The sequence below is a fragment of the Malaclemys terrapin genome, chromosome 4 (assembly GCF_027887155.1).
Source record: "Malaclemys terrapin pileata isolate rMalTer1 chromosome 4, rMalTer1.hap1, whole genome shotgun sequence".
NCBI classification, from domain to species: Eukaryota; Metazoa; Chordata; order Testudines; family Emydidae; genus Malaclemys; species Malaclemys terrapin.
Genome location: NC_071508.1, coordinates 10292073 through 10363539, shown reverse-complemented (window position 1 = coordinate 10363539; position 71467 = coordinate 10292073). Strand labels below are relative to the sequence as shown.

Genomic DNA, 71467 nt, shown 5'->3' with positions numbered 1-71467 from the left:
TTTTCATATTTTCTGTCTGGTCACCCTACGAGCAAGTCACTTAAACACTGCATCATTTTAAGCTTCTGTAAAATGGAGAGGATATTTATCTTCCTAAATGACCTTTTGAAAACACCATGCATTCCTGGGATGAAAAGGACTTTGGAAGTACACAGAATTAATCAGAACACTACACTTAAAGATAACTCTCTATCCTAATCAATTACTCTTATTCCAAAAAAACCCACATTATAACAAGTAGTGTCTGGGCCAATCCTGTCTCCTAATGTGAACAGTCCAGCAAGAGCCCAGTGCATCAGAGCCCCACAAGGAAATTCGCTTCTTTTTTCCAGCAGTGTGTGTAGTTCATTGAAAAGTTCTGACACCAACAGAATGAAGTTTAAAATGAAATTTGTGAAAATGCCAAGAAAATCCATTTTTCAAGCAAAATACTGTCAATCTACAGCCCTTAACTAGTAAGATCTGAACTATTCTCACACTGACTTGCATCTGAAGTGAGGTTCTTACCCACAAAAGCTTATGCTCCCAATACTCCTGTTAGTCTTAAAGGTGCCACAGGACTCTCTGTTGCTATTCTCACACTGAATCTGTTGTGTCTGATAATCACAATCAGTGTTCCAATAATGTCCCCCATTTAGGATCTTTATCTTTTGTAGGGAGTATGTGTAATATAGATACAGATATAAAGAATTGAATCCCCATGACATACCCAAGCTTGTACTAAGTCATTGCATGATCATCCTGCTATAACCCTTGTCCTTCCTTGCCCCATCTCCTCCCTACTGTTTCACCTTCACTCATTGGGTCACACTTAAAAATCTAATTTGCATGCTCTCTGGGGCAGGTGCCACATCCTTTTAGAAAAACAACGAGGAGTCCAGTGGCACCTTAAACAGTAACAGATGTATTTGGGCATAAGCTTTCATGGGTAAAAAACCCCACTTCTTCAGATGCATGGAGTGAAAATTATAGATACAGGCATAAATATACTGGCATATGAAGAGAAGGGAGTTAGCTTACAAGTGGAGAACCAGTGTTGACAGGGCTAATTCAGTCAGGATGGATGTGGTCTACTCCCAATGATTGTTGAGGAGGTGTCAATACCAAGAGAGGGAAAATTGCTTTTGTAGTGAGCCAGCCACTTCCAGTCCCTATTCAAGCCCAAATTAACGGTGTTAAGTTTGTAAATGAATTGTAGCACTGCAGTTTGTCTTTGAAGTCTTTTTTTGAAGTTTTTTGTTGAAGGATGGCTACTTTTAAATCTGTTATGGAATGTCCAGGGAGATTGAAGTGTTCGCCTACTGGCTTTTGTATGTTGCCATTCCTGATGTCTGATTTGTGTCCATTTATTCTTTTATGTAGAGACTGTCTGGTCTGGCCAATGTACATAGCAGAGGGGCATTGCTGGCACATGATGGCATATATCACATTAGTAGATGTGCAGGTGAATGAGCCCCTGATGGTGTGGCTGATGTGGTTGAGTCCTCTGATGGTGTTGCTAGAGTAGATATGGGGACAGAGTAGGCAATGGGGTTTGTTACAGGGATTGGTTCCCTGGTTAGTGTTTCTGTGATGTGGTGTGTAGTAGCTGGTGAGTATTTGCTTCAGGTTGGGGGGCTGTCTGTAAGCGAGGACTGGCCTGCCTCCCAAGGTCTGTGAGAGTGAGGGATCATTTTCCAGGATAGGTAGATCGTTGATGATGTGCTGGAGAGGTTTTAGCTGGGGGCTGTTAGTGATGGCCAATAGTGTTCTGTTATTTTCCTTGTTGGGCCTGTCTTGTAGTAGGTGACTTCAGGGTTCCCATCTTGCTCTGTCAATCTGTTTCCTCACTTCCCCAGGTGGGCGTTATAGTTTTAAGAACACTTGATAAAGATCTTTTAGGTCTTTGTCTCTGTCTGAGGGTTTGGAGCAAATGTGGTTGTATCTTAGGGCTTGGCTGTAGACAATGGATTGTGTGTTGTGTCCTGGATGGAAGCTGGAGGCATGTAGGTAAGTATAGCGGTCAGTAGGTTTCTGGGATAGGGTGGTGTTTATGTGACCATCACTTATTTGTACTGTAGTGTCCAGGAAATGGATCTCTTGTGTGGAGTGGTCCAGGCTGAGGTTGATGGTGAGGTGGAAATTGTTGAAGTCCAGGTGGAATTCTTCAAAGGCCTCCTTCACGTGGGTCCATATGATGATGTCATCAGTGTAGCGCAAGTAGAGGAGGGGCGCTAGGGGACGAGAGCTGAGGAAACGTTGTTCTAAGTCAGCCATAAAGATGTTGGCATACTGTGGGGCCATGCGGGTACCCATAGCAGTGCCGCTGACTTGAAGGTATAAGTTGTCCCCAAATCTGAAATGGTTGTGGGTGAGGACAAAGTCACAAAGCTCAGCCACCAGGTGTGCCGTGGCCTCATCAGGGATACTGTTCCTGACAGCTTGTAGTCCATCCTCGTGTGGAATATTGGTGTAAAGAGCTTCTACATCCATAGTGGCCAGGATGGTGTTTTCAGGAAGATCACCAATGCATTGTAGTTTCCTCAGGAAGTTGTGGTGTCTCAAAGATACCTAGGAGTGCTGGTAGCATGGGGTCTGAGGAGAGAGACCAAATAGCCAGATAATCCTGCTGTAAGAGTGCCAATGCCTGAGATGATGGGGCGTCCTGGGTTTCCAGGTTTATGGATCTTGGGTAGCAGATAGAATACCCCTGGTCGGGGCTCTCGGGGTGTGCCCGTGTAGATTTGTTCCTGTGCTATAGCAGGGAGTTTCTTGAGCAGATGCTGTAGTTTCTTTTGGTACTCCTCAGTGGAATCGGAGGATAGTGGCTTGTAAAATGTGGTGTTGGAGAGTTGCCTGGCAGTGTCTTGTTCATAATCTGACCTGTTCATTATGACTACAGCACCTCCTTTGTCAGCCCCTTTGATTATAATGTCAGAGTTGTTTCTGAGGCTGTGGATGGCATTGCATTCTGTACGGCTGAAGTTATGGGGCAAGTGATGCTGTTTGTCCACAATTTCAGCCTGTGCACATCTGCGGAAGCACTCTATGTAGAAATCAAGTCTGTCATTTTGACCGTCAGGAGGAGTCCACGCAGAATTCTTCTTCTTGTAGTGTTGGTAGGAGGGTTCCTGTAGGTCAGTGCACTGTTCAGTGGTGTGTTGAAAATATTCCTTGAGTCAGAGACAATGAAAGTAGGCTTCCAGATCATCGCAGAACTGTATCGTGTGTGTGGTGGGGCAGAAAGAGAGTCCCTGAGATAGGACAGACTCTTCTGGGCTAAGTGTGTGGTTGGATAGATTAACAATATTCTTGGGTGAGTTAAGGGTATCTCTGTTGTAGCCCCCTGTGGCATGTAGGAGTTTAGATAGTTTACTGTCCTTTTTCTTCTGTAGAGAAGTAAGGTGTGCCTTGTAAATGGCTTGTCTCACTTTTGTAAAGTCCAGCCACATGGTAGTTTGTGTGGAAGGTTGGTTTTGTATGAACATCTCCAGTGTTAGGTCATCTGTGAAGTGCCCAGGACCTAGCTGGGTGATATACATGCTAAGTAAGAATGATGTGGCCAGTGCATTCCCTGAACAGCCCCGGGTGGGAGAGGTGCCTTCCATTTCTGGAAGTCTCTCTGCAAACTGTACTCCTCCTGAACTGCAGGTTTCTTTCCCTGAGACTCTGGAGAAAAGAGCAGCTGGATGCAGGGCGAGCTCCAGGGTTTTGGCCGCCCCAAGCAGCCAAACAAACAAACAAAAAAAAATCTGTGATCGCGATCTGCGGTGGCAATTCGGCGGAAGGTCCTTTGCTCCGAGCAGGAGTGAGGGACCGTCCACTGAATTGCCTCCAAACAGCTGGACCTGCCGCCCCTCTCCGAAGTGGCCGCCCCAAGCACCTGCTTGGTAAGCTGGTGCCTGGAGCCGGCCCTGGCTGGATAATTTTCTCTCCTTCCTGCAATACTACCTATTCGTGTGGAGCACATAGCTACCTTCTCAATGGAACTCAGAGGATGCCCATAGTTTTACCTGGAATCATTAACATCATACTCCCAAGTTTGCTATGCAGCTCATATGAGAGCCTGTCCTTGAAGAGGTACCTCCAGTGTCATCAGCACCAGTCCACATTTTGGGATTTCTGCACATTAACAATCAAACATAGTAAATCTGTAGCACAATTGATCTTCCTGGTGAGACCCAGCCCAACACAGTTCAGGCTCTGGCTTTTTGGCTGCAATATCATACGTGTGTGCACAGAAGGACGCTGCTAGAAAACTTTTTTATTTCATGTGCTTTGGTTTACTAGGTTTATAGAGTAAAATTATACAGTTCTCCTTCCCTGAGACCACCTAGGACACTTCAGAGATTATCCCTCTCCAGATGTTTGCTTTTCAGCTGTACTGGCTTCACCAAACCTTCCTTTCAAGTCCCAGAACAGAGAAGCCTTTGGTGCCAGATGTTCTGTGACATAATTCATGCTGATATGACCTTGTAAGAGCTGAATACATGGATAGTCAATCATCAGGTGCACATAAGGCCATTCTGCACAAAGGATGCTTTTCTCATTCTATTGCTGAGAATTGGATTGGATGCTAAGGAGAACATGTTTGCAGCATCAGGAAAAAAAACAAGGAACCAGCAGGAGCTGCCACCCAGAAAACATCTGCCAATTTTGAAAAGCAAAGCAATTCCTCCACGTCAGTTGCTCATTCAGATATAATCGGGTGGTTGTTTTATTTTTTACTGTTTGGACTATGGTAGCACCTAGGAACTCTGATCAAAGAGCAGGCCCCATTTTGCTAGGCTCCATACAGTCAGGTAACAAGCCAGCCAACCTGAGATTGCTCTCGAATTCCCCTCTTTGCTTCCTTCATGTCTCCCTAGGAAGGCCTAGACATGACATCACCCAAGCACTGGCACAAAAGCTTACAGCACACCATGAGAGATGCACCCTCCCTCACACTTGCACTGAGACCAATACCTCCCTCCCTCATCACTAGGAACCCAGGTTGAGATCTCAACTCCAACCATCATATACCGGCTCTTGGTGCTGTACACAGATCTCTGTGTTGGCCCAAATTTATGGTGTGTAATTAGCACAGCAATACACAATGGATAGTTGCAAAGGGCATAGTGTTTTGGCTGGACACGAAGAACAAGGAGGCTAGCCTGGAAGCAAGCTAATAATAAAATACTTTGCACCTCTATGGTGCTTTTCATCTGAGGTTCTCACGTCAACCCATTCCACTGCCTGGAGAAATAGATAAGTGTGATTGTGCCCATTCTGGTGCTAGGGAAACCAAGACAGAGAGGTCAGGTGATTTGCCCCAAGTCACACAATGAGGCAGTGACAGAGGTGAGATTAGACCCCGGGAGCCCTGGCTCAGTCCCTGCTCAAACTACTGGACCACATTCCCTCTTAACATACAACACCAAGAGTGAACTTAAAATAAATCATGTTACCTCCTGCAGATACAACATACATCAAAATCCTCTTAGTCATAAATGCCCTGTAACTAGTTTGGGTTTCAACAACCATTGTTTCTGTGAATGTTTTTGTGAGGCCGTTTTAAGGACAATGAAAATAGTAATACAGAGCCTCAGCTCCCTCCAGAGAGTGCTAACAACATGACCAGAAAAGAACAGGTAGGGAACTTGGTTTCTGTTTTATTTGAAGCTGACGAGTGCCCTTATAACTCTACAACAAGGGTGGATGGATGGATGCTGTCCATGCAGCAAGCACTCTTCACACTGCCATCCTTCACCATCATAAAAAACAATTTTCTGGAGGTTATAACCTGGGCCAGAAAAAATGATCTAATATGAAAGATGACAGTATTGCAGGACACTGCTCAATAAACCAAATAATATCAAACCAAGGTGATACTCCACGAGTTTGCTTTCCTTCTGGTGTGAAGTTGGCTAGAACAGGTGATACAGTAATCAGGCTCACATAACTACACCAAATAAATAAGTACAAACTTCTAGGACTAAAAAGCATTGGAGTGTACAGGACACTCACTGCCTATCTCATGCCCTCTAGTGGCTTGTAACTTATTGGAAAAATATGTTAACCTCCTCCTTTTAATGTTTTAGTTTTCTTTTTGCTAGTGACTTTCTGGTGAAAGCTGTTGGATTGACAGTCCAGGGAAATCAATGCCTCTGTTTACCCACCTGGCTTCCAGAGACATCTGGGCATAACAGTGGAATCTTTCCCACTCTGCATTGTTAGTAGAGACATTTCGGCATGCACTATGGTAGTGTGAATAAGGTGCAATACAAGCTTTCTGACACAGGATGGAGCTGCTTTCACACAAACAGGGCCAAGGCCTCAGAAGTGGCTCATAGGTTTGTAAGTTGATGAAATACAAACCTTCCATTACCGAACCCAGAGGCTGGCCAATCGATTAACCAAAATTAGCTTCATAATGAGCTTTGAAACATCTAACGGACACCCACTTCTAGCCACATTCACTTCTAGGGATGTTGGCTTCATTTTCCAAAAGCCTTGGGAATGCTTTTCTCTTTAAAGCCACCAATTTTAATGCCCCCGGAGCTGCCCACCTTCCGCACCTCCATGCTGGCTTTGAGTTAACCTCAATAATTCACACTCAGAGCACAGTAACCATTTAAAGAAGAAGCTGCTCCTTTCTCTAGCCATCCTTCTTGCTGCTGCTTGGTTTTTCGGCTGAGATGTATTGTCACTTTCATAGACGACATCTCCTTTTTCAGGCTCTATCCCGCACTTACAGGAAGTGGTGGTCTAACATCGTCAGTCGTTTCTAGCTCTAACTTCCTTAATTTATGCTGCTCCAATACCAAACTTCTTTCTCTTCCCCCTTTTTGTCTCTGCAGGGAATGGCAGACTACCATCCCCCTACTAACACAACCGGTCTGCACCTCGTTGATTTCTTCTCTGCAAATCCTCCCTCACAACCCACCTGTTCTCCCTGACCTATAAATCCTCCTACCCATCTCATCGATTGGAAACAGTCAGCACTCACTTCCACCTGGACTCAGTCTTTATTTCCCAACTCTAGCATTCTTCCACCCACTCTAGTACGTCACAGCACGTGTGGGAGGCCGAGTGGTTTTGTGATTCAAGACACAACTGTGAGGCAGGAGACTTGAGACCAAATTCTCAGTTGCTGTATATGAGTGCAGCTCCATTGCCGTCAATGAATCTATACCTATGTATATCTGCTGAGGAGCTGATTCATGGGTTCTGATCCCAGGTTAGATACTGACTTGTTTGTGTGACCTTGGGCAAGTCACTTAGCCCACTCAGTGCCACAATTTCTCCTTCTGCAGAATAGGAATTATTATTGTTGTTCATTTGTATTGCAGTAATGCCTAAAGGCCCCGGTGCCATTGTGTTAGGCACTGTACATACACAACAAAAGGACGATCTTTGCCCCCAGAAGTTGACAATCATAAGACAAGAGCCAACAGATGGATACTGACAGACAGACAGCACCAGATCGCTGTGAGATGATTATGATCAGTGTGATAGGACGGGTGAATATTTTTTGACAAATAGTTTATTTGCCGAAAAAATGCAGTTGCAGGTCAACTGAAACTATTTGCAAATGCAGGTCACTGAACCAAAAAATCAATTCTTTGCTCAGCTCTAAATAGTAGGAACACTGATACCTACTTCCCGGAAGAGGTCATGAGTCTTAATCACTATGTGGTTTTGACGGGCTCGCTGGCTGGAAGGCACTATAGAAGTGTCAAGTGTTAACGTCACTGATACCTTTTACCAGACAGTATAGCCCGAGCAGTAGGGCTGCCAGTTTGGGTTGGATGTATTCCGGAGGTTTCATCACGTGACAATCTTTAATTAAAGATTAATCTTTAATTCCTGGACAATCCTGGAGGGTTGGCAACCCTACAACAGTATTCTGCAATACTTGTGCATGAACAACTCTGTTCAGAAATGAACACATTGTACTTCATGAGTTATAAGGGAGAGGAGTCTAGAATGGCTGAGGATATATGTTATTGCTAACACTGTCACTGTACAATTGAGCACTTCTCTGTCACTTTTATCACTGAAGACTGATGGTTTTGTTATCATTCTGAGCTGCTGTTGTCACTAGCCTTCCCTATACTCTGCACCTTCTGTTTAAAGATGCTGTTGCTTTTGCTTAGGAAATGCCTCAACGAATTTATGTTCATAGGCACCCACAAGCCCCATGTTCTAATGTAGTCAGTGTAACAGTAACCATAAAGATGGTCATTAAGATTTATTCTCTGACTTCCGGAGTCTAGTGAGTAACCAATTCTTCAGCAAATCTTCCTTGGGAGATCAGAGACCATGCAGCACTCTCCACAGAAAGGTTCAGTTCTAGTTCTGATATTCTGTGTGGGAATATGGTCTACCCAGCAAGCTGCACTGATGGCAGTAACCCTCGTTCCTCAGAGAACAAGGGGTTAGACAATCAACTCATAAATCCAGGAGACCACCACTCTCCCTAGGGAGGCAATAGGGTCTACGTGTTAAATGGCAGTCCAGGAGCACTCATGGGTTCTGTTTTTCATGTTGTATTGGGTAAGAAAACTCAAAAAAATGCTTCGTCTCCTATTACCCATCTGCAAAAGGGGGACAGCAGAACTTGCTTCTTTGAGCGGTTGGTGCTGCATGGTCAATTAGTGTTTGTAAAGGATATTGAGATCTCCAAACAGCATCAAGAATCATGAGAATTTGAGTCATCATGAGATAAGTCACACTGCACTGCAGTATATACAACAACACCCCTTTCCAAGTAAAACCTCAGTGCACCCCAGTATCATTAAATACCACAGTATGATTTGATGTGACGGTAGAAAATAAGAGACAAACGTAATCCTAGGGGTTTATGTCAGCTTCTTTGTAAAACTACAGAATCCTTTTCAAATGCCCCCATCACAAGAAAACACGACTGGTGATAACTGGGTCTTTGTTGGCAGTCTGAGCAGAAGTGAAAATGACTAAATGGGCTGCAGAAACCGCCCTCCCATTTCATCTCTACAGGCAGGCCTTCTGTATCAGTCTTGATGTTCATTGTGTGAGGAAAGTTCATGCTGACAAAAAGAATGGCCTGTGATTAAAGTGCTGGACTCGGGACCAAGGAAATTCCCAGCTCTGCCACAGACTCCCTGTGCAACCTTGGCCAACACAATTCATCGCTCTGTGCCTCAGTTTCCCATCTGTAAAATGGGGATAATATTCCTTTCTCCCACCCTTTGTCTTGAAGGGGCTGTAAGGCAGGGCCGGGACTCTTTTATCCTGTGAATGTACAGCGTCTAGCATAACAGTGCCCTGATCCCAGCTGAGGTCTAAGCACTAATGTAATATAAATAATAATACAGTTGTTTCCCTCCTGAGTTGACAAAGAGAAGCTAAAAGCCCACAATCCTCGGGTAGTGTAAATAAGCATAGTTCCATCAACTTCATCTGAGCTACATTGCTTTACAGCAGCTGACGATCTGCCCCTTTCTCCCTAAGAGCTGTTTACCCGAACACAGTTCTCATTAAAAATAAAAGGAAAAAGGATCAGTCACTGGTTTACTACAGTTGTTCACTGCAAAGGAATTGCTGCTTTGGGCGATTTAGAAATCGCTTTGTTTTAGACAAAAGCTTTGTTTCTCTTGTTCTAATTTTGAGCTTTGAGAATTTGGAGTACTTCTAAAAGAACAACAACAACAAAATAATCCATGTGAACGCGCGCGCTCTCTCTCTCTCTCTCTCTCTCTTGGGAATCAATTAATGTGATCGAAAGAAAGGCTTAAACTCCAATGAGTGAGTGGTTTGCTCCAGGAACTGAGCTGACAGAGCTTACTAAACTCTCGTCTTATTTACCTTTCAATTTGTCCTGTGCTTTTCCTATTAGAATTAGGATTTGTCAAAAATACAGAATTTTTTCTGCAGACAACACCTGCTCTACGTTGCTTTCTTATTAGAGAGGTAGTATTTGCATAACCGGTGTTTAAAAACAAACAAACAGGAAAGATGCTGCTCAGAGTGAAGGCAATTTCTATGTTGTCACTGTCATCATTAATTTTCTTCACTTCAGAAATAGTTACATTATTTGTCTAAGCAGCAAAGGAAAATTTTATCTTTCCAGTAATAATGCATTACAATAACACATTTAATTAGAGGTTTGGGAAATGCTTTAAAGATTAAAAGGCCTGGGAATGTGAATTATTACTTTTAATTTTTCCTGGTGTCTTATTTAGGATCTCAAAGTACTTTTCAAATATTAATGAAGCCTCACAACACTCTCTGCAGCAGGTATTATTACTCTATAAAAAGCACTATGTGCAGTAGCATTATCGTTATTTTACTGAGGAGAAAACTGAGGCACAAATTTTGACTTGCCCAGCATCACAAAGTGAACCCATGGAAGAGGTAGGGATTTGAACCGACGTGTCTAAGTTCAGTCCACTAGGACTGCAAAGTAATAAAATTCCATCTTATTTTTGTATTATGGTAGTACCAAGCAGATCTCACAATTGACAGGGAAGCTTCAATGGTATTATATATAGAAGCCTCCTTGATTTGATATATCTCATCTATATCAAAGCAAGGAGGCTTCTCCAAAGAAGTTGGAAGACAACTAGGGAGGGCTTGCTCAAGTATGGCCTCTCAAGAACGTGTGGAAAAAACGTGGCATTTCAAAATGTATGCAGGTATGACTAGTGAAAAGCATAATTTTTTTCATAATGATTTAGGGATGTGAATCGTGATAAATTAATGCTGCTGACAAGAAGAAAAGTGAAACTTTTGAAATGTGGTGTTGGCAACAACTCTTGCTATCTCCTGTTTGTGGGGGAGAGGGGATGAATGCCTATATTAGAAATATTATTTGAGAGAAGCAAACCCTGATGGCAGAAAGCAAAAGATGCCAACTTATGTATTTTGGTCACAACAGCTGTAGAGATGGAAATTTGCAAAAGTTATTATGGAAGGAATGATAGAGGATCATCGTAGCATGGGACAACCAGGAAGGAGATGGATGGATGAGGGTGTGCAGCAGATCAGTGAGGGGACAGCTGCTGAGCGCTGTAAATTAGTGATGAATCATGAAGGCTTCTGAAAATTCTGCTATGATGTCATCAACAATGACATGACTAAATGGATTTACTTAGTACATAGAGGGCCTGGCCCAACTATGACTGAGGTCCTATTTTGCAATGCACTGCACAAAACCAAAGATGTTACCTGGCCTAAAAAGCTTACACTCTAAATATGTGCTCAGAATGCAAAATCAGATGTCTTAGTGCAGTAGAGTGACCAGACAGCAAGTGTGAAAAATCAGGAAATAGGAGCCTATATAAGAAAAAGACCCAAAAAATCGGGACTGTCCCTATAAAATCGGGACATCTGGTCACCCTATAGTGCTGTGACAGAAGTGACAAAATCTTTGCGAGGCTGACCTCTAGTTTGAGGTTGCAAGAAAAGGACCTGTCTGGAAGAGGCAGGTGCCATCTTGCATTGGTGCTTCATTCGCACCATCTGACACCGATCAGGCTTCCTCCCTTGACTGGCCCGAAGGAACCAAACAGGCATTGCTAGCATAAGGACTATGCCACCAGTCAGCTCAATTATTGATCAGGCACATGGGAAGCACCCACGAGGGGCAGGCCCAGCTTACCAGTAATGGTATGGGGGGCAGAGGCCATGGGGCACAGGTAGTGCAGCCCTGAAGTTGAAATTGAACTTAATGCAGAAGGAGCAGCAGAGGCCAGACACTAAGTGATGTGAGGGGGAAATAGCAGCACTGGGGGGAGGGGGGGAGAAAGTGCCCCTCTTTCCCCTGCCCCAGGATGGGGGGGGGGGGTCCCAGACCCGCCCCCCCCGGGCACTGCACGGCCTGGGAACAGCGCCCCCCCCAGGCCAGGACCTCTGCATGCAGCCTCAGCCTCCACCCCCGGAAGTGACGTGTCAATCACAGCCCCGCACTCTCCCTCCAGGAGCGCGAACAAAAGGGATTTTCAGCCCCGCGCCCCGCCCCTCCGTTCCCAGCGCCGCGCTCTGGTTGGCTGGCGGCCGGCGCCCCGCCCCACCCCGCTCTTCCGCTCGCTGATTGGCTGTGGGTCCCGGTCGGTGCGGTCGGCGATTGGCGGGCGCGATGTCAGTCGGAGCGGAGCGGGGCCGGGCGAAGGAGCCTGGATGGGGAGCGCGGCCGGGTGGTAGCGGCGGAGGCGGCGGGTGCGGATCTGGACGGGGCCCGGCTCAGGTCAGTGCGTCACGGGGGGGCGCTGCTTGCCCCCGCCCCGGGGGGGCCGTGAGGGGGCGGCCGTTGGGGGGCGCGTGACCCCCCCCCCCCGCGGGCACGCTGCGCCGGTTGGGGGCTAACGTCGCGCTCCTCGCCCGCAGCGGGGGCGGGCTCGGCTGGGGGGGGCCGGGAGCCGAGCTCGCGCCAGGTGTCCCGGAGGGGGGAGGTAGCAGCTCCTCGCGGGCGCTTCTCGTGCGGGGGGGGGGGTCGCTGCGGGGGGAGGGACCTGGCGCCCGTGAGAACAAATAAAGTGTCCCGGGTTAAAGCACCAACTTCCAACCGGTGTCTTGGGTTCTCATCTTGCCTAAGTGCAGCGCTCCTCGGGCAAGGGCTGTGCTGCGGGAGGGGCAGGAAATCCCCCCCCCGGCTCTAGTCCCACGGACCCTTGCAGGTGTTGATACCTTTTGAGTTTTACCAGGGAGATTTTATTTCCTTCCTGCTGGTTTTAAACGGGGGGAAACTGGCAGCAAGGTGCATCGCTATAAAGAGACGCTGGAGAAGTTTGCATCCACACCTTTGTGAAAATTATTTCCTGCAAAATGTATAAAGCGAGTGCGCATTTGTTTGTTTGGTGATTATTGTACTTGAGTTGTGTCACTCCAAAATAATCCTAGTGGTGGTTTGGTTTCTGGAGTTTGTTCACTAATGTCTCCTATATGCAAATACAAACAATTGTGAAATGGGAAAACAGAATGAAGTAAAGGCCTGTCCACAAGTATCTGAAGGATGTAAACACCAAGGGGTGGGGTAGAACTGTATTTTTATTCAAAAGGGTTTCCCATGGGCTGCAATTAAGGAAGGAATTCTTCAGGCTGAAGTGCTTCTCCCCTCCTCCCCAAGTTCATAACAATGAGCTGGACATGGAATGGACTTCCAGAGGAAGTAGTGATGCTGTTGTTTTGGCCCATTAGACTAGACTAGACAGAACACTAGAAGATGTAGAGAGAAATCTCTCTGATCAGGGCTGGATATAGTCTTTGAAATCCAGAATGTGTTAACCCAAAGTATGCAGAGAAGTCGCTGAGTTGGTCCCAGGATGTTAGAGAGATAAGGTGGGTGAGGTTGAATAAAATATATTTCCTTGTCCACCTTTGGACAACTTAAAGCTGTTATCTTCCAAGCCTTTCTAAATAATCTGTCTCTAATTTATTATTTAGATATTTAATAGTCTTTGGTAAGAAAACTTAAGGTTTTTGCCTTTTTTCTCACCTACAATTTGCACTCTGAAGCAAAAGTTAAAAGGTTGATAACTTCTGTGTGTTTAAAAAAAAAAACTTTATATTTTTGTGGATTCTCTTAACAAGTCTTCGTTTGCATGTTGCTGAAACATGAATTTGGGGATATAAACAGGCAACAAGCCTTATGAACCAGTTCTGGGGCTTCTGGATTTGACAAACAATCCGGTCATCTTTTTTAAAATGAACAGGAGTACTTGTGGCACCTTAGAGACTAATCAATTTGTTAGTCTCTAAGGTGCCACAAGTCCTCCTGTTCTTTTTGCGGATACAGACTAACACGGCTGCTACTCTGAAACCTTTTTTAAAATGTAGATCAGTCATTTTGGATAGTTCCTTTTTAGGTGCCTCCAAGTCACACAATCTGGTCTGTGTGCACAGTATTCATGAACCAGTGTTTGACTTCTCCGAGAACAGACTCTGATTCAGAGGCCCAATAGATGTCATGAAATTTTACATCCTTGGTCTGTAACGGATGGAGTGCTGGCTGAGACGCTAGCTGACACCATTGCTGGCTATTTTACAGACCAGCATTGGAACTAGCTCTGAAAATCCCCTCTTCTCTAAATGGAGGAAAGAGGCATGAAGAGTAGCTGTCAGGGAATTGCTGACCGAATAAAGCAGGAACAGAAATGTATCTAATTAGGTCTCAAAAATGTACCAGACACTTACTACCCTTAGAACTAAGCCTAATAGTGAAAGGTTTATACAAAAGGCAAGGATGGGGAAGCCCCCTCTATGGGCCAAGCCCTGGAGTAATGCTTCCACGAGAAACCCAGAACTCCTGCTAATGAGAAAGGGGAGGATATTGCTTCAGGATCCTGGCTGCGGCAAGGAAGCGAGGAAAAAATCTCTGCCACTCTTCTCTTTACTAGTCTGCCTTTAGGCGTGATCCTCTTCTATGAGGGACACAAGGCCTACTTCTCCTGCCTTGCTTAGCAGGATTTATGCTACAAGTACGACACCGTACATCCAGTTCAACTTTCCCAAGTGTGAAATTTACATGATTCTTGAATTTCTCTGCTGCTATTCAGAACCCTCAGGGCTTCAGTGAAAATGACTTTGGTCTTATTAACTACTCTGCTGTTGCTCAGCAAGGCTTCCAGCAGCAACAGAGTCACTGGAGCTGTGCACAGACTCAGGAAGACAAAATTTAATCTGCCAGCTTCTGAAATGTAAACCACACATATCTTTGCAAACATTAGGGCTAGAAACATAGTGCCCCATGCTATAAGGTGCTGAATGCATCTGAATTCAGTTGGTGTCGTAGGTATTTAGAACTTAACAGTGTCAGGTCATATATGTATATAGTGGCAAGAAGACACATGGATTTTTCAAGCTCGTTATCTAAACATTCATTTTTAGAAGAAAGCTCTCTAACCTGAGATGATTGACCCCAGAAATGTCTGGTCAGTCCATTCTTAACACAAATATGCTTCTGTTGTGCATTTTTTAAAAGTTTTAGTCTTAACTAGCTCCCAGCCAGAAAAAAGTCTTCATGTGTCTGTGCAGAGCATCTTAGTTTGAAGGTGGCTTATTTTGTGTTTGTATTTGACTTAAAGATATGTATTAGTTGGCTTTTAGTCTTTAGTCCTCTTCCAGAGCTTTTGTCTGCAGACCATTAGCACAGCACAGGACAGAGATTAGGGGATAGTGGAAATGAATAGGTGATTTGCTTTTTCTTAAATGAAGAGATTTGCCATCCAGAGATGTAACTGGAGGATTTTATATACAGGGGTTTCAAGTGTGATATTTATAGTCTGTAGTTCTAGAAAACAGAAGCATATAGTTCAGGGGGATTTTAGGGACGAGTTTGTCATCACAGTTTAAAGAATATTTTAAGAATAACTTGGTGTGGGGAACTTATTATTTTGGAAGAGGAGTTGCTTTGTTTTGCTTATTGTTTAAATCTTCCACCTTCCCCCAGCCCCAAAATAACCCCAAATGCTACTCATTTTAACTTAAATCTCTGTTGTGGTTTTGGCTTACTGCCTAATACGTTTGCGGAAAGACAAGAAGTTAGAGTGGTATGCCTGTTTTTGAATAGTGTAACTGAAAGCACAGACGCAACATTCTGTGTATACAACAGCATATTTTTATTTTGCTGATTTCCAAACTATCCTTTTAGGTTCTTGTATGGCTTCTATCACTGCGGTATCTGAACGCCTGTGGACTTCTGAAAATATCAGCCCTTTTTCAGCTATGAGGAATTAAAATGAGGCTTATTCAGAGCTGTAGACACAGAAGCATTGTTGAAAAACCAGCATATTTGTAGCCATAGCCTGTGAAAGGACAGGAAGTATCCCCAGTCATTAGAGGAAAATGCCCACTTCTGTTCTGTGTAAGATGTTGCAAGGAAAAGCACAAGACACATGAGTCAAATCCTTAAGTGTATGTGAACTGTCTGACAGATCTCTATTACGTATTCGGCTGTGTGTTCTTTTCAAGAGTGATGTGGTTAGGTTCTTGTCTGATTAGAACACTGGCCCCTTAGAAGTCATGGAGTATGTCATCAAGCTCTGTTGGAGTCAGTGAACCAGATTCTTCTGTTAGGCTGGGGACTTCAGATTTATACTTATGACTACAAGCAGAATGTAGCCTAATGCCTTCATAATAATCTGTGCAGGTATTTTGCATGATTAAATATACGGAAATACTCTTATTATTTGGTAGCCTACCTCATCCTTTCCTCCAACAGTCTGTGCTCAGAATAATTAGGTCTAATTTAAAACCAATTTCAAATATGTCTAAGATAATTTTAAATTTAAATACTTAAAACATATCTTTTAATATTTTTTGTGGGTGTATTTCATGTTAAATGCTGGGAAGTAGGTTATTTTAAGGGAAATATTAACAGGCTCAGAAGAAAATGTTCCATAAGAAATGTTGCTTTCAAGTATAAAATTATGTTTCTGCTGAAAAAAGCGTAGCACGGCTAAAAGGGATAAGCAATAAGCAGTTCTGTTTGTTTAAGCTCTGAACTTTTGATTACTGTCTTAAAAGTGTAGCAGATCTCAGACTCAATAAAAATATTTATTCTATAAGACTAAATACTGTAGTTTTTGTGGTTTGATCTCTCTCTGTTCACACAGGTTAACATATTGCACTGGATGTGAACTGTAATGTTCTAATTGTTATTCCTTAAGTATTGTTTTTTAAAGTTGTTATAAGTGGAGCTTTTTATTAGGAATATAGAGGTGCTCGGTCCATTCTCGCCAGTTTGCATGTGAAAATCTACTTGCCAGGATGAATGTGTGTGTGTGTGGTATTAAAGGGGGGGAATTGTGCAGGGATACAGAGGGAACAGTCCTCTGAATAGTATTTAGAGGGGGCGAAATTAGGGAGCTTAACAATATAAAGGACATGCCTAGAGTGACCCAGGCTAGGATTCAGATAGATGATGGAATTTATTGGTGTAATGGCCTCTGAGTTATTTTTTGATTCAGAGACATCTGGCGTTCTTGTGAAATTGGGCACCAAAATAAATTGGGTTGACTTTTAGTTCTTTCTTCTCCCCCCTCCCCCCCCAGCATCCCACAAGATAAAAGGGTTAGACGGGTTCCATTTCTAAATGTGCATCCGTTCAGCAATGTGCGATCTGCAAGGTGTCGTAAGTGACCTTTACCCGGTGTCTTAAAACCATAGTAGTGCAAGTGTGGTTTTTTCAAAATACTGTTTTAATTATATCTGTCTTGTTAGATTTCCATTATTAAGACATACAGCATGGCTGGGTGAGCTGTGCTCTGAGTACAGTTATCACTTACTTGTATGTGACTTGTTGCTGTTAGGCTCTAGTGTGTGTATGGGTGTGTCCACCATCTCAAAGTATCTTGAGCTTCACAAAGTTGAAAATTAAAGTGGAAACCAGTATACGCACTGACTATAGAAACCAAAAGCACAAGCTATATAAATTAAATAGTCTAACAGGAGGGTTATGAAGTGCTTATTTAGAATAATATCTTTGGGGGCAGGGACTTGGTTCATTAGCACTTTGTAAGTGTATGGTGCTATGGAAATAGGACAGGCTTTGGTCAAAGCATTACCATTGGAATTATAAAGGTTAGCTCTATGTTCTGATAACTTAGAACAGGGGTCGGCAACCTACGGCAAGCATGCCAAACACTGCACGTGAGCCGATTTTGAGTGGCACGCAGCTCCCTGTCGCGGTCCTGGCCCCCAGCCCCACTCAGCCCCCCCACTCTCCCCTGCAGAGGCTGGAGGCAGAAGCTTGGTTCTACTGCAGCCAAGCTTCCCCCCTCCCCCGCTTCTTCCCCCAGCGTGGTGCTTTCCGGCCCCTCCTCCTCTCCTTCCCTGGCCAATCAGCTGATGGCCCTAGCAAGGGGGAGGGAGAAGAGCGGCAGCGTGCACACAGCTCTGTAGAGGACTCAGAGAGAGGTAGGGACAAAGCCGGGGGGAAGGGGGTGGAACAGTGCATATTCCTTCCAGCCCCCTGCCATGAGCGGCCTAGGGCAGTGGGCTGGGAGCACCCCCCCACACCCCAACACACACCCACCCCTCTGCCCAGAACCCACCCCCACCCAACACACACCCATTCCTCTGCCCTGCACCCCCACAGCCCCATCCCTCTGCCCTGTACCCCCCACACACTCAGCCTTCTGCCCTGCACTCCCCATACCCCCAGCGTTCTGACCTGAACCCCCGACACCCCAACACACACCCAGCCTTCTGCCCTGCACCCCCCACGCCCCTCTGCCCTGAACCCCACACACACCCTAGCCGTCTGCCCTGAATCCCCCTACCACCCCACAGCCCCAGCCCTCTGCCCTGAACCCCCCCACACACACCCAGCCTTATGCCCTGCACCCCCACAGCCCCATCCCTCTGCCCTGAACCCCCCCACACACACTCAGCCTTCTGCCCTGCACCCTTCATGCCCCCAGCCTTCTGCCCTGAACCCCCCACACCCAACACACACCCATCCCTCTGCCCTGCACCCCCACAGCCCCATCCCTCTGCCCTGAACCCCCCACACACTCAGCCTTCTGTCCTGCACCCACAGCCCTCTGCCCAGAACCCCCACACCCCAACACACCCCCAGCCCTCTGTCCTGCACCCCCATACCCTGAGCCATCTGCCCTGAACCCCCCCACCCCAACACACACCCAGACTTCTGCCCTGGACCCCCACAGCCCCATCCCTCTGCCTTGAACCCCTCCACACATACTCAGCCTTCTGCCCTGCACCCCCCACACCCTCCCAGCCCTCTGCCCTGAACCCCCCACACCCCAACACACACCCAGCCTTCTGGCCTGCGCACACACACCCCAGCCCTCTGACCTGACCCTTGAACCCCCCACACACCCAGACTTCTGCCCTGCACCCCCCCCCCCCGGCCCTCTGCCCTGATCTCTGAAAACTCCCCCCACACACCCCAGCCTTCTGCCCTGAACCCCCTTCCCCCAGCCCTCTGCCCTGACCCCTGAAATACACACCCTCCCCACCCCCCCCACCCAGGTCTGGGGTCCCGGCCGCAGGCCCTGATCAGCCCTCTGCTGGCCTAGGTGAACAGAACCCCAGGCTGGCAGCGAGCTGAGCAGGCTGGTGGCGTAAGATCAGCATTTTAATTTAATTTTAAATGACGCTTCTTAAACATTTTGAAAACCTTGTTTACTTTACATACACTAGTTTAGTTATATAATATAGACTTATAGAAAGAGACCTTCTAAAAACATTAAAATGTATTACCGGTACGCGAAACCTTAAATTAGAGTGAATAAATGAAGACTCGGCACACCACTTCTGGTTGCCGACCCCTGACTTAGAACATACTGGATAGCCACCGTGCTTATGGCTGCAGGTAATGGTCAACTGTGAACTCCCCTCTTATTTGTACTTAAATCCAATTTGTGAGCAGTGGTGGCAAGCAAATGCACCATAGTAGGAAACTCTCACAGCTTTGCAGAGGATGTGCTGATGTGAGCTAATGCAGAAATAAGCATAATTCTCCATGTACTGCTGATAAAACAGATGCTGGTTTTCCATTTTTTCAATGTGAAAATCGATGTTCAGAATAGTGCAGTTAGTTTTGCCACCTGTAGGACCTCAAAAATTACAGGGGAAAATATCAGCTTTCTTCATTGATAAAAGAAAATATTTGTCTTATTTTAAATTTGTCTTCTCTTCACTGAACTAATACAACTTAATAGTGAACATCTCACAAAATATGATTTGATACTGTTTCCTGTAACTACTGATTCAGTCTTAACCTTCATAAATTACTCTGTGCAAGAACTGACCCACTGTTAAAATTAAGTCATGCATTTCCTGGGCGGACAGTCAGGATGTTGAGATTTAAAATCTGTCCATGGCAATCATACAGTTCATAAACTTAAAAGTGCCTACTTAAGCATGGTAAATTTTAAAAACTGAAAACAAAGCCATATCCCCTGCCCTGGTCCCAACCTGTAAAATTAATTCTAGATAGTGATGGGAGTTGCTTTTTGGATGTTATGATTCTGTTCTCTGCTTCCGTTTATAAATGGCACTACACATTTTCTTCCTGCGATGTACAAAATAGCTATTATAACTAGCTAGCGATTTCATAGCATAGAAGTAACATAATTGTAAATCAAACAATTCCAGGCATGAGAAGAGGTGTCTTGTTTCTGGTCTTGCACAACTGTGTCTCTAAAAAAGTATATTGGTCAGTTTACAATTCTCCAGCAATTGTCTACTTACAGAATAGTCGTTAAGAACGCAATGTCTTGGTGAAATGGGAATCTAATCAAGCTTATACAAATATGAGTCTCCTAAACTGGAAAAGCAGTAGAAATTTTAAGTGTAGATAATGAGGTAAAATTGAATACAAGAGGCTGCATGGTTGGTGGTTGAAGCAGAAGACTAGGAATGTGGATTTCTGGGTTGTCTTTCTGATTCTGCCACGGTTTGAGAGTTCTTGGGAAAACACTTTGTCTTGAATTACTAATCTGTAAAATGGAGGTGAGGCATACCTCACAGAGGAGCTGAGGCTTTCTACTGGCAAGGTTCACTGGGCTCCTTTGATGACTATGGAAATGGAAAATATTAACTTTATTATGATAAAATACACTAGATCACTAATGAATTTAGTTGTTTTTTTAAAAAAAGTTTTAGATCAACTTTTAGATTTCTACTGATTTTCTGATAAAGGCATTTCTCTTGAAGAATCTTATCCACAGCCTTCCAGGCTTGGCAAACCCTGGAATATTCCAGATTCTGGCTTCATGGCCGGCCAGCCTATACAGCAGATGGAGCACATGTTGAAAGTCCGTCCTAGCTAGGGGTGGAGGAACATCCAGGTTCCTGTGCAAAAGTTTATAGTTAGGTTTTAAACTCAATGAAATCTCTTATACTAAAGTAAGAATACATTAAATGATTTAGTCTCTGCAAAATATCCTGCAGACAAACCTGGATGTATTATGGACATTCAGATCATGTCTACAAGTGGTTCCTGTTTCAGATTTATAGGTTGGAATGTGCCTCAGACAATAGCACCTGAATATGACCTCCCAGCAAAGTCTACTTGAAGCAGTTGGAATAAATGTGGTTGAAAACTGTCTTATATTTTTGAAGCCACTTAATGCAAGATGACAATGCCAAGTAACACTACGCTCAGAAAGAGACTAGGGAACAAGTATGTCTCCTAACATGTGCCAAACTTAGTCTCGAGAATGTGCTCAAATGTCTGAAAATGGGCATATAAGCAGTCTAAGTTCATTGGGAATCCACAGACTTTACTGGTTATGGATTAAAACTGCATGGGAACAGATTAGTTTTTGTAAATGTATATTCAAAATGATTTGAGTAATTTCCTGAAGATAACTTGGTCTGTAACTTGTTTGGAAGTAGTTTTCTGTTTTTCAATATTTGAATTTTGGGACGTTTGTTTGGATGCACAGCTCAAATGGATGGTGTGTTATTACTTGAGTGTATGAGAATAACATTAATTTCAAATTTGCCTTCTTCAAATGTTGGCTTAAAATCTACTGTTTTTGTGATCATCCCTGCAAAGTAATTTAATTTCTTAGCATATTTGTGGAAAACAAATATGCAGGGGAGTGAACTCAAAGCATATTTGTTTAAATGTTCAAACAGATATTTAGAGAGAAATTGTACTAGTCACCCAACTCTAGTGGTAATGAAGATAGAGCAAATATATTGTTCATTGAAGAAATCAGTTTTTCACGACTTCGAGGCATGGGTTGGGATTTTTTTCTACAATGCTGTAATATGCTATACACTGCATGTGCTGACTCTAAATTCTGTTTTGAAATGAAAATGACAAAATAATTCAGATGTTTCATCTTAAAAAAGTTGGGCCAAATTAAATTCTTCTTAAGTGTCCACTCTTGTTTAAAGAAGTCTTCCCTTTATCCTCCTGGCAAGTCTCAACAATTCTTATAAAACTCTAATTAAAATTTTGAATGTGGGGACTGTATTCCAGAACCCATGGATGTTAAATGTATTTGCTGGTTCAGAAAGCCCTCTTCCAAGAACACTTGCAGCAGAGATCAAAGCATCTAAAGCCAAACTGCGACTGTAAAATGTCCTGAATCTGATTATTATCTCAGTGCTTTTAGTTCTACAAAGATGACCCAGGGTAGAAAGAATTTTTGTCTGTGAACAGTAGTGGAAATGGCCTCAACTTTTGCCCTTCAGGGGAAGTATTCACGTGAAAAGAAATGGGTTCTCCTTTAGTTTCCTTATTATTTGTATTTGCTTGCTCTTCAAGAAAAAAGGCTGCTTTAAATCCAGTTGTCTTCCCTTTGCTGTAAGTGTGGAGTTAAATATGAACTTCAAAATTTTAATCATTTACTGAACATATGCTATGCTGACAGCTCTTTAATGGCTGGTTACAATGCATTTTAACACAACCACAGTACCATAAACAGCCATAGCTATGCTTTCATTTAAGAAGAGACTCTCTCTGAAAATGTTTGAATATTTTTAGTTTGTGTTTTAACATCAGTGTAGTATCTGGAAGCAAATAATCCTGGGCAGTTCACCAACTTGCATGAACAAAGCAGGAAGGTGGGATTTTGTTGTTGAGAATTTTCCAGGCACTTATTTGGCAGTTTCAAGACTTCTCCTATAGCTGTGATTTTTTTTGTTTTGTTTTGTTTTTTAAGCAACAGGTCATGCCCCTTTCTGATTTTTTTTTTTTAGTACAAATAAAACATGTGTTTCAGTGAGTCAAACAAAAGTGGGTTTGTTAAGCCAGAGCAGTAAAGTTCGTATTGATTTGTTTACTCATAACTAAATTAAGAGGTGGTAGTCTCTAACTCAGTCATTGTCCAGTGTAGAAATGGAACTCAATATCTTGTTGGAATTGCCTAGAAGTATTCACAGCTTTTAAGTAGGGTAGCAACTTGTCAGAAGGGAATTCCCTCCCTGTAGGGAATTTAAACTTTCTCCTGCATCATGCTGGTGCTACTCGGAGAACCACTTACTTCCTCCTCTGTCTTGAAGGCCCCAACTTATGGCTGGCTGGTCTTGTTGGAAATCATGAAACCAGACATTTAGAGGTTTACCAAACCGTTTATTATACAGTCACACTTCTTTCCCTCAGACAGTAAATTCATTTATCTGCAGTACCGAACACATGCTATGCTGACAGCTCTTTAATGGCTGGTTACATTGCATTTTAACACAACCACAGTACCATAAACAGCCATAGCTATGCTTTCATTTAAGACGACTCTCTAGACATGTCAGCTTAAATCTACCCAGAAAAGCCCTGTAAAAAAGTTGTACGGCTCTGCTGAAATGTTGCTGCTTTAATACTTCACACTGGACTTTGAGTGAAACAAGAATATTATTTCATAGCTGGAGTGCCCTCTGATTAATGCTGAGGGGAGGAATAGATCATTACTTTAAATTCCTCTTAAAGTATATAGAGCATACTTAAGGTTGTTACTCTTCTGGGTAATCAAGACAATTTTCTTTTCCCAGAAACTGGAAAACTTCATCAGCGTAAATAATCCATTTTTGTTTGCAATGTTATAGCTGTGTTGGTCCCAGGATATTAGGAAGACAAGGTGGGTGAGGTAATATCTTTTATTGGACCAGCTTCTGGTGAAAGACACAAGCTACACAGAGCTCTGTATAGCTTGAAAGCTTGTCTCGATCATCAACAGAAGTTGGTCCAGTAAACCTCACCCACCTTCTGTCTGCTTAAACAAGATTGAACATGGCTTTATTTGCTTAGCTTTACACAAGACAATTATGCAAATTACCTGCAAAGTAGTAGTGACTTTTAGAGTAGTAGGTTTCACTGGATTCCATTCTGCTGCATATATTTGTCTAAACAAAGGTTAAAAATTAAACATCCAGTGGGTAACTCATCTTTTGCTAGCACAGTTGAGCACCATATAACAAACTGAAGTCTGTTCATGCATCCCATGACGTTTTTGACTTTTAGCAAGTGTTAAGAGTGGCAAAAGCTTGGGATGAATTTGACACATTTAGCTGCTACTGTTGTTGCCTTGCATTGAAGGATATGTGCAAGAATGGGTTGTAATTTTAGGACTTTTCACAGCCTATACATGTTCGATGCAGAGTATTTTAGGCTTCCACCGTAGAGACATAGACTTGTTAAAACATATGATGTGACTATTGTTGCTCTTAATTAAAATCCAGTATCCAGAAGTATTGGATCTGCATTCTAATGTGTACAACTTAAAATTGTATTTCACAAGCTGCTATGGGCTGAAGAAATTCCATAGAGAGAATAGAAACCAGAGTTCTGCGTATGTGTATGTTTCTATGGCATTAACCTTGTGGAGTGACTTGAGTGTGTGCCACAGGAGAGGTCGTTAGGGATGGCTCAAAAGGTACAATGTAGCTTTGAAATGCTAATTTATAAATTTAATATTTATCTTATGGTAGATGGATCAATTTGGACCGCAAAGGTATTGTTCTTAAGCAGCCATTTTTAACCTACAAGTTATACGCCTGAAGTATGGCTCCATGATTAAGTCCTTAGTGGGACATTTGCAGCGTTATGGTTATAATCCACAGTAGCATGATTTAAAAAAAAAATCACTTCTCCCTCCTGTTAATTTTGGCTGCTGCTCAGTGAATATTGTACATTAGCACTTATTTTCTGCCTACACCATCTGGGTATGCATATGCTTGTGAACCCCTGGGAAAAAGTGAAAAATCAATCTTCTGCAACTAGTTATGGAGGTCATAAAGAAAACACTGGTGTGTGTGTTTTCTCCTTTGTTTGACAATACAGCTTGCAATTTGAAAAACTAAAAGGTTTGAAGTTTCCAAGTTCAATGAAGGTTATGCATTCCTGGGTCTTAGAATATCACTGTTGGTTTTGTTCAGAACAACATCTAGTGAACTAATTCTTTTCTAATTACTTTTGTTTTTCAGGTATTCAGAATGAATCTGGAAAAGCTCAGCAAACCAGAACTACTGACGCTATTTAGTATTCTTGAAGGCGAACTAGAAGCAAGAGATCTTGTCATAGATGCCTTAAAGGTATGTTGTAAGTAAGGTAACTGAGTCAGAAATGCTACCATTCTCCTGTAGGTTCTGCCAAAGGCCTGTATCACTAGGTGGGGTTTAGCAGCAATGATTTATTACTTTTTAAACAGTCACACTGGATATCAGCAGTGTTAGATAGTCAATGCTGTATATTGATCTATATCTTGGAATTTGTTTCCAAAAAGTTGGCTGCGAAAGCAAGCAGTTCAGTGTTTAAGTGCAGAGAGCATTTTAAATGTCAGTACTTCCTTTTTTATAACAAAACTGCTCTTGATTCTTTATCAGGAAGAATTAAAAGGGTTAGTCTTAAACTTCTTAATTAAATATTTCACATGTTCCTGTTTCTTCAGTAAGAAAACTCTTCAGAGCAGCAGAGAAGATCAGCTCTCCAAATCTCTCTGGCAGGGGTGACTGCTTCCTAAGAAGCAGATGCCAGTTCCATGCTAAGAATAACATAGCCCCAATGGGATAGTAAGGCTGCATCTACACTTCAGGCAGGGGTTGTGATTCCTTTGCTTGTGCACACACACATATTCACGCTAGCTCTCAGCAAGTTAGCGGGAGTATAAATAGCAGTTTGCCCATGGTAGCACTGCTAGTGGAAGCAGAGGCGCAGCTGCTGCTGGCATTGCTACCGCAGCTACAGTGCTGTTTATGTGCACGCTAGTTCTCTTCGAGAGCTCATAGCGCAGGCAGCCTGCAGAGTGTTCTTGTACCCTTCTTTCATGTAGCGTGTATATTAAGTTGCTAGAAAAGAAAGGGAGCGCCGCAGCCTTCACTGCCTGGGTGAGTGATGCGCAGTGCTGTTTTGTTGGAGCTGGACAGTGTGGTGGAGAAATGTCGCTGATTTGGGGGCTTGCATCCAGGCTGACTAGCTGAAACTCAACGCTGATAAGATGGAATTAATGCTCCTGGAGAGAGGCAAGCAACCAGGTGAAATTGCAAAACTGCATCTGCCCCTTCGGTGGGGTAATTGATTCATCACTTGTTACTCTGTCACAGACTGAAGTCCTGATCTCTCTAGAAGCATCTGGATGGCCTATAGCAGTAGTAGTGTTTTTTCTATCAGCATTTGGCTAGAAAATTGCATCCCTTTCTTTCAGATGCAGGACCTTGTCATCCTTATCCGTGCTTTTATCCCCTTGCAGTTTGTCTGCTGCAATGCACTCGATATGTGTTGAGGAAACCGCACCTTAAGACCACTCAAACTTCAGCTGGCTCTTGTAGGGATCACATTATGTCTGTTCTTCATTACTCCATTATTTGCATTGGTTTCCTGTTTGTCTCCGGGCAGTGGTTGAAGGTGCTGATTTTGACCTGTGTTGTTTGTCCTATATAACTGAGATTGCCTTTCTCTGTTATATCAGGGCAGCTACAATTATCCAAGGCATTCAGGTTTAAATGAGAGAGTGCAGAGAACAGGGTGTTCTCAATGAGGTGTTCTTAGCTATGGCGCTGACACCTCCATTTTATCCAGCAATCTTGATCTGTTGTTCTTCAGGGAATGTTTTAAAATGCCTCTATTCTCTTCTGAAAGGGAATATTAAATGGGAGAGTGGGGGTGTAGGGATAATGAGGTAAAAGTATTGTGGGGGAAAAAATTAGAGAAGTTTTGTGAAGGTTGACTATCTGGTAACTTGTGGACAGTGACATAGAATTTATAGCTAGGTTTATAATTCCTGTCCTGGACCATGCTAAAATTCCAGTTAGTCATTTTGCATGGTCTGTACTTTGTATGTATGTATTTTGTAGCTAGTGCAAGTGGTTCATCTCTTTCTAGCTGTGTGGCAAAAGATTAATCTATCTCAAAGCTAAAGATGGAATAGATAGTCATATGGGTCTGCTGTCTGAACACAATTTTATTCCAATGCTGTCCTCTGTTGATTTGTATGTGTGAAAAGCTGCTCTGGGCTGCTTCTCTTGCATGCTGTGCAGTCTATGGTAACTGCAAAATTCCATGCAACAATTCTGACATTGGCTCTTGGTGTTCATAGAATCATAGAATATCAGGGTTGGAAGAGACCTCAGGAGGTCATCTAGTCCAACCCCCTGCTCAAAGCAGGACCAATCCCAATTAAATCATCCTAGCCAGGGCTTTGTCAAACCGGGCCTTAAAACCTCTAAGGATGGAGATTCCACTACCTCCCGAAGTAACCCATTCCAGTGCTTCACCACCCTCCTAGTGAAATATTTTTCCCCAATATCCAATCTAGACCTCCCACAGCCTTCTATCCACCATTCATCCAATCCATACTTCTTTAACTTGCTGGCAAGAATACTGTGGGAGACCATATCAAAAGCTTTGCTAAAGATCTATCATGTTCACTGCTTTCCCCATACCCATAGAGCCAGTTATCTCATCATAGAAGGCAATCTGGTTGGTCAGGCATGACTTTCCCTTGGTGAATCCATGTTGACTGTTCCTGATCACCTTGATCTCCTCCAAGTGCTTCAAAATGGATTCCTTGAGGACCTGCTCCATGATTTTACCAGGGACTGAGGTGAGGCTGACCAGTCTGTAGTTCCCCGGATTCTCCTTCTTCCCTTTATCAAAGGTTGGCACTATATTTGCCGTTTTCCAATCGTCCGGGACCTCCCCCAGTCGCCATGAGTTTTCAAAGATAATGTGATCTGTTGTCTCATAATGTTCTCTTTCTGTTCCCCCTCTGGTAACGTCCACCCTTTTACGCTGCTTCCCCATTCCTTTTCCCTTTGATTTTTCACCATATGGGCTTGTATCTGCTTATATGTATTTTTAAGGAACTAACCACCATAGTGCCTAGATACCGTTATTAAAAGTTTGTATAGTATTGTACTCACACGATAGTTCTCTTGCATCACACACGTTTACAGTGGAGGATGTTTACAGTGGATACCAATGGAACAGTTCTGCAGCCTAACATGGACTCTGCATGTTTGGTGGCAAATAAAAACAGCTTCCATGGGTAGTACCTTGAAAGATCTACCTTCAGTTCCTCTGCATTTGATCCATTCTAAAACATCCAAAACTAAGTGACAAATCCAACTAACTGTAGCTCTGTCTGCTTTTGAAGGTTACCAATATGCTTCAAAGAGAGAACCCCATGAATAGTTAGTTTTACAGCCTATCCTTGCTGTGCTGTGCATTATAATTCCTTCTGGTTCTATTGGTAACAGATGTTTAGGTAGTTATTGCACATGTTTTCATAAAAGATTGCTTTTGTTGCACTAGTCTAGTTTTATTTACTGCAAGCAGCTTTTGTCTTCTCTAAAGCTCTTCCCCCAAATAGGGAGAACACCCAGAGAAACCACAGCTATAATTAAGAAAGCATTTGGATAAGAAAGGGCCAAATGTTATCAAATATAAGTGTTGTGTTTAGTCTGCACATGTTGTGTTTAGGTAAAAGTTATCTTTCCAGGCTTCAGCACCGGGCAGCATGAATGAAGTGAAAAGAAGCTAGCAATGTTGCAGTCCACTCTATATTACATTAGATGATTGGAAATTGGATTTAAATTTGTATACAAAAGAAAGCTGCCTATTAGACTCCATTCACCGGATCCTTTGATTTGAAATGAGATCTGGCTTGGTTCAAGATTTGGGATCTGCCTTGTATGTCAGGCCATCATCGCATTAGTTCTGCACAACCCGATCTTGCTATCAGTGATGATTATTCTGTAGCTGACACATCACATGTTTTTTTAGGAATGGATTGTTTTTTGTCTTCATTATTTTTCCTCCTTTTATTCTCCTCCTCAGTTGTGCAGGTGTAAATCTCTGGGATTGTTTGGAGGAGTTTTCTCATCTATAAAAAGACTCTCTTTGTGAGGGAACTTCCACTTCATCATCCATCTTATTCCCTTGGATTTAATTTTTCACAAGATACTGTGACCTGCAGCAGTTACCAAGCGTAGAAAATTCTCCTTAAACTCCCAGTTTGGGGCAGCCATCTTATTCAAGCCGTCTGGCTACAGATATTTGAAGAGGGAAAACACCAAGGAAGCAGAGAAGTAATTGTTTGGGGTAGTACAAGTGGGTATACCTTGGAGTAATAGGTTTCTCTAGAAAATGAGAGAATGCAGGCTTCCCTCCCCCCACAGTGCTGCAAAAATGCTACATTTCTGCTCAGCTTTGAGCCCTGCATACCTATGGTGGTGGTGTGGCCAAGAGGATAGTGCTATGTGGTAAGACCTCTTCAGAAACACACGCAGCAAACAGTATGTTAAGATGAAAGGATAAACTAAGTAATGCATAGTGTGAAATCTCATGGCTCCAGTGGCTAAAAAACTGAGCAAATATTAGTTTTTTGCCTTTGAGATATGGTGGGAAAAGCCTTTATTATTAGATGAAATGTGCTTTATCTGTTCAATAATTTTGAAGTTAGAGAAACTGGAACATTAGAAAGGAGGAAATGAAGCTGGCAGGTTATTGAAGTAAATAGTAAAATGTGACCATGTTCAATATTAAAGGTTACTTCAAGTTGGGTTGTCATTACTTGTAATGTTACAACTTCCGATATCTCAAAACTGGAACGGTACATTGCTTGCCTTCCTGCACTGCTGACTTAACTAGCCTTTCAGATGTCCCACTAGCCTCAATCCAATTCAGAGCACACAAAAATACTGTGTGCTGAAAAAACCTTGTATCTTAAGGCCTCTGAACTTTCTTCTTGCATCCAGACAGTGTTTTGGCTTTTCAGGACACCCGTTACTCTCTCACAAGCTTTGTGTAATGTTCTGCAAACACACTTAGTTTGTAATTGAGGGTAGATCTGCATTCCTGCAATTTTTTTGATAGGGTGCAAGGGAGAGGCTGACCCAAGGTAAGATGGCTTCAGTGTATGTACATTCAAATAATGGCATGAGCAACAATAATTAAAATGGAATTTAACCAGCAGTGAAGTGTTTGTGACCAATTCATACAGCATAAAACCAACCAACCAAGAATTTGACAAGTACATTTGAATAATTAACAAATTAAATGAAATTATGATCTGCTCATGGCGATCACCTAATGTAAAGTGACTAAGTAATCAAATTAATGACTCTCCTAGCTCTAGTAAAGGATCAATTGTAATGTGATTCACAGCCTCCCACCTTCCCCCCCTCCTCAAAATAAAAGTATAGAAAAAACTGAAGTTAGTGGGAAAAGAGAAGTAAAAACTTTGCTTCAAAATTAGTTTTCACTGTGGTTCCCCCAGCGTACTACCCATGGGGAAATGAAAATCTCTCTCTTCTCCATCTGGCTTGCTCGTGGAGCAGGTGGTGGAATATTGTGGGTCTCCTAGCAGTGTTTTGTACCTCGATCCCAGAAGCTAGAGTTAGTACAGTCATGGCTGAAGTTGAACTCAATGTTGGCAGGATACTTTTGTTATCCTTATGAACATATTACGTATGTTAGAGAAAAAAATCACAAAGCTACTTAATCTAGAAGCAAGACAGAATTTGAGCAGCAGAAAATTTACAGCCAAAACCAGCCCAAGCCTCTGGGATCTACAGCTTTCTCTTCTTATATTTACTGATTTTAACTGTCATAATTATTCTGAAACATTTAATTGAATAAAATAGATAATATTTTTAAACATATGTAAAGTAGCATGGTGCAAATTGTATGCCAGTCTATATGCTCCTATTTTGACAAGTAGAAAATATTACAGGAAAAAACACTGAAGAAGTGTGCTAAGATCAGTATCCAACCGTTATGGACTGAAATCCTAGTAAGAGAACTTTAGTTAACTGAAATGCATACAGGATAAATGGGACGAATAGATCTGCTAGGAACAAATGTCAAAACTTTAAGAGCTGAACCAAGCATCCATTGATTGATTGCATCTTCTGATAAATCATCTGATTGATCATTCTGAAGCTGTTGTTTTCTCTTGTTCAGTGTGTTTCCCCACCACTACCATGAGATGTCTTTCCAGACTTTCGAAAATGATTTTTTAATGCTAACTGTGTATTGGCGCTGCAGAAGTACGCTGGAACTAGGCAGAAACCCATTTTGATGTGGGTTTTGACTGTGTGTCACTGGTCATGTTACAGTTTCAAATATTCCAGTATTCTAAAGACTACAGGCAAAACAAGCTAAAAAGAAGGTGGATTTGGCCAGTCATGATTTTATAGACCTATATCATATCCCTCCTTAGTCATCTCTTTTCCAAGCTGAAAAGTCCCAGTCTTATTAATCTCTCCTCATATGGCAGCCATTCCATATCCCTAATCATTTTTGTTGCCTTTTTCTGAATCTTTTCCAATTCCAATGTATCTTTTTTGAGATCTTTCTTGAGTGGTAACAGCTAATTTAGACTCCATCATTTTATATGCATAGTTGGGATTATGTTTTCCAATGTGCATTACTTTGCATTTATCAACATTGAATTTCATCTGCCATTTTGTTTCCCAACCGCCCAGTTTTGTGAGATCCCTTTGTAGCTCTTCACATTGTGCAGTTTTGTATCACTTGCAAATTTTGCATCCTCACTGTTTACCCCTTTTTCCAGATCAGTTATGAATATGTTGAATAGAACTGGCCCCAGTACAGACCCCTTGGGGACACCAGTATTTATCTCTCTCCATTCTGAAAACTGATCATTTATTCCTACCCTTTGTTTCCTATCTTTTAACCAGTTACCAATCCATGAGAGGACCTTTCCTCTTATCCCATGACCGCTTACTTTGCTTAAGAGCCTTTGGTGAGGGACCTTGTCAAAGGTTTTCTGAAAATCTAAGTACACTATATCCACTGGATCCCCCTTGTCCACCTGCTTGTTGACCCCCTGAAAGAATTTTAGTAGATTGGTGAGGCATGCTTTCCCTTTACAAAAACCATATTGACTTTTCCCCAACAAAGTATGTTCATCTATGTGTCCGACAATTTTGTTCTTTACTATGGTTTCAACCAGTTTGTCCAGTACTGAAGTCAGGCTTGCCAGCCTGTAATTGCTGGGATCGCCTCTGGAGCCCTTTTTAAAAATTGGCATTACATTAGCTATCCTCCAGTCATTTGGTACAGAACCTGATTTAAATGATAGGTTACAGACTACAGCTAGTAGTTCTGCAATTTCACATTTGAGTTCCTTCAGAACTCTTGGGTGAATACCATCTGGTCCTGGTGACTTATTACTGTTTATCAGTTTGTTCCAAAACCTCCTTTAATGACACTTCAATCTGGGACAGTTCCTCAGATTTGTCACCTAAAAAGAATGGCTCAGGATTGGGAATCTCCCTCACATCCTCAGCTGTGATGACGGATGCAAAGAATTCATTTAGTTTCTTCACAATGGCCTTATCTTCAAGTTCCTACTTACCTTTGCCCCTCCGTGCATCCCCCAAATGTGCCTTTGCATGTTTTTCCATCTTGCTGTCTACATGTGGGGAGTCTTACTGAACAAGTTCAAGAGGCTACCACCCTCCCTTTCTAAGGATCACCTTCTGCTAGAACTCTTGCAAGAAATCAGGCAGGACTAAATTGAATTAGGATGAGCTGATCCTATTTTAAATATGTTCAAATGAGTTAGAACAGTCAATTTATGCATACCAGTTAGGTGAGCGATTGTGACTTTATTACTATCACTCTTGGCTTAGATTTCCCCTCCTGCCTCTTCCCTCCAATTATTTCTTAATCTCGCTTGTTGCATCTTGTTCCAAATTAGACTGTAATCTCACCTTCATATCTTAATTTCTTTTCCAGGACTCTCTGCTCCCTCTTCCACCTGATTATATTTAAAACACACAACAAGGTAGCAGCTATTTTGGGGATGAGAAATGTTTAGAATCACTTTACACAATTTAACATTAAGGGCCAATTTCTGTGGTCCTTTCTTGTGCAAGACTGCCATGTAGAAAGGACTGCATGAGGGGGGGCCCCAAATTATCCTTCTCAGATCCAGCAAATCATATCCGTGAAAGGAATCCATTCAAATAAACTAGATCAATCATTCTTGATGTTTATAGAGTGCTTGTTCCCTTTCTCTTTTTTGAGAACAGAATTCTCCATTCATTAAAACTGAAGTTTTGTTTGCTTTTAGATCAGAAAACAGGAAGCAGCTTTCAGGCTTGTTCTTGCTTGAGGCTGTAGCTCTTTCATAGCAGAGTAGAACCTGGCTAATTAGCATTAATGACTGGGAGACTCTGAATTACTGAATTTTGCAAGTGAACAAATAGATGAACAAACAATAAAGTGCGGATAATGCATTCCAAAACAAACTGTTCAGTTGTCAATTGAGTTATATTTCCGAGTTTTCTGTTCAGTACCATTAGATCCCACTACAGCAGCTACTAAATCTTTAAGAGAAGGGGCAAGACAACTGATTTTTTTTTTCTTTTTTGAGCAGATTATAAAATGCTTGGATTTAGCAGGCTTCAGCTGTACTCTGTTCCCTTGAATTACAATATTTGATACAGCTTTTTCTGTATATATTTAGGAAAATTTCACTTTCATTAATGACAGGTTTCAGATGCTCTCTGTATGTGTGTATATATATCTCCTCAATATATGTTCCATTCTATATGCATCCGAAGAAGTGGGCTGTAGTCCACGAAAGCTTATGCTCTAATAAATTTGTTAGTCTCTAAGGTGCCACAAGTACTCCTGTTCTTCTTTTTACTTTCATTAATGTTTCAATTAAGAAGTTGACCTGCTCACTGATAAATCATGATAAAATGTGCTGCCTCCCACCTGCCCAGTAACTGGGCGAGTTCTGAGCAAGGAATATGACTAGATAACTGTTTTCTCCCCTCTGTGTTATTACTTGAATATATTTTTTGTGTGACAGTCTCAACTTCACATTCTGTTTTCTTTAATATAGAGATGGCCAAAGTGCAGCTTGTGGGCCCAGTTCAGCCCACGAGGGCCATCGTCTTCAGTACAGGGACTCTAAGCCTACAGTGATCCATCTTGATCAATTGGAAGGCCAGGATCATGCTGGGATTTGTAGTCTCTAGGCTACACTTCAGTTTTACACACAAGAGAAGCTGTAGTCTGTTCCATTTCATGTGCATTAGGAGCATCCCTGAGGTTTCTTGCAAACTGCGACATAACCTTTATGTAAGCAAAGCCTGGGCTATCTTAACTCGCTGGCTTTTTCATTTAATATCGATAATGCTATTATATTGGTTCAATAGAGATCTGATTTACTGACTAGCCAATTACAACAAGAGGTAAAAGCCTTATTATTTTGGGTCTGTCTTAAAATATCTACTAGTAACCACTTTTTGGTCAAAATCATATTCAGTATTTAGATACGGAGCTGCTGTGGGACGAAGGATAGGGAGTTGATTCTTTATGGTTGCTTAATGCGAAGTCAGTAATCCCCACCCCTGAATACTGTGACCTCAGCTTATCTTTATTTTCTAACATCTGTCTCTGGGGAAAGAAGTAATAAGGAAGTTCAAGAATGCAGGGGAAGCTATTTAAAGAATATGCCATTCTCCATAATCTAAAGGAGGAACTTCAGGACAGATTAAACTGCTGGGGAATTGTGGGTCCAGATAAATACAATGAAATTAAAACAGTTCAAAAAACTATTCATGTTTTCCCTAATGTGAAAATAACTAAAATCTAAATGCTACATATACATTCCCCTTTCTCTGTCCAAACAATAAAAGTTGTGTTGGAAAGTCCCACTAATTTATGCCTTGTGGTTCAGTAAAGGAAGTTGAGGATGGTCGAGAGGCCATGATGCAATGTTCTGTCTCAGCCAGATCTTGAGTAAAAAGAGCATTAAGAAAGAAACCCGAAGGATATTGTGTGGGAAACATTCGGCCCTGAGTAGCCTGGAAATCCCCAGAGAAAACAATAGCGTTTTCCTAGCAGATTGGAGCCATCAGTTTGCTTATCTGCACACTAAACATCTCTTTACTGTTCCAAATATTGCTTCTGCTCCATAAAACCAGAATTACCCTTTTTCAAAAAGACTAGCAGTGGTCAATTACCCTAATTCAAATTGAACAAAGCCAGCCAGTTACTGCAGCACCCAGTGTGCGTCAACATCTTCATTAACAGAATCTGAAATATTATTTTTGAGTAGCTGTTAGTCTTCCAGTTAGCTGAATTTTGTTCTCCTTCGGAGCATCCGCTTCTTCAAATGTTTTCTCCTCTTCTGCCTAGGAATCTTATCTTTCCTCTAAGAATAGTTGAATAGCCTGGACAGCCGACTTTAGTTATTGTTTGAGTTTGCATATTTATTTAACATAAATATGCAAACCCCAGTAACAACTTCCACATTAAAAGGAGACAGTCGTTGGGAAGTGAGTACATTATATTCAGGTGTCCAGGTGAATGGCTGTGTCCTTAAACTAAAAGACCAGATGCAGTCAGTGACGTAAGCCACCAGATAACTCTCAGCTTTGTGTCATTTAATGCACATAGCCTGCATCACAATTTCATTTTAGAGGGACTAAGTTGAAAATTTTCTGTGCAAGATTTATCTGTTCAGCCATATCTCCAGTGGTGTCACCTGTGCAACAGACTGAAAGTAGCAGTTATTATAATCTTTCTATAGACTTTGTATTTGCTAGTGCATCATGCTGAAACAATTGACATGTTTTGTAAACTCATAAATGCATTGTATATTTCTTGAGTGGGTGGGTGTTGTGTGGTATTTTTAGTTATGTTTTTTGTGTTGTCTAGACGTATATGGTTAAATATTTATGCCTAGCTGACTTGTATTTGTATGATGATAGTTAGATTTGAGAGAACTGTCGAAAGGTAGCTTAGTTTCATTTAGTGATTCCAGTTCAGGAAAATCATTAATTGCTCACAAAGTAACAAGGAGGAACTTTTTGTTCTTTCCCAGACAGGAAATAAACCACCCCAGCTTGATTCAACAAAATGTACAGCATTATGATGCCTGAAAGCAGGAGAAAAATGAGGCTTTGTGGATAGTTTCAGGCCTCTCAAAAATCATATATAAAGACATACCATGCGTGTGTGTTTTGGTTTTTGTTTGGTGGTTTTGGTTTTGTTTGTTTCCACATAAGTGGACTGGGTGTTAAGTTACACTGACAGAGGAGGGAGGGACCCTTCTTAATGCCTTATGGAGCCAGTTCAAAACTTTCTGTAAAGCTTTTCCTGGAGAGAAATGAGCCAGGAGTAAAATTTTTCAGAAGTGCTTATAATATTAGAAGTGTTAATACTATTTTGAAGCTGGAATTTATTTCTGAGTTTCTGTTGTGGTAGTGTGTAACCACTCCAGGGTTGGATTCAATTTAAAAAGAGAAAACAGCTTGTCCATCAAAACAGCTGGGCCAGTTTAAATTTTTTTTTAATTTATTGAAAGGCTTTCCAGTCCTTGTATCCTTTAAATGTTCCCACACAACTGTAGTTGGGTTTGATTTACTCATGTTTTGTAGTGCTTCAGAAACAATTGAGGATTTTTCCCCTTTATCTATTCAACAAATCAATCCATTAGTTTTTTCCTGTGATTCATTTAAACCACTGGCAGCACATTTATCCAAGACAGCACTCCCTTTTCCTTCCTCTTCCTCACAGCGGTCTCTTAAGCTCTGATCATACATATTTGGATACAAAAGCATATACACTTTGGAAGGTTTATAAACAGGGTGGAGTATTTATTGTGTGTATGTGTTGGCGGGGGGAGGGGGAGAGGAGAAAGCGAGGGATGGTGGGGACAGGAGATAATGCTATTGATTGCATCTACAAGATAGTATTCCAGGATATCTGTCTCTAATTCGGGTTCTCAAACTGGGGGGGCGAGACTTGTCAGGGGTTCACGAGGTTATTACAGGGGGGGTCACGAGCTATAAGTCTCCACCCCAAACCCTGCTTTGCCTCCATCATTTATAATAGTGTTAAATATATTAAAAAGTGTTTTTAATGTATAGGGAGGGGTCTCACTCAGAGGCTTCCTATGTGAAAGGGGTCACCAGTACAAAAGTTTGAGAACTACTGCCCTAACTCTTACTGAAAAGAGAGAGAGAGATTTTGTGTGTGTGTTTTTTTTTTTTTTTTTTCTTTTTCTTTTGCAGGAAGGTTGGGTATTTTTGTGTCTCCCCTCCCGCTGGGTCCATCCGTGTAAATTAACACACAGTCCACTTCTGTGGAAAAAGAGTTTGCTTCTGATTCCATGCTAGACAGGAGCTATGTGATTAGAGAAGTATAGACAAGACTGTAAAATTGATGTAGGAATCTGCTTCTATAATAAAACGATATTGTCAAGAGAGAAAATGTATTCTTAACACTTTTGGGGGGAGACTTGCAAAGGCACAAAAGTGAGTTAGGTCCCAACTCCCATTTGTGCCTCTGAAACAATCCCCCTTAAATGATTGCAATCAAAGTAACTTTAAAACTCCAGCCTGGTGCCATTCTTGCTGTTTCAATGTGATAGTTTATCCAGACTGGCCAGTTTCATGTTTGTTTCTAGAGAATCTCACTCTTGTTCTCATGCATGGGCCCAAAGCTGTAATGTCCGGGTTTCCAGCTGTGCGGGGGGGATGCTTACATTTTAAATTGCATTTATTGGAATGTTAAAAAAACAGTCATGGAAATGTGATCCATATTGAGTTTTGAAAGTCGCGCTCCCTTTGTTTTTAACCAACCCTAACTTTTCTACCTAAAATGTGTCCTGAAAACATTTATTTTGTGCCACTTACTAGTCATGCCTTACTTCTCTTTAGTAAGTGAAAGGCTGAAACAATAGAGTGTTAGGGTGACGTTGTTTCATTCTGTATTCTGGGTAGATATCTTGTTTTTCCCTATCCTCCAACAGCTGTATGTCATTTAACAGGCTTAACAAAGAGTCACTGCTGTGTGGAATGAGTGTTAAAAACTCTATTAATTCTGAAAAGGCTACTGTATTTAATTTGGTATGGCTTACTGATGTGTTTATGTACATAAAGATACCCAGATGTGTGCATGCTTATGTATAAAACTACAACACACACTCATACACAGAAGGCAGTGTTAGGGCCGCATCTCTCAAGTTGCAAAGCCATATGTTTTGCATGCTCTCCCTGAGTCTAGAAAACTATAACAATCTTATTTTTATGTAGTGACTTCTCTCTCTGTGGATCCCACAGTGTTTTGCAAACAATGTACAGAACAGCACCAGTGAAATTCACTCACTTCTGGGATGGTGGGCAGAAACCAACCAGTTCTCAACACACTGCAGAATCCTCTGGAGAGGGAAAATTTTGGCCCAGGGCACTGGGGCAGGCCCTTACTCTTAAAATTGCCCATATGACCTTTTTACTGTTTGCAAAAAGCAGGCAAGATTTTTTTTTGTTTGTTTTAAAGGTCTTGCTTAACAGCCCTATACCCAGGAAAATGCATGATACTCTACTATCCTTGGAAGGATGAAGGGCTGAGTTGCCCCGAGTCAGGATTAGTACCTGTGGTTCTAGGGAGTCTAGATCGGTGTATCTCAACCTTTTTGATACCAGGGACCTTCCTAACCTGTGTCAGGGCAATCTCGGGGACCAGCACCAGTCCACGGACCAGTCATTGAGAAACACTGGTCTAAATGTATCAAATCTGAAACTGATAACCCTAAGGCATCTCATCTGAGTGGTATGTTTGCTGCACTGAATGCCAGGTTTGTGTTTTTAATTATTTACATCATAGCACTGTATCTTGAGATGGGAGTATTTGGGGTGAGATTTTCAAAAGTGCTCAGCATTGGTCTGTTTTCCATTGAAGTCAATGGTGAAACTCCTGTGGACTTCAGTCAGAGCAAAGTTAGGCCAATGAGTGCTTTTGAAAATCTCAGCTCCCCTCATCACCATCACACACCTTTTCTTTTATGCCTGCAGTTGTTCATTATTCTGCAGTTGAAATCATGTGCCTTTGATTCTAATTCTTAACAGAGGAGGAAGGTGTATATGTAACTTTACATTTTTTAAAACTTGTTCCTTGAGTGTTATATATTTTATTTTGAACTTTTTTAGTAAATGTTCAAAGCAGTGGGAAGAGGCAACATTGTATGACAGGTGCCCGACAAACATTCTGTGGTGCAATGGTTGGTTCCAAATTTTATTTTTTATGGGTTACCAAGTGTGCTGGGCTTCTTAATTCGTGTCTGTCATTGAAAGAAATGACTGTTGGATGATTAGGCTGTTTGTGATGCTTTGTTTCATTTAGTCTGCACCTGGGTGAAAGAATTTTAAGGACTTTTGTTTGCTGACCAGTTATAGATCTATAGGTTATTGCTGGAGTGAAATTCTGTAATTGCCTAATGTGAATGTCCTTATGATATTACAGCCAAGAAATCCAAGAGGATGCACAAAATTGCTCTTCCAGTGAAACATCACTAAATTATTAAATCTCTCAGTCGGAGGATTAAGTATTTACTGTCTTTCCTTTTAAGAGGTTTTGGGACACCAGAGACCTGGGACTTGCTGGCTCTATTAATTTCAGTAGTTGGTGTGTGGATACCGTAGCGTGCTGAATGTATTGTGTGGTGGCTCTGATACTTTTTAGTGGTGTATAGCTAGTGTGATTGTTCCAGTACAGTGCAGACAGCAGCTGCGAAAGGTATTTGTGGTTTGTGTGTAGGAGGTGGGGATTTAATCAGAGGATGAGTTCAGAGCAGTGTGCCAACTTGCTAGCTAGTCCCACTGAACAAGCTCTTCTAAAATCTTTGTTGTGGTTGAGGTAATGCTTATGAGTTTTAAAAGCCTTCTTTTAGATTTAAGAACCAGTGAAAAATCTAATGAAGTCAGATACTGAGTTACTTGTAATGAACTCGTAAGCTCCATCAAGAGACACTGGAAGACCTATTGGATCTTTGTTGTAATCAGTGCTTAAAATCAGATGCTTTTAAGCCATAAACAGTAACATAATGATGCTTACTAACTCCTTTTATGGGGTAATTTTTGTGTATAAAGAAGTTGTCATCTTTGGGATTATTGTTGTTCCTACACACGTCAGTCCTCAGATGGATAAATCTTCAGTATTCAGTTGTCCAAATGCTGTCTGTAACATTCAACCTTTTCAAGCTGGTGCTTGAACTTTAGTAGTTAAGCAAATGCATGACCACCAGAGTTTGTTACAAAGTTGAAAAAAATATTTCCTTCCTTTGTCCTCGGATGCAGAAGCTGTTCATAAAAAGGCCTCCTTGTTTACATTTGCTCCACTGAGTTCTGTTTCTTGGAATAGTGATTCTTTCAGTATCTCTGTCCCAGAGTGAGCAAATGGTGTTGATTATGAGTCAAAACATGACATAATTGGTGAAGTGGAATTTCCTCTATGTAGAGAGCTTTTGTGTTCTCTGAATCTGTGCTGGGATGTGCCTCACTTTTTTCCCATACATATAACAAATTGTAGGGATAGACCAGCATGGGCATTTGTTGAAAACTTGGGCTATGAAACCTTTCCTTTTTGCATCCTTTCCCAGTGGAGCAGGGGAGGGGTTGGAAGCATCAGTATAGTACATGATGTTAGAAAAGGGCACATCTTCCCTTGCCAGTGGTTGCGTTCTGGAGCTGGTAAAGCAGTAGTACCTTTTCAGCACCGCTGATACCTTGCATCCAAGGACTTTTGAGACTTTATGAATGCTAGTGAAACCTCTGCCCCTGAGAGGCAGAAGCTTTGTCAGGGTAAGTTTCAAAGTCTGCAGTTGTCCTGCTTCTTCTTTGTCACTGGTGGAACACACTCCTACTTAGGGTTTGTCTCCAAAGTTTATCTCTTTCGTATATGAGGGGAAGCTGAGACACAGTGAGGTGAAGAGACTTGCTCAAAGTTACACAACATTTCAGTGGCAGAGCTAGGAATGGAACCTAGGAGTTCAGATTCCTGATCTCCTGTTCCAGCCACTAAGCCACATTCATTTAGAGGGGAACGCAGTTCAGTGAATTTTACAAAACAAGCAGCTTTGACCTTGACCTGGTTTCAGTTAACATGAGCAAACTTTGGGGGTCGTTATGGGGAGAGGAGGTCTTTGGTTCTTCAGTTGAAAAGAATCCTTGTATTGATCATCCTCTTGTTTCTTTGGCATTTGAATTACAGTGAAAAGACATGGGCATTGCGAGCTGGATTTCCTTTTCTTGCATGTGGCTTCCTGTTGGGGAAAGCAAAAATGGAAATCAGTAGCTTCAACTGAAATGATTCTAGCAGGAAGGAAACTAGAGATGGAAATGTCATGCTTTTGGGGCTGCACTTTGGCTCACTTGTATATGGTTTGCAGTGTCACGGAGTTTTGTGCTTAATTTGTACTTTCAGACCCACTCCCCATGCTGCCCCCCGGTACCACATTGCCATGTATCTTGTGAAACTAGCTTCTCTTCCTCTATCTTGTGGGGGAGGTCAGTTTTGATCTTTTAAAATGATTCGCTAGGCATGGTGATTGGTAAAATAAACATATTCAGAAATCTACACTTCATGTAAGCCATGTAGCACTCAAAAAGAAAACAAACAAACAAACCCTAAAACACTCCTCACCCCATGCCTGACTTCAAACTACACCATGATGGATGGCATATACTGGTCCTCACCATAGTTAGAGATGTACAAGTGGTCCGCTTTATGTAAAATTCCTATTAAAGGATCGATGGCTCCTCATTCAGGGCGTGTCTTCACTAGCAACGTTAAAGTGCTGGTGCGCTGCCTACACTGCCACTTCACAGCGCTCATGGGGTGTATTTTTTCATACCCCGAGCGAGAAAATTGCAGCGCTGTAAAGTGCCAGTGTAGACAAGGCCTCTCAGTTAGAAGATTATTTGTTGGAAAACTGGCTAGTCCTGGGATTGATCGTCAGACAGTGGTGCCTCTTCTGTACTGTTGGTGTAAATCCAACACAGGTAAAAAAAAAAAATTGTCAAAAAATTCTGCTGCAATTCCAAGCAACAATTAAAAATAAAACCTCGTGAAATGTAACTGTTTGGCGGAAGGATTTTTTTTTTTTACCCAGGTCTACCAGATGCATGAGGAGGTAAAGTTGTTTAAGCATTGACTGTGTGCCCTCTGGCCATTTGATAGCTTTTTGTGGGCTGTGAAATAAGTTGTTTGGACTATGTCCAGGTCTCAAAGGACTAGTGCATTCACCACAAAAACCATGACCTTTATGGGCTCCCTTATTATCAGCATCAGCAGAGATGGCAAGGACTAAATGGGCCATGGAGGCTGCACTAATCACCCATTTAGATGTCCGTGTGCGGTCATTGTGAAGAAGTTTGCTATATTGCTTGCCCCAGCTTCTAGTCTATCTGTCCTATGGATTAGTAGAGCTCTTTAGTCTCTGGGACTGTTAACCCAGCACCTTTCACCAGGAAAAAACGTGCAATGCTAGATACTTTTATCTCTCTAGCAGATAGTTAGGTCTGTATCACATCTTGCGGCCAAGCAGCAGGGATGTCTACATCTCAGAACAAATACCCCATCGTATTTTATCTCTATCTAGAAATGATTTGTCAATTTCCATATGATTCTTCCGTTGCCACCTTTTAAATAAATTGAAATACATATTTATATGTTTCAGGCCCAGCACAGAAACACTTTCATTGAAGAACGCTATGGAAAGTACAACATCAGTGACCCATTAATGGCTCTGCAGAGAGATTTTGAGATGCTGAAGGTGGGAAATCATGGCGAAAAGCAACCAGTTTGCGCCAATCCTTTGTCTATCCTAAAAGTAGTGATGAAACATTGCAAGAATATGCAGGAAAGAATGCTCTCTCAACTAGCTGCTGCAGAAAGCAGGCACAGAAAGGTAGGTTTTCATTTCTGTACAACTCACTAAAAATAATGTGCTTTTAGGAACATGTTGTTGGCTTTAGTGTGGTAAAGAGTGAAAGTTAAATGCAAAAGGAGTTCCTGTAGTTGCTAAACAGTCCTACTTTGTAGCTTTAAAAAGTGTTAATTGGTCAATATTGTACAGTTAATAAAGAAGGTACATGTGCTGCTGTTCTATTAATGGGAGATCTGTGGAAAATATAGGGAGGAAATAGCTTACTCTGATTGGGGAATTATAGTATGAAAAAAAACTCTTCATTTACATGTCATCACCCAGAAAGCTTTGCCAGTTCACAGCAGCACTGAACTATGTCTGTGGGTTATCTGAATGGTCTATATGTGCTTATTTAAAAGAGAAATAGAATTGGTTGGTAGGTACTAGTGGAAATGCAGCTTCTCCTTAGACTTTTATAATACATGTACACATTTTTTCCTCCCAAAATATTGTTTAGCAAGGGCTATTTTTCATGCCTATTAGGTATTTTTTAATATCGCTTTAACCATCTCCCAAATTGGCGTGAATGCATAGTAAAGGCACACTCAGTAAAAGCTGTGGCCATGCTGTCTTTGGAGGCCCCACCTCTCCAGAGCTGTGCTTATCTGGCTTACAGTGGAAAGCTGCACATAAGTATGAAGACAAACAAGAACTTCCACTGACCTGGAATCTCACGACTCTTTAATTTATTTGCCCTTCGGGGTACTTAGTTTGCAGAGGTCAGCTTTTGGAAGGGTGTCAACCAGGTTTGTTTGGTTTTTTGTTCCTCTTCAAACAAAGTCAAGCCAATATTTGCTACCAGTGTAGACACTGCAAACAGTAAAATAAGGAAGCAGCAACAAAATTTAGTAGATTCCAATTTTGTTGTCTGATCTGAACTAAAAGCCATTATCCAAAAATGGCTCCGTCTCAACAAGGTCACTTCTTGCTGGGGCCTGATTCTGTAAACCTTGGTCATAGCACTCATGCAAATAGGTGTAACCCCTTTGGAAGTAAGAGAGAGAGAAAAAATGGGCCCATTGTGTCTAGTTAATGATGTTGGCCTATAAGACTTACAGCATACAGGAGTAAAAACTTACTTTATTAGCTATGAGACAGCGAGCTAGATTCTAGTCTGCCTTTTACATTAATACCACCACTGTCTGAAGCAGTTCTGATTGCAGAATATTTACTACATCGATGTAAAAGGCAGAAAGCAGCTTGAATTTTAGATCTGAGGCAGTGTGTGTGGAGAAGACATTTGGAAGTAATCTTTGCTCCACTTACTAAGTAATTTGACATGTAAGTCATTGAAAGATTAAATAGGAAACATTACTTCACTTTTTCAGCCATATATTTGGCTATGAACACTTTTTAAAACCAAATTAGCCCTTCCCCATAAGGTGCACAGATATGTTTGTGCAAGATGTCTAGAAACTGACTTTGTCAGAAAGATTGAGTAAATGCTCAGTTCTTGGTGAATGTGTTTGGGAGAACTGGAATTTTGATCATGACATACTGCAGAGTTTCAGTATCCAACTGGGAAGTTGTTTGTGTGTTGACTTTTCTGCTGAGTTAATGGAATCTCAGTTATTGTAATTCAGGGTAGAATTTGAAGGTGCTTCTTGACTGGTCCTTATAGCGGGCAGTTTTGTTTCAAGTGGTAGAACAAATTAGAGTTATTTTAAAATAAACTTGTTTTGTCAAATCAGACTTGAATATTTGTGCTGCCAGCTTCAAATCTCTCCCAGGACACAGCAGAGGCCCTCCTGAGGACATTCTATGCCAAAAAATTCTGCACACACTATTTAAAACTTCTGCAAACTTTATTTGTAAAATTAATGTGGAGACTCCAGCAGGGTATTGGGGAGCACAGGCCACTGGCTACAGGGAGGTGGGAGATCACTTTGCAGCTCCTTCCCCGCAGGACACAGACTCAGCGGTGAGGCTGCACCCAACCCTGACACAGCACAAGGACTGGGCCTGCCCCAGAAACACCCCAGGGCAGGGGGAGTGGGGCTCATTGGGGGGGGCGGGGGTTGAGTGTGAGGGTATCTGGCTGCATGGGGGTTGGGCGAGGTGGAGATTGCAGAGCTTTCTGCAGCTGGGGGAGAACTCTGGGGTCTCAAGTTCCCTCGCTGGTCCTCTGTAACAACAAACTCCCTCTCCCATCATCTCATTAAACACGTAGCACCTAGGGAAACTGAGTCCCACCCCCTCTGCATGCAAACTATAGGAAAACCAAGAAAATCCCCCATAGGAAACAAGGAAGAACACGGTGGGTCTGGCCCCACCCCAGCTGTCATGCAGGGAAAAGAGGAAGTCCTGTCCTCCCCAGCCAAGCCAGGACTAGCAGCTGAGCCTGGTGCAGGGTGGGAGCCACCAGCCAGGTGTTCCCCAGTCCTGCCCCCCACCCCCCAGTGATTTACCTCTCTGCCGGCTGCCCTGGACACCCAAAATATATTGCTGGGAAGGGTTACATGACTGCTCTTGTGGCTTCCCTTTGTTTCCCTGTCAGAAAATCATTTTTCTGCAGGGAAGCAAAGAAATCTGTGGGAGATATAAATTCTGCGCATGCTCAGTGGCGCAGAATTCCCCCAGGAGTAAAAGAAATGCATAGCATAATGCAAATTTCCCTTGAACCAATATCTAAAAACCTACTGATGAAGCTGTGTATATGCTGCTGGTTTTTTGTATTAATGACTTTGTCAGTAAATCCTATCCAGGCACCAGCTAAACAGTAATAAATTATGTGAGGAAAATACTTCTTTTCAAACTTTTTAAAGCTCCGCTACAAACTGGAGACAAACATACAAATTATCTATTGAAGGCTAAAATAAGGGCACATGAAGAGTGGGTTTCTAATTTATATTCTTACACAACACCTTTCTGAGCATGGATGTAAATGCTTTTCTATAAAAAGATGACTAAAGTGTCTCTGTTTGGAAGGTGATACTGGATCTTGAGGAAGAGAGGCAGCGGCATGCCCAAGACACTGCTGAAGGAGATGATGTCACCTACATGTTGGAGAAGGAGCGGGAGCGGCTGACTCAGCAGGTGCGCCTTGGGAGTTAATAATTAGCCTTCCCCACAGAAAGCTGAATGTTCTCAGAACCCACAGATGCACTAAGTCTGGGTGATGTAGCAGAACATTTGTCTAATTGTACCTGAATATCAAATAAATATTAAGGATAAGACTCGCTACAGTTCCTGGCTTTTGTCAACCACATGTAAAATACCAGCTTGTCCTACCCAGTTTTCCATGTGTGAAATGGATTAAAATGTTCACAGGCTAAGAAAGCTTGTTTCAGCCTTAAAACGGAAAAGAACTCAGGAAGCAAGCTGAATTTAAAGGCAAAACAATCTGAGTCACACCCTGTGGCTTTCTGATACTTTGCAGTACTGGTGCAGAACTCCCAAACTAGTAGGGGGAAGAATTGGTATACTTTTGTTCAGAGAGCCACAGTAATGTAGATTCATGTTACTGCTTTATCTGGAACACAAGAACAATAGAAATCTATAGCATTAGACTTTAGACCTCCATAAAACATTTCTAAATGGCATTGTAAAGCAGATTAATAGGGGGTGGGGAGGCAGAACCAGTAAGAGGGAAACTTCTGTATGCTAGATCATTGGTATATATTACACTAAAAGTAAACAACTGAAAATTTCCCATCAGTGACTATATAAAGTGGTACAGTAATGCTAATGTTACATGTACATGCCAAGAACTGATTTGAGCTGTTAGCCATGCAAGAGTTGGTGACCTCACAGACACCTAAAGTGGAACAGGGACCCATGCTTCTTTATGTTTGGTGTTAGTGAGGCCCTCTGTTGCTGCAAAATATAGGATTGTGAACTCCAGTAGATAAGGAAATCTGATCTGCAGCTCTACCACGTTAGTTGTTTGGGGTATTGAAAGTTACCTCATTTGCACATGGGAGGCTTTTTAGTTCCTTCTGAGAACCTTCTGTCTTCTTTTCCAGCTGGAATTCGAAAGGACCCAAGTGAAAAAATTTGAAAAAGAGCAGAAGAAGCTGTCGAGCCAGTTGGAGGAGGAGCGGGCACGCCACAAGCAACTGTCCTCCATGCTTGTGCTGGAGTGCAAGAAAGCCACAGCCAAGGTAGTGGAAGAGGGACAGAAGGCAGGGGAGCTGAGCCTGAAACTGGAGAAAGAGAGGAGCAAAGTGAGCAAGCTGGAGGAGGAGCTGGCCTCCAAGAAGAAGCGGGGTTTGCAGATGGAGGCACAGGTGGAAAAGCAGCTCTCAGAGTTCGACATTGAAAGAGAACAGCTGAGAGCTAAGCTGAACCGAGAAGAGAACCGGACAAAGGCACTCAAGGAAGAGGTGGAGAGCCTGAAAAAAGCCCTGAAAGAACTGGAGGTTCCTTGCCAGGGCACCAACCCTGCTGAGCACTCACAACAAAACCCCTCAATGATGTCCAGAGGTATAGAAACAGAGAGCCCACTGGTGAGGTCTGTGTCTTGCCAGACAGAAAGTTCCCAGGCAGAGAACACCAATCTGGGCAATACAGGCATAACTGCACACATGGCCCTTCCCAGCCCTGCCACACCTACCCATCCCTATGCTAAAGCAAATGGGCACTGTGACACAGACATGCAAACAAGTAGTGACCTAGTGCAGACAGACATAGCAGAGAACCAGGCACTGCTGAGAGAGAAGCCCGTTGGTCCAGTCCCAGAAAGTGCAGTTGAGAATGGAAGTTCCCCTGTAAGAACAGAATCTCCTGTGTATATGATCCCACAGCTTCCTTCTGGTGGGACGTCTCTCTCTCCCAGCAGCACAGCTGCCTCATCTCTGACATCTTCTCCATGCTCGTCCCCAGTTCTGACTAAACGTTTGGTAGGAGCTTCAGGAAATAGCCCTGGTTACCAGTCGTCCTATCAGGTGGGGATCAACCAACGTTTCCATGCTGCCAGACACAAATTCCAGTCCCAAGCTGATCAGGATCATCAGTCGAGTGGCCTGCAGAGCCCACCATCGAGGGATTTGTCTCCTACCCTTGCAGACAACTCCGCTGCCAAGCAGTTAGCCCGCAACACAGTCACTCAGGTTCTTTCCAGATTCACCAGTCAGCAGGGACCTATAAAGCCAGTCTCTCCGAATAGTTCGCCCTTTGGCACGGACTATCGGAATCTGGCCAACGCTGCGAGTCCAAAAACCGAGTCCAGCCCGGGCAAAGTTTCTAGCCCGCTGAGCCCATTGTCTCCTGGAATTAAATCCCCAACAATCCCTAGAGCAGAAAGAGGGAACCCTCCACCTATTCCTCCAAAGAAACCTGGCCTGGCTCAGTCCCCAGCGACTCCTACCCCACTAACCAAAACCCCTTCCCAGGCATCCTCTCTTGGTGCCACCATGGACTTGGCAAGTAGCTGCTCTAACAATGCCGTAGTAGCCAACGGTAAAGACATTGAGATACTGTTGCCAACGAATAGCTAATCTTTAGAAAACGTGACTGTAGCATTCCATGGCTTAGCGTCCTAGAGCTAAGAGACACTGTTTTATCCACTCCACGTTATTTATTTGGGTAGTAGCAGAATGGGTCTGTATAATTCCTTTAGTGTACTTTTTTTAAAAATAGGTAGGAAATTTTATGTTGATGTATAAACCTTAACTATAGAGCTGTAAGTTAGCCTCTAAAGGTGTCTCCTGTCAGCAGTCAAATGAAACAAGGAGGGAAGAAAATGTGCTGGGAGCTGACTCGCAAACTATAATGGGGCTGAAGCATTCATTTTAATTTATGCAGAAATCCCTTGTGCAGATTTTTATTCCAGATGAACACTGTATAAAAAGTGCCTGAACTAAGCCTGTGATATGAATGTGGTTTTCTGTACAAAACAAAAAAGGGACCATCTAACCGCAGAAATAACAGCCCTTCTATGAATCATGAATGTTTAAATCACTGTTTTTTAATCCTTTCCAATTGTTCTTAAATCAAGTTTGTAAACTACATGCTACAGAATGAAAATCTTTCAAAGGTGACCACAATGTGGCCCCAGTTTTGCTGTCCTGTTAGGATGTAGTTCCTGTTGACATCAGAGGAGATGCACATGAGTATGTTAGGGTAGATTTTTGGTCCTACTGTTTAGCTCTGTGCAACCCAATCCCTTTTCTTTTCCACTGGAGTTGTCCAAAAACAGTGACAGCATTAAACAGTCAGGGTGCTAGTTTCCTGCAGTTCATTAATTTCCCACATTGATGTCTCGCTGTAGGTTAAATGGCTAAGGATTCATTCCTGGTGCTTCACCTTTGATTTTAAACTTCTTCAAGCAATCTACTGTTGTGTGTGGGGGGGGGGGGGGTGTAGAGAACTTGTGAGATAAGGATCTTGCTATTACTTGAAAAGAGAAATTGCTAGTCATTCTATACAGTAAGATGGGATCTTTACTAATAATCAAAAGCAATAAGTTAAGTTGCTTACTTTGTAACAATACTGTATGTCAGACTGACAGATTTTACTGAGTAGTTTGCTGTAGGATCCTGCTAGCCTCAGTGGCTGCAGCTGTGGAACCAAATTATTAACTTTCATATATAAATATGCATATATGTATAGATAGATGCACCGATGTACATGTTACACACACAATGCATATATTAATCTTAGTCTGGTTGTTATTGAAGTTCTCCATAATTCATAAAGAAAAGGTGGAAATACACTCTTAAGATTATAAAATAAGAGCAGGTTGTTTTTTTTTTTTTAAAAAAAAAGGGGGGGGGGAAGTCTGCCTGACTTTGGAGTTCAGTTTGCAACAGATTCAATAACTTTTACCTGTGCTGTGAAGTAAATGCTAAGTCTACAGACCTCGCTGCAAACCTATGCTACTCACATTCAAATAGGACAGCAGAGTCTAGTGTGTGACGACACTACAGTAATGGACACTAAATGTAACAAGATAAATAGAACAGAGAGCAGGGTTACAGTCTGGAATCTAACCTGAATGAGTGTGTATCCCAAATGCCAAGTGGCACAGATTACGAGACTGATCCTAAACTTAGAAATCTGTTTTGCTGCTTGATGTCAGGCCATTTTTAGCCATTCTGTCTACAGCAACAGAGAGCCTGGAGTAGTGTTTCCCACAGTTGGGTGCTTGCTCCTCTGTTTTAGTTATTCAGCACACAACTAAACAAAGCACTTGATACTTTATTTTAGGAAAGATTCCTGCAGTGGTTGGGAGGATGCACTCCTATACATGATATAATAGGTCTCTTCCAGCTCTGAGTCTTAATTTATAGTACATCAGAATTCTTGAACTGCATTAGTAGATGGTATCCTAACCAACCCTTTTCTACCCCACCCCACCCCCACACACACATAACAGCCATACTGGGTCAGACCAAAGGTCCATCTAGCCCAGTATCCTGTCTTCTGACAGTGGCCAATGTCAGGTTTCTCCCAGGAGGGAATGAACAGAACAGGTAATCACCAAGTGATCCATCCCCTGTTGCCCATTCCCAGCTTCTGGCAAACAGAGGCTAGAGACACCATCCCTGTGCAGCCTGGCTAATAACCATTGATGGACCTATCCTCCATGAATTTACCTAGTTCTTTTTTGAACCCTGTTATAGTTGTGGCCTTCACAACATCCTCTGACAGAGTTCCACAGACTGACTGTGTGGGGGGGGGGAAATACTTCCTTTGTTTTAAACCTGCTGCCTAATAATTTAATTTGGTAACCCCCTAATTCTTGTATTACGAGAAGGAGTCAACACCACTTGACTGCACACCAGTCATGATTTTATAGACCTCTATCACATCTCTGCCCCCCATCCCCCTTAGTTGTCTCTTTTCCAAGCTGAAAAATGACCCATATGATAGTCTTTGGTATAATGCAATGGAGACGGTTAGATATGTTTTTATAAACTTCTAAATAGATGTATGCACCATAGTTCCTATTCAATTCAAAAACTCTTGGGAAAGCACATTTAAAATGTGATCTTACCACAGCAAATTTTTCTCCTGATAAGAGTAACAGCTGAAGACTGATGGGTGAATGGATTTTAGCTAGAGTATCATTCTAACAACTGCTCTAACTGGTTTTCTTGCTTTTACCCTAATCTTAAGTAGTGATGTACCATTTCTTTATGACGACTCTATAGAGAGATATATACTATAGTGACGTTTATTTCTTAGGAAATGCACTGAATACTGTATTTCTTCTGTAATGTAATATGGGGAGGGGGAATGCAAGAGAAAATGTGTATTTTTGCTAGTAGCCTATCTTCAACTAAGCACAACTATTAAAATGGATTCAGCTAATCCAATAAGAAATTTAGGGTTTGTATTTAAATTTGATGTAGAGTCTGTGTGTGGAAGCAACTAAAACTTTCTTTTGTGATTCACATCTGAGTTATAAGCAGACATTGATGGGGGGTTATAATGAAGTGCAAAATGCATACACTAGTATTCATTAACATTTGTAAATTTGTAAAGCCAAATGTACCAAGCGGAAGTCTTTAATCATTTTTATAGCTGACAGCATTAAACATGTTAAACGTTCATACTATCAATAAAGTATTTTATTTTTAAGATCTGACTATTGTGCAAGAAAATTTTTAAAATTTATTCTAAGCTCTCATGGCCTGATGTGTACCTGTAAATGCCACCTGGGGATAATCAAGCTGTCTGATCATTAATGCCTGTTTTTTTTACATGTTACACAGTAACAAAAGGAAGATGTCCTGGAGCCTCCTGCTTGTGCAGCAGGGACACTTGGAAGATTGTGGCTCCCCAAACTAAAGGTATCTTGTTGCCTAAAGAACACACTACAGCAATTTTAGCTCTCCTGAAGACACTTACCATGTCATCTTTGCATCTAGTAGGATGGCTTGATCTATATGGGTTTCATTTCTGTTCAATTCTATTAAACGACCAGCATATTGAATATTTCTATACTTAATGTTTGCCTTCAATACAAAAGTTACTGTGAGCTATGCTAATTAGACATGGGTATGAAATCCATGGTTTTTCTTAGGTCATTTTGGAAAGTTACACCTGGGGGAAAATATTCCTAAGTCTGCTCTGCAGGATTTGGAGTCCATCTAAGTTTTGCATGAAGTTGCAAGTGCCTTTTGAAATGGCAAGTTGGGGGGAGGGATAGCTCAGTGGTTTGAGCATTGGCCTGCTAAACCCAGGGTTGTGAGTTCAATCCTTGAGGGGGCCACTTGGGGATCAGGGGCAAAATCAGTACTTGGTCCTGCTAGTGAAGGCAGGGGGCTGGACTCGATGACCTTTCAAGGTCCCTTCCAGTTCTAGGAGATGGGATATCTCCATTTATTTATTTATTTATTTATTTAAATATGACCTTATTCAAAAGGCTGGAGAGATGCCAGGCATTATTTAATAATGGGCTTTTACATCATTATATACACTTACCGTTGGCTTGGAGGGCAACTTCTTTTGTTTAAAATAAAGAGCAGGAATTAGAGGGTAGTCAGCTGTTCAGTGTTGTCTAAACAAGCAGTCTATGCAAAGCTGTGTGCTGTGTCCGGCACACCACAGCCCCCACGTCACAATAACCCTTCTCTCCTGAAAACGCTCAGCTCTGCATTGGCCAGGAATTGAACCTAGGAGTCTCCCACATGCACTGTGAGAATTGTGCCACTGAACCACACATGCTGCTCTAGTGGTCATTCCTATCAGTGCTTGTTTATGCTGGCGTATTAAAAGCCATATTTTGCCATCACTTGCCTAGTGATTAAACGCTCTTACAGACTGTTGGTTCATCGCTATTTCTGCCAAGATTCTGACATTTTAAAGCATTGTAGTTATGTAGGTCCTCTAGAAACAGCATCTTCTGGGTGGGTTATTTCTATATTAACTTTTAGGGACAAGCTCACGCTAAAGACAGTCCCAAACAGCTTACAACATACAGAGACAATACATTGGGTCAGTGACTCACCCCAGGTCACACAGCTGGTCAAAGGCAGAACTGGGACTACCTGCCAGCCCAGTGCCCTCTCGACTGGACAATGCTGTCAACATGGGTGGAATGCTGCTGTTCTGCCTCAACTCCAGTATTGCTGTTACAAAGCGTACCGTTGTGTAAAATGGAAAGGTGTCCTAGATCCCGTGAGCTGGAATCTCCAGGTACTAGTGTCTCACGGGTGCAAGATGGCCACAGTAGCATTAGTACCATTGACCAGCGGGCCCCAGCTCTGTTAGGTCACCTTGCCTCATGATCCCCTCAGTTCAGCAGCCTCTGGCCGGAGAGTACTTGGGAATGATCCAGGTGGCTGGACAGGCCTGATAGAAACACAGCTGGGAAGCAGCAGGAATTCTGCAGGCAGCCCTTCCACTGTACTATTGCCGTGTGCTACATTAGGACACCCTCTGCTCCTGGAGGTGGTGTCTTTCAGGTGAGATTTAAATCCACATACCCTGTCCCTTTCAATAGCCCTCTAGCATTTCAGCGAGCAAGAAGCCCTAGAAATACTCAGATCTAGCCAAGTGCTGCTGCACTAATGCTCCTGCAGCTTGTAGCATGAACAGGGTGTGAACCCAGCATCCTGGGGTAAGGTTCTAGACCACATATTTGCATTCTGCTGACCAAAATTCCCTCTGCAGCTTCCACTGGATGAATGATTCTTTGATGCACTGAAATACAACCCCCTCCAGAGCAACACACTGAAGTGATGATATAGCAACACTCCACACCAATGTCTGTTTAGCTGTGTTTGACACACTTTGCTCTCCTGTGGACTGAAAGCTCCCATTCCAGGTAACCTTTTAATTGATATTTACAGTTCACAGGTGTTAGCGAGAAGCGCTTCTTATGCAAGTAAGTTGGAGGCTGTACTGAGCAAATGGGGAGATTTCTCCCTCAAAGCTGCAGTGCAAACTCCTCTCCTCCCACCTCCTTTACTTTCATTTAACCTGGTGACAGTGAGGCAGTAGTACCTATCCCCAAACAGGGATTGGGCTCTACGGCATATGTAAAGAGCCCAGCACAACAAAAAGATGGCCTCTGCTCCAAAGAGCTTGTGTGTTTGGGCCTTTCCTGCTATAGCTGTCCCTAGCCCAGCCTCCAGGAGCGCTCTAGAGATGCTCATGTTTAGTCACTTTTCTTATCTTTGCATCAGGCCCTAGTGAGCAGGTTTTGCAGCCTGGGAAGCAGCTCTGTGCTCTGCTCTCTTTATAGGCTTGGGAAAGAGTTGCTCATAAGGAGTCTCCCCACATTGGCCCCACCCTAGTATAGTTAGGATAGCAGCCACTCAACCAGTGCTATTTCCTCCCCGTCAGGAGCCCTGTCCTTGGTGCCAAGGCCTGGGAGGGGAGAGCCCTGCCCATTCCCCAGTGGGAGTTGCTAAACGAGTGTTTGACACTCTCCCTAGTGGGGGTGGGGCTGGGATGCTCAGGGCCCTCACCCAAGCCTGGAATGCCCCCAAACCCTTTAAGTATCAAAAGGGAGCGAGTTTCATCCACCTCCTGACATGTGGCTTTAACCCAACCTACCTCTCCTGCTGCAACATCGTGTGGCTCCCGGGATCCAGACCCAGCTCTTGGTTCCTGCTTGCAGCATTTTCCACCCGTGAGAAGCAATGAGTCAGTTTCTCTGACAGACAAGGCTCCTATTCATCTCCCATTTTAACTCACCCCTGGTAGCTCTGAGTGGCACTGGCAGTTTCTCACATGCAGCCATCGCAGCCACCAGGGGCTAATCTTGCAGCTACAGTCTCCTGGGTGGTGATTAGAGCGGGTTTGAAGCAGCAGCCCTCCCCCAGGTCTGCCAGCAGAGCCTGGTCCCTGCCCCCTTCTGGAGCTACAAACACCACAGGAGAGCTCCCGAATCCCCACCTTTGGGAGCAGGTGGGCGGGGTGTGCAGGCTCTGGCCATGTGACAACAGGCTCCATCCCCCAGCCACAAGGGTTTGGGGCTCTGGCCCCAGGCTCAGTCACCTCCCCCACATGTCATCCCTGGCCCCTGCTGCCTCCTCCAGCATCCATCTCCCTACCCACCTCCCCATCCAGGGCTTAATTTGTCCCCCAGCTTGCCAGGGCTGCGTAAATCTAGGAAAAGTGATACTTGTATATTTGTTACTCACTTTTCACAGTAGCAGATTTACTAGCTAGCAACTCTTTTTTTTTTTTTTTTAAAACGCCATGCAAAGCACCTTATTTGTGTGTCTGTTTAGGAGCAGTAAATAGAGGCAACTGCACATTTTTATTATCGAGTCCGCAAAAATCTAAATAAATCACAATGATTTGGACATGTCTGTGCATATTTATGTGTTTCCTAAAGTGAATTAGGAATTTTAGGGAAAAAATTGTTAGAGAGGCTAAAAGCAAGAGGTGGTGGCGGCACTCTGAGGCCACCAGAAAAAAAAATTGAGAGAACGCCCTCTAGCCTGGCTGCTTAGAGTTAGGGGATGGGTCTCGTTTGTTTGCCCTCGCAGCGTAGGAGGAGATGAGCATTCTGCTGCTAGCACATACCGAGTGCACTGACTGCACAGCAGAGAGGGCAGGGGGTGTCAGGGTTTTGCTCCACTCCCTTATACATCTACAAGTAAACAAGCAGACACCCTGCTAGTTGGTGCACTACCTGGGAAGGAATTCTTAGTGTCCACACCTCAGAAAGGGTCACAATTGTGACAGTGGTTGGCAGCCTCAACCAAGTGAGCTCTGATCAGAGAAGGGAATTCAGACCTTCTCTGGCCTGTGCTGTACCTGCTGTGTGGCTCTAAGAAAGCCAATCTGGCCCCATTAGCTATGCTGAGGTGCAGCGACAGTCAGTGACCGACAGTGGCACATGAAATCAGGCTTTCTAGATAGTTTGGAAAACATGATTTGCTCAGCAGTGAGTTTTGCTGCCAAATTCCTCCCTAAATATGTGAAACTAGCTTAGCTCCCAGCCCCGCCTGAAACCTTCCGGCTTGTAGCAGCGTTTGTATCAAGTTTAACATGTCTCCAGTATGAATTTGCAACTTGTTGCATGTCTGCAAATAGTTTCACAATAACTTTTTTCTTTCCTCTATATAGGTAACTAGCTAGTGCCAGCAGAAGAGCTGCTCACTTGTACCACCTTGTGGTGAAAAGAGGTAGGTTAACATACCTTACACAGCAAGCAACAGCACTAAATGGGGTAGCAGTTTACCTTTTAAGAGGTATTGTCCCGTCTCTCATTGCTCCTCCTCCAGCTACACATGTCATGTTACTAGGAAAAAGGTGCTCTTCTGCTTCAGCACAGGCCTGGAACTCAAGATCTGGGTTCCATTTCCAATTCTGCCACTGACTCCATGTGGGTCACTCGGGGAGCTGCAACACAGAGAACCTATCTGAAAACTGACAATATGCTTTTTTCTTGGTCTGTCTTGTCTATTTAGAGTTTAGGCTTTTTAGGACATGGAGTCGTTGTAGGAGTTAGCGCAATGGGGTCCTGACCTTCTACTAGAACACAATAATTGCTACCAAATGCAAGTCTGAATTAACTCTTCACAATTGCAAAGCTTTCAATCTTAAAGTTACTTACTGATGCATAATCTACAGAATGAACCTGGGTTTATAAAGTGGGATTGAGTGAGATAATCAGTGGTCTGAGTTTTGAGGCTTAAACTTTTTTTTTTAAGTGGTCTGATCCAGTGTTTAATTGGGTTACTTAAAAGGGATGTGTAGTATGACCCATGGCTGCTTTGCTCTCCTCCTTTGCTGGTCTAGAACTAGGAATTAGAGGGTGAATGTTGATTGCCCGTATCAGTCCCTTGCAGCTGGCTGCAGTGTGTAGGACACGGGTTACAATATTTTGTGCCAGGTATATCAGGCCATCAGTGGAGGAGAAGTGAGGAATACAAAGGGTACATGGCAGGGAGATGATGGGTGAGGCAAAGAGGCTTGGAACGCGGGTGCTGACTATCTGGAAAGATGAGATGGAGGAGATTACCCCTTCCCATCCAAAAAGCTAAAGGAAGACAGATTTCTCCTCTAGCTATTGGTGGTTACCACTAGATTTCCTCATGCAGGCTGTGCTCCTATGCTCAGCAGCTGCGCCCACCGACTGAGGGTGGGTGGGGAGAGGAGCAGCTCCAGATTCTCAGAGATGATCTGTACCCTCTCCCACATAGGGAGTGGCTTTGCTGGCCTCATGTCACTTGTATGTGCCAGTGTTGTGCTGTTGCAAAGCTGGTGAGTGGCATGGTACAAGAGGGGTGTGCTCTGGGAGCACAGGGTGGGACAAAAGGCAGCTCCCCTGAGGGCCTCCTCTGCCCTCCCCTGAAGGCAATTGGAGCCCTTCCCCTGTCTTTAATAGGAGATGGTTTGGACCCACTGGGAGTGTGTGTGGGCCTGTGAGTAAGTGACTTTGTAATTGGTTGCTTTAACAGCCCTGTCAGTGAGGAGATCACTCTGGAAAGCCCTATAGCTATGAAACCCATGGAGTGTAAGAGGAGACAGAGGATCCTCTGGTCTCTGACAGGATGCTACAGCAGGGCTGGTTAGGCTGCCTAGGGAAAGTGACTGTTCTCTAACAGGACTTTCAGGAGGCCAAGCTTGAGTGGCCATGGAAAGAACTCCCTCCCACCCTGCCAGACCTTCAGGAGTGTCCATGCGCTCAGTGTGGAGGCTGCCCTCCAGTCTCCCAGGCAGGTGCCATTTCAGGAAGGTACCACAGACGTCTCCCTTGACCTCTGTGCTTGCAGGGTTATGTTATCCAAGCAGGGAATGGGAGAGCAGTGAGATTAATGTAATTTATCAGGCACCTTTGACCACCTCACTTGCACTCTGCCCCTAATCCATCAGTTCTGGCCCCACTTCTAAGGGGTCAAATCTTGGGGACTATTCCCATTTTCTCCTCTGGGGACAGAGCACAAGCTTGGTGCACTGCTAGGGGTCCAAGGCATCAGACCCCATGAGAGTGATAGTGAGGTTTCGGTAATGCAACATCTTTCCCTCCCTCTAGGAGGCCTGGACTGGTTCCATCAATGGACTCTTTACAATGAGAGGAAGCACAACATCAAGACAAGTTTGCTTTTCAAAACTCCCCAAACCTTCCCACATAGGCAGGTCATTCTGGGGTGAGATCAAAGGTTTGTCAGCCAGCATAGGGCTGTAGGCAAGTCAAGTAGGCCACTCCCAATGAGTGCCAGCCAAATCTATTCTCAAACACCTTCTTTGGATTTGTGTCCATCTCTCTGTGTAGACATAACTAATCCTGCCCAGCGTATACACTGTTAATACTACATTTCATCCCTGCATCTCACAGCACTTCCCACAGGTGTGTAGGTGGCATTATCCCAGAACACACACCCCAATACGTTCAAGACAGGAAGTGCCACATACCAGACCCAACTGAAACCCCAAGTGCAACTTAGATAAGGCAGTTTATTTTTGTTTTGTCCTGACATGTTCCCTAGAGCCTCCACTAGAGGGCAGCTTTTCCATAAATAACAGTCCTGAGGCTAATTGGCCATCCTTCCTGGGAACGATGCCTGGTCAGGATGGAATCCTGCAGCACAAACTGCACCGTGCGCTTTGGGGACAAAAAGACCAAAGAGGTTTGAGGAGGTTAAACTTAAAAGAGGCTCTTGTTACACCAAGCCTTAGTTCTAGGCTGGGATGAGCTGCCACCGTGGTGTTTGGTACCAAGTGGTGCACAGAGCGGACTGCTCCCAGCCTGCCTGCTATTGATGCCGGCCGGCCCAGGCTGTGCATCCCCAACGCTATCTGGTTGGGGTAGGATAGGAAATGCTACTGCTCTCCTGCTCCCTCACCCAGTGCAGGATTGTGCCCTAAGTGCTGTTTCCCACTTATTTGCTCAGCCTTGTTTGATAAACAGCTTCCCCTACTTCAGGAGATCATGCCATGTTCTAACACAGTGGTTCTCAAACTTTTGTATTGGTGACCCCTTTCACATGCAAGCCTGAGTGCAACCCCCACCCCCTTATAAATTTTTTTTTTAATTTGACACCATTATAAATGCTGGAGGCAAAGCAGGGTTTGGGGTGGAGGCTGACAGCTCACAACCCCCCCATGTAATAACCTCATGACCCCTTGAGGGGTCCCCAACTCTGTTTGAAAACCCTGTTCTAACAGCAAACCCTGGCTGGACATCCTGGTTCTGCTGCCCTTGGCCTTCCTATGGGAGACATATCTGACTTTCTTCTCCTTGTTGGTCTCCTCTGGAAGCCACATTGCAGAGCAGAAAGCAGCCAGACTCATTTTAGGAGAAGACATCAATTGAAAGGGCTGATAGGAGCTAAGTGACTGAGCACAAAGCAGCCACAGCTCTGGGGAGGAAAAAGCCAAGCAACCCAGTGCTGCCTGTTAACGTTTGCATTAAGGCTTTATATTGCAATGGCTTTTTGCTGCTTCCTAACCTCTGTTCCTTATCTGTTGTGGCCAATGGCTGACACTATTGGGGGAGGGGGTGGTCCTATGCTTTTCCTTGGTGCGGTGGGTCAAGGTGCTGCTTCTTGCCCCTATTCTTGGGCATCAACAACTCTGCTAGTGCTCTAGTAGGGAACAGAAGGGGAGTAGGGAAGGGACCCAGGTCCCAGCCCCTTCAGCTTCACAGTCTTCTTACCCTCTTTCCCTTTGGGCAGGGTTTCCTTCCCCCAGTACTCTGCTCCTCCAGTCAACAACAGTACTTCTCCAAACTACAGTCAGCTCTCCTTCTGGTTGGTTGGAGCAGGGGGGTTTTATTAGGTCTCTGGCAGGGCCTTAATTGGCTCCAGGTGCCCTAATTAACCTCTCCTCAATCCACAGGGATTAAGGCTCTGCTCATCCTGGGGCTTGTACCCGCCCACCTCCCAGGTTTTTCCCATAAGGCCCCCTTCCCAGCACCCAATAGGATCACACTCTTGCTGCCCTCTGACCCTGCAGTATTTCACTGTGTTGTGTATGCATCTTCAGAGAGGGACCCTGTCCACTCTGCAAAGTGCCCTGCAAACCACCAGATGCTGATAAGGACAGCAGAACTGTGTTCATTTGCTTTGTGTGGGCCAGTCTCCAAATGCATATTGACAAACACCGTGGAGAAGCAAAAATTGAGGTCCTTGCTTTTACCTCCCACAAGGCAACAGACAGAACTGTCCCTTTAGCTCAACCAATGGTACACCTACCCCTGGGGGTACCCAGAGGCCTTTCTGGGAGCACATCAACTCATCTAGATATTTGTCTAGTTTTACAACAGGCTACATAAAAAGCACTAGCAAAGTCAGTACAAATGAAAATTTCATACATTGTTTATACTGCTCCAGATACTATCCACTGAAATGTAAGTACAATATTTATATTCCACTTGATTTATTTTATAATTACATGGTAAAAATGAGAAAGTCAGCTATTTGTCAGTAACAGTGTGTTGTGACAGTTTGTATTTTTATGACTGATTTTTGTAAGCAAGTAGTTTTTAAGTGAGGTGAAGCTTGGGGTACGCAAGACAAATCAGACTGCTGAAAGGGATACAGGAGTCCGGAAAGGTTGAGAGCCCCTGGGTTAGCTCACCCTACAGAGGGCACTAATGATACATTAGTCAGAGGCCTGGTCTACACTACGACTTTAATTCGGATTTATCAGCTTTAATTCGAATTAACCCTGTAACCGTCCACACAACGACGCCATTTAATTCGATGTAAAGGGCCCTTTAAATCGATTTCTGTACTCCACCCCAACGAGCGGAGTAGCGCCAAAATCGATTTTAGCAATTCGAATTAGGGTTAGTGTGGCCGCAATTCGATGGTATTGGCCTCCGGGAGCTATCCCACAGTGCATCATTGTGACCGCTCTGGACAGCAATCCGAACTCGGATGCACTGGCCAGGTAGACAGGAAAAGCCCCGCGAACATTTGAACTTCATTTCCTGTTTGCCCAGCGTGGAGAGCACAGGTGACCACAGATACCTCATCAGCACAGGTAACCATGCAGGCTGATAATCGAAAAAGAGCACCAGCATGGACCGTGAGGGAGGTACTGGATCTGATCGCTGTATGGGGAGAGGATTCAGTGCTTGCAGAACTTCGTTCTAAAAGACGAAATGCAAAAACTTTTGAAAAAATTTCCAAGGGCATGATGGAGAGAGGCCACAATAGGGACTCTGAGCAGTGCCGCGTGAAGGTCAAGGAGCTCAGACAAGCCTATCAAAAAACAAAGGAGGCAAACGGTCGCTCCGGGTCAGAGCCGCGGACATGCCGCTACTACGCCGAGCTGCATGCAATTCTAGGGGGGGCTGCCACCACTACCCCACCTTTGTTCGTGGATTCTGGGTCGGGGATAGTCTCGACGCCTGAGGATTCTGCCGATGGGGTAGAGGAGGAGGAGGAGGATGAGCTTGCAGAGAGCACACAGCACTCCATTCTCCCCAACAGCCAGGATCTTTTTATCACCCTGACTGAAGTACCCTCCCAAGCCAGTACCCAAGACTCTGACCCCATGGAAGGGACCTCAGGTGAGTTTACCTTTTAAAATATAAAACTTGTTTTAAAAGCAAACGGTTTTTAATGATTACTTTGCCTGACTTTGCATTCGCGGTCAGTTCAGCTACTGGAAAAGTCTGTAGCTACTGGAAAAGTCTGTTAACGTGTCTGGGGATGGAGCGGAAATCCTCCAGGGACATCTCCATGAAGCTCTCCTGGAGGTACTCCGAAAGCCTTGCCAGAAGGTTTCTGGGCAGTGCATCCTTATTCCCTCCTCCATGGTAGGACACTTGACCACGCCATGCTTGCAGCAAGTAATCTGGTATCATTGCCTGACAAAGCCTGGCAGCGTATGGTCCCGGTGTTTGCTGGCATTCAAGCAACATCCGTTCTTTATCTTGTTGTGTAATCCTCAGGAGAGTGATATCACTCCTGGTAACCTGGTTGAAATACGGGAACTTAATTAAGGGGACAGAGGTGGCCGTTCCTACTGGGCTGTTTGCCTGTGGCGGAAAATAAATCCTTCCCTGCAGTTAGCCAAGCGCAGATGGGAAATTGGCCCTGAAGTTTTCCGCGTTTGGCTAGCAGGGATCTTCCCTGTTACCAGCCACACGGTGGGGGGAGGGTACCGTGATCATCCCAGAGAATTCATGGCGAGGGGGGGGGGTCGGCGGCGGGGGGGGTAGTTTGGTGCCTGCAGGGATCTTCCCTGATACCAGCCATGCGGTGGGGGGAGGGGTACCGTGATCATCCCAGAGAATTCATGGCGGGGGGGGGGGGGTTAGTTTGTTTTCTGGTGCTGCTGAATGTTAACAGAAAAACCGCAGCACTCTACTTGCCTGAAGGGGCCCAGACAAGCCCCCCCACACTGCCCCCCCCCAACTGGCTGAGATTGGCCAGGCTTCTGCAGCACTCTACAGGCTATGCTTGGTATGTGGGAAAGGAGGGTGCAGAAGCTGTAAAACAATGGCTTACCATGGCCGCATGCAAGCCGAATTCTGTTGCCCAGACCTGTGATCTCTAGCAGCAAAGCCACAAGCACTCAGCATTAAGAGGCAAAATGCGACCTTGCACAGAAATCACATGTGCTATGTAATGTGAACAGTGTTGGTCACCGTGAAAGAGTATAAGCATTGTTCTGCAAAATGTAGCTTTTAAAACAATTCTCTCTTTTTTCCCCTCCCTACAGCAGCTGCAAATTCCTCAAGCCTCCCTCCTCCATCCCGAAGGTTATCATAGATAAGGCGTCGTAAGAAGAAGACGCGGGAGGACATGTTTTCTGAAATTATGCAATCCAGCAGGAGTGACAGAGCTCATCTGAATGAGTGGAAGGAAACAGTTTCAAAGTATAGGAAAGAAGTCAGTGAACGTGAGGAGAGGAGGGACCAACGTGAGGAGAGGAGAGACGATCGAGATGAGAGATGGCGGCAGGAAGACCAGAGGATGAAGGATGCAACGCTGGGGCTGCTCCGGCGTCTGGTGGAGGTTCAGGAACGGCTGCTGGAAAACAGACTGCCGCTTCAGCCCCTGTTCCACCCTCCCCCCTCCCCATGTTCCGTATCCTCCTCACCCAGACGTGTAAGAACGTGGGGGGGGAGGCTCCGTACACCTTCCCATTCCACCCCAGTAGACAGCCCAAGCAAAAGGCTGTCATTTTTTTAACCTTTTCTTTGTGGCTTTTTCCTTCCCAGCAATCCTCCTCCCAAATACCACCCGGGTTCCCTCCCTCTTTTTCTAATCTATTAATAAAGAATAAATGATTTTTAAATGATAGTGACTTTATTTGGTTTGAAAGAAAGCTGGGGGAAGGGGCAGGGTGGGTTCCTTACAGAAAATCAGTCAGTAAAGGGGGAGGGTTTTCATGAAGGAGAAACAAACAGATATTTCACACGGTAGCCTGGCCAGCCATGAAACTGGTTTTCAAAGCTTCTCTGATGCACAGCGCTTCATGGTGTGATCTTCTAATCGCCCTGGTGTCTGGCTGCGCGTAATCAGCAGCCAGGCGATTTGCCTCAGCCTCCCACCCCGCCATAAAGGTCTCCCCCTTACTTTCACAGAGATTGTGGAGCACACAGCAAGCAGAAATAACAATGGGGAGATTTCTTTGGCTGAGGTCAGAGCGAGTCAATAATGAACGCCAGCGACCTTTTAAACGGCCAAATGCACATTCTACCACCATTCTGCACTTGCTTAGCCTGTAGTTAAACAGCTCCTGACTCCTGTCCAGGCTGCCTGTGTATGGCTTCATAAGCCATGGCATTAAGGGGTAGGCTGGGTCCCCAAGAATAACTATGGGCATTTCAACATCCCCAACGGTTATTTTCTGGTCCGGAAAGTAAGTCCCTTGCTGCAGCCCTTTAAACAGAGTAGTGTTCCTGAAGACGCGAGCGTCATGAACCCTTCCCGCCCAGCCCGCGTTGATGTTGGTGAAACGTCCCTTGTGATCCACAAGTGCTTGCAGCACCATTGAAAAGTACCCCTTGCGGTTTATGTACTCGGTGGCTTGGTGCTCCGGTGCCAAGATAGGGATATGGGTTCCGTCTATTGCCCCACCACAGTTAGGGAATCCCATTGCAGCAAAACCATCCACTATAGCCTGCACATTTCCCAGAGTCACTAACTTTCGTAGCAGCACCTGAGTGATTGCTTTGGCTACTTGCATCACAGCAGCCCCCACCGTAGATTTGCCCACTCCAAATTGATTCCCGACTGACCGGTAGCTGTCTGGCGTTGCAAGCTTCCACAGGGCTATCGCCACGCGCTTCTCAACTGTGAGGGCTGCTCTCATCTTGGTATTCTGGCGTTTCAGGGCAGGAGACAGCAAGTCACAAAGTTCCATGAAAGTGCCCTTACGCATGCGAAAGTTCCGCAGCCACTGGGAATCGTCCCAGACCTGCAACACTATGCGGTCCCACCAGTCTGTGCTTGTTTCCCTTGCCCAGAATCGGCGTTCCATGGATAGAATCTGCCCCATTAACAACATGATCTCCAAAGCACCGGGGCCTGTGGTTTCACTGAATTCTGTGTCCGTGTCCGTGTCCATGTCCTCATCATGCTTGTCGCTGCGCTGCCGCCGCCGCTGCCTCCTCGCCTCGTTTTTCTGGTCCTGGCTGAGCATAAACTCCACGAGAACGCGCGAGGTGTTTGCAATATTCATGAGTGCTGTCTTGACCTCAGCGGGCTCCATGCTTGCCGTGGTATGGAGTCTGCAGTGTTCACCCACCCAGGAAAAAAGGCGCGAAAATGGTTGTCTGCCGTCCGTTGCTTTCATGCAGGGAGGGAGGGAGGGAAGGAGGAAGTGAGGCTGTACCCAGAACCACCTGCGACGATGTTTTTTGTCCCATCAGGCACTGGGATCTTAACCCACAATCCCAATGGGCGCGGGAGACTGCGGGAACTATGGGATAGCTATGGAATTGCTACCCACAGTGCAACAGTGCAGAAATCGACGCTAGCCCCGGTACTTGGACGCACACCACCGAATTACTGTGCTAGTGTGGCCGCACTCATTTTGACTTTATACAACCTGTTTCTCAAATCCGAATTATCTAAATTCGGATTAATCCCGTAGTGTAGACATACCCAGAGTATTGTATCTGTATGAATATGTGGGCTTGTGTGCAAAATTTTCAGGCCAGCAGAGGGCAGATTTGCACAGCCACACACATCGGCTTTTTCTTCATTCACAGGAGTGTCAGGTCCCAAATCCATGTGGCAGCGATTACTGCGGTTTTGTTTATGGGGAAGCTAACCAACTACAGACCATGATTTATCTGCAAGCGTTAGATGCTGCGTGATGGATCAATGGGGCGAGGTGAAATCCTGAGCTCTGGCAGAGATGGATTTATTACTGTATAAAAAGTGCAATACTCAAATGACGCAGCAGATATTTTGCAGCAAATATCTTGCCAGGGGCTTCCTTCTGGCTTTGGAATTTGAGTCAGAGTCCGGATCTTGGGCTAGAATTGAGAGGTCTGGTACCCAGCACCCTTTCTATAGAGAAACGTGCTGGCTTCTCTCAATTACTTCTCGCCACCAGCTGCATAAGTCCCTTCAAGTCTCTGGCCTGTGTACACGTATGTGTGTACACACACACTCTCTCTCTTTCTTTTTCCTGGCTATGCACTTGGAGGAATAGTTTCAGCATTGATTGCCGGTGCGAATGGCATCCTTGTCCCACCCCAGCCTGGTTTCTTTATCCTGTCTTTCCCAATCTCTCTCTGTTAGGCTCTTCTTGGTTTGGAACGAGAGAAGGCTCCTCCACTCCGACTAATCCCCATCCTTCTTCCTACTATCTGTACAAGTGAACTTGGCTTGGTCTGAACCATTCAGAGGGGGGTGAAACATTTAGATCTTCCCTTTTCAACCATGACTGGAGCCAGAATTGCCAAATTGCTGCAGAGTACAATTCCCAATCTGAACGCCAAAGTTCAGGGGCACCTGGGTTCAGGCCTGTCCTTTGATCTTCGCTGGTCAGGTTGTGTTGAAGTACAAGTCTCCTGAGTAAGGATCAGGGTGTTTAGAGTCAGTGTTACTTCCCCATGATACTTTCTCTGTGAGTAGATTCCAAGGTGCTGTAATGCCATCTTCCTCTAGGTACCATGCTTGTGAAATCTCATTAGGGCTGGGACTTTATGCTTCTCTTTTTCTAGGCAGTGCTCTGCACACCTGTTGCACTACAAAATACTGGGGCGAGTGGGTGTTGGAGTAGTTACTGCTCCGTTCTTTACACATGGCAGCTTTCCTCCATGAGGAAGGGAATTCTCTAATCAGCTGCTACAGTTGGCTCTATTGTCAGCAAAATAATCATTACAATTCTAAGAGAAACTGTAACCAAATCAGCAGAACGACATCCTCCCCCAGCCCAGCCCTGCTAACCAAATGCCAGGGCCTTTTGTCTAGTAACTCAATTGACAAAACTAATTACACGGGCCCAGGCAAAATCTAACCGTAATATTTCCAAATGAGGCTGGGGGTTGGTAACTTCACCCCCAGTGGGCTGGAAAAGGAGGCAGGAGAATTAGGGGCTGTTGCAATGAATAGGAAGCGGATTCGTTCAGGTCCAACAGCGGCCTGCTGTAGCCAGCTAGGGTTTCATGCACCTCGGTCCTCGTGCCAGGATCAGTGAACAGCTAAGGAAGGGTGAATTGCCCAATATAACTCAGTCCTTGCTATGCAGGAGGGTGGTGCACAGGCGGAGGAGAGCAGCTGGAAGAAGGGACTATCTTTGTTGTTTCCTTACCCAGAAGACAGGAGGCAGCAGAAGTGAGGAGAAACTCATATTTCCAACCCACAACTCGGTCCAATTCTTGGGGTGCTGGGGAGGCAAATACTACCCAGGCTGGCACCAAAGGGCATTCTGAGACCGGCCGCCTGTGAGCTGAGCCGCCCTAGTTCTGTACAGCTCGGGGCTGAAGGAGGCGGAGCGCCCTACAGTTAGCGTCCCATAAAGATGACATGTTCTAACCCATTATGGAAGGGCCTTAGTGACTCCATCATCATGGGTGTAAAAAGGGTTTCCATTTACTTTACAAACCTCTCCAAAATCCACATACAACGTCAGCTTGACTGGAAAATTTGGCATGCCAGCTAGGGTCCTGCGTGGAGTTTGGGGTGTAAATTTGAGGTCATTTGGACATGGGTTTCCTGGGACACCGTCACTTCAAAATGACCCATTTGGCTTAGGAGCCTCCCTCCCAAAAGGCAGATCCGTCGCCGACATGAGTGAGCCCAGGAGCTTAGCTGGAGCTAAACATGGATTGGACATTGTTTTCGATCCCTTCTACGGTGTGTGTTCTCATTATCCACAGTAAAGAGTATTGGAGGGTATCTAACCCTCCTGCTTCAGGGCATGAACAAGCCCCGAGCTAGTGGGGTCAGGTTATCCCTTATGTGCCTCTTGCGGGGTTCTTGCATCTCCCTCGGAAGCAGCTGGGGCTGCCTGTGGGGAAGACAGGACACTGGGCTAGATGGCCTCCAGGGGTCTGATCAAATCAGGCAATGGCCCCATTCACAGACAGCATCCACAAAGGGACTGTTGCCACTACATTATATTCAAAATTCACGTAGAACTTGAATGAGTGTGAAGGACAACAGAGCAGCTCCCCCTCCATACATCCCTGGGCATGGGCATGGGCCGTGCACTGGGCATGCAGTCTTGCTAAGATGTATGTTTAGGAAAAACTGCAGCTCCTCAAGATGAACAAGCGGAGAAGCTGTCTGCCCTTAGACAGCCCATTTGTCTTAACAGCTCCTCGGTTCAGCCGGTGACTGTGGCCGAAAGGGAGGAGCTTTTTCCCCCCTACTCTGTAGCGTCCGGCTCTCACCGAAAAGGTTTTGGTGCCTGTGTACTAGGCTTGTTTTTGCAACCCCCTCCTCCCCCCCAATTGAGTCAGGCGTGGGTTGCCCCTTTGAAGTCTGCAAACACCCAGTGGTGGTGTAAAAAGTTTCCATGCGGTGATGTTTAGCACAAGCAACATGCCACAAGGCCGAGTTTTGCTTAAATCCCTCCCCTCTCTCAGGGGGCCTTCGCTAGGTTCCATGTTCCGCTCTGAGGCCTTTTGTCACTTCACGCACTTGCCTCATCATCAGTTGTCAATGCCAGAAAAAAGTAACCTCCCGCTACGGTTGAATCAGTGGGGGAGGGTGTCAGCAAATCAGTGCTGACTGGGTGGTGGTGAGGAGGGAAGGGACGAGGGAAGCGGGATGGGGGGAGAATTTCTTGCAAGCAGAATGGAAAAGGTTGTACTGGGTTTCTTGTGGATGCCACTCTTGCCTATCCATCATGACTCAGGGCCCCCTGTTGCACCAAACATCCGTCTCTTAGGTAACAGGGACCTTGGAAATATCCACATGCCACCCGTCTGGCTGAACAGGTGAGACCCCACCACCATCCCTTTGCTGCCTTAGTCCCTGGGAGCAATGCTGGGCATGCTCTTGACAGTGAATGCACAGGCGAGGGCCCGGTTCATGGTAGCCAGGGGCAGCCCCTGCGCTAGGAGTTGGTTTGAGATAAGCTGCAATAGGCTGATCAATCCGGGGGGGGGGGGGGCGGAGTGGGGTGTGTGTGTGTGGCCATGAATTGTGATTGAACCACAGCAGTGCATCTGAGGCGAAAGCAGGGATTTGAATCAAACCTGTCTGACTTTGCTTCAACATTGCCCCCTGAGCTCCAGCACGTTAGAACCACCATCCCTGCCACTGGAGCGGCTCTCCTTCTGCAGCGTCTCCTGGCTTGCTTTGCCACGTTCCCACGGGCCGCGCGGCTCGCTCTGGGACTGAGCGCGAAGGAATCCAGCTGAAGAGCTGAGTCTGATATTTTTCATCTTGCTCTGAAAACAAAAGGGAATTTGTTTCATGTGGGGTCCAAAGTTCTGTTTACATGTTAATTACGCAGCCCCCATATGCTACTAATAAAGAGCTTGAGAAGCGCTGTGCAGAGCTGCATGTGGGAATGAACTAGCCTTTAGACTGCACCACATCCTGCTGGAGATTGCCAGACGTGCCCAGCGTTGGGAACAGAGGAGATCAGTATTTACTGACATCTCACCTGGCCTGTGTCCCCTGCAGTCCTGTATATGGGATGTAACAGACTGGGTGCCTCGTCGCTTCTCTGCTCTCCTAGCCTTACAGCTCCCAGTAAGAAGTTGCTCAGACAGCTAAAGTCCTAGGGACCACAAAGGTCCCACGCTGATCTGGGGGTCTGCTTGGAATTACAGCTGCTTTGGATTGGTTGGTCAGGGGGTGCAGGTTCCCTTTGATTGACAGCTCAAAAATGCCTTTCTGAAAGATACACTCTTGCTCAACCAGAAGCTGCGGACTTGCTGCAGCCTGCAGGCATCACAGGGGGAAATTCTCTGGGCTTGTGTCCTGCAGAAGGTCTGTCTAGATGATCATAGTGGTCCCTTCTATGGCCCACATATACCCATCAGCTAGAAAAAATTCATTGCCCCCACAGGTTGGAGTAGACACATACCTGGTGTCATCCCCAGGGTGGATGGAGATGCTGGAAGTGTTGCAGTTTCTCTATATTATGTCATGTTTAAACATTATCAGGCATCCAGTCAAAAATTAATAAATAAAATCACAGGAAGGGCCAGGACTCATAGAAACACAGTTTAATTTTGACCAAATTCAGCAGAAAGCTTCTAAATACACTTGGTAAGGCAACTGTGCAATTGTACTGCTTTGGGCAGTCGAGGAAATATATAGCCCCCGGTGATGTATTTGAATGCGTTTTCCTGTACTTGTTTTGCCTTTGGCTAAAGCAGAAGTCTGTAGGCACGTGACCGTATGAGCTTGTTGGCTATCCAGCTATACAGCAAAATACTAGTCATTAGTTGTAGAATGGACTGAGGTGAGAAGTTGGTCTATTTTTTTTATGAAGTTATGCAGATAAAACAGATAGTTTGGATGTTATTTGCTCGGCCCGAGACATGTCTAAAGTACACATGGCACAACTGTAATTATCTCCTTACTATCAGTGAATACAATGACAATACATGTCAGCTACTTAGAACAGTAATGACTCTTACTGGAAGGGCTGTAGAATGTCTTGCGTGAATAACAAAGTATAACCCTGTACTCTCATGGAATTGCTACATCGAACTAGGTGCTACTGCATGTCTAATACAACACCCCTTTGAGCAATACCAACTCCTCAAAATAGTCCTGGTAGTTTGCAGGTGGTTAAAGCATCAGAATCTGTCTGATGTGCTCAATATTCTGTTGCTACACTCATTGCTGTGGGGTCCATTGGAGCACCCCAAATCTTCTCTGTGACATCTCCTTGTTGCACAGGTTCCCTCAGGCCGATGCTGCACCAAGCTTAGGATAGCTTCTGGATCACCATGATGTTCCGTGCTATCTATCACCCATCCATTGCTAACAATGGACACATGACGATACCAAGACCAGACTGATAATTTGCACATTTCAGATGCTGCCTGAAGGAGGCCAGTGTTGGTGGAAGTGTCTCACTTATTTGGTTATTCTTAGCAAACAACTTGCAGTGCACATTACCCAGCGATACTTGCTTTTTACCACTGTCCAATAAAGATACCAGTAAGACAGAGGCTGCTGACTCTGAAAAAGCTGCATTTCCCTACCTGCAGATCTTGCTAGGCATACAAGTCCTACTTGATTCAGCTACTGCTTGGTTTTTCATTAACTCCTGGGTTAGATCAGGTGTGTCCATGCCATGAATTCAAAGGAATGGCTCTAATTTATAAAGCCACAGTTGGGTCATCTTTGATGTGTGACCATGACTGAGAGTTTCTGCTCTTTTCCCTCAGAATTACTCATACTGTAGGTAGTGGGAGTAGGCTTATAAATGACAGCCTGTAGTTAGGTTACTGATACACCACAGCTGATATTTCACGCTTGTTCTTGGAATGGGAAGAAATCACTTTTCTTTTGCTCAGAGCTAGGCTCTGAAAGAGTCTGGTTCACTCCCCCTTTTGCTTAATGAGAAGGGATTTCTACTTTAATTACATATTAATTGGAGAAGAGCCCTTACAAGACACCACCTATAGCCTGGTGGTTTGGGTGTTGGCCTGGAATATTAAAGACCACAGTTCAGTTCTACACTCTGGGATAAGAGGTGGGAGGTCCCTCAGCCTTCACTTTTGAAGTGGGTCCACTTGTAATTAAAGATTAATAGGACGAAAGCGAGTGACTCAAGCAAGTTGCCTCCTCTGGTCCAGTGGTTTAGGAAGTGGCCTGAGATGTTGGAGGCCTCAGTTTAAGTCCCATCTCTTCCTTAGCAAGAAGATATTGGAGCAGGCATCTTGCTACCTCAGCTTTCCTTTTAATGAACTATTAAAAAGTGACTCACCTTTTGCCCCCCACAGCCAGTTATCCGCCCAGGCAGTGGGAGATCCTGTGAAGGGATTGGAACAGGGCTCTCCCACCTCCCAGGGACCACTCACCACCCCTACCCACCCAGCCCCCTACCAGAGGTGGGGGCCCCCCTCCTTTTCCCAGGAAGACAATGGCTCCCGTGAAGGAGAGAGGATCTAAACAGGAGTCTGCCACCTCCCCGGTCACCTGGAAGATGGGATTTCCCCATTCAAACCCCTTCTAAAGGGGCAGAGGCAGGATTTGAACCTGGAAATTGAAGGATCTTCCACCTCCTAAGCAAGTACCCAACCACTGGACTATAGAGTGATCCTAACCCTTTGCTTGTCCCAATTCCTAGGTAAGTAAAGGGGAACAGCTCCCAACAGGAAAAGCAGACAGGGGACTTAAACTAGGGTCTCTACCATCCCAGGTGGTCTAACCCAACCACCAGACCACAGGCAGCTTCTCAGAAGTGAGTCTTGCCTTGGCCCACTTAATAGTGAATTACAGTAGAGCTACGACAAGAGTAAGGGAGCACCCCCTCAGACTACTTCCTAGGCCAGCACTTAGTCTTGAGCAGTAGCAGCTCGTTGCCCAAATCCCTTGCTCGCAGGCAGGAGGCTGTTTGAATACCCAATTGACTGGGCGATAGCATTACCCAGATGCTATCTT

General features: G+C 44.1%; 2 protein-coding genes across 4 annotated transcripts; both read left to right on the top strand.

Moving 5' to 3' along the window:
- Positions 1-12121: 12121 nt before the first annotated feature.
- CTTNBP2NL (CTTNBP2 N-terminal like) lies at positions 12122-51147 on the top strand. Of its 3 annotated transcripts, none has more exons than XM_054027158.1 (5): positions 12122-12187; positions 24844-24951; positions 42366-42596; positions 45543-45650; positions 46580-51147. In XM_054027158.1, the coding sequence occupies exons 2-5, from the start codon at positions 24853-24855 to the stop codon at positions 48050-48052; spliced, it is 1911 nt and encodes a 636-aa protein (XP_053883133.1). In that variant the 5' UTR covers positions 12122-12187; positions 24844-24852; the 3' UTR covers positions 48053-51147. The 3 variants fall into 3 exon arrangements, with proteins under 3 accessions (XP_053883133.1, XP_053883134.1, XP_053883135.1); XM_054027159.1 differs by lacking the exon at positions 12122-12187 and adding an exon at positions 13216-13278; XM_054027160.1 differs by lacking the exon at positions 12122-12187 and adding an exon at positions 15995-16087.
- A 9361-nt stretch (positions 51148-60508) lies between these two features.
- Positions 60509-62673, top strand: LOC128836737 (uncharacterized). The gene is made up of 2 exons (XM_054027286.1): positions 60509-60987; positions 62145-62673. Exons 1-2 carry the CDS (start codon positions 60609-60611, stop codon positions 62192-62194), a joined length of 429 nt encoding a protein of 142 aa, XP_053883261.1. The 5' UTR covers positions 60509-60608; the 3' UTR covers positions 62195-62673.
- Positions 62674-71467: the final 8794 nt, after the last annotated feature.

Excerpts from the sequence above, each read along its gene's own strand:
- CTTNBP2NL (XM_054027158.1), top strand. The coding sequence starts at position 24,853 with ATGAATCTGGAAAAGCTCAGCAAACCAGAACTACTGACGCTATTTAGT. Across the intron at positions 42,597-45,542 it reads CAGAAAGCAGGCACAGAAAG|GTGATACTGGATCTTGAGGA; the intron begins GTAGGTTTTCAT and ends TCTGTTTGGAAG. Across the intron at positions 45,651-46,579 it reads GGGAGCGGCTGACTCAGCAG|CTGGAATTCGAAAGGACCCA; the intron begins GTGCGCCTTGGG and ends CTTCTTTTCCAG.
- LOC128836737 (XM_054027286.1), top strand. The coding sequence starts at position 60,609 with ATGATGGAGAGAGGCCACAATAGGGACTCTGAGCAGTGCCGCGTGAAG. Across the intron at positions 60,988-62,144 it reads CCCCATGGAAGGGACCTCAG|CAGCTGCAAATTCCTCAAGC; the intron begins GTGAGTTTACCT and ends CCCTCCCTACAG.